Below are 72089 nucleotides of genomic sequence, written 5' to 3' on the forward strand. Positions count from 1 at the left end.
GATGGGCTTGCCCTGAACCACAAGTTGAATAACAGACCACAAGGTAATCAGGCTAGTAATGTAAGCCAGAGAGGGTTTGGGTATCTTCACACAGCACTACAGACCATTGAAAACACATCCGCAACTATGTAGTTTTGCTAATAGTTTAGCTCTCGTTATCTGAGAAACACTCGTGAGTACGGATGTGTTTGTTCACAACCAAGCAACATATCACCTGGATTACAAGGAAAGATTAAATGCAAGACTCCTGAAAATACTGTTTTTTGGGTAACTTCCATAGCCTGAAGGGATTTGGGTTGATTAGGTTAAAGGAATTTTTTTCCTCTTTTGTTAAAGGGTCCCTTTATATCCCATATATAAACTGAGGCAGAAATATCTTCCCCTTCTGCTTTAATAAGTGGGAATGACTCATTATTTCTGAATTTTGCTGTGAATATCCTATCATCATTGTGGTTTGCTTCTTTCAGCTACTCTCAACTTCATCCAGCACCTGCTGCAATGACACAGGAAGTCCTCTGTGGTTCTTTTGCCCTTTCAATATATCTCTCTTATCAACAGAGCGCTCTGACCTTTAAACATCACTTACTTTACTTCCACAGCAGACACTTGCAACCCCCAAAGACAGTGCTTCTTGTATCAGCTTTCCTAGATAGTAGGAGATTATACTGTCTTGACAGAACCAACAAAATATGCTGTATCTTTTCAAGTTTTTACCCTTATCGAAGCATACTCAGATTCTGTGCTGTAGTTTAGCTTTTCACATATAGAGTGAGCTCTTACAGCTTCACTGACACTTCAGTAGGTAAAGAAACCTCTTGAACCAAATTTGTTTGAGACCCAAGTGTTTGCTTCCTTATCTTCTGACCATCTTTTGCAGCCTATTACCCTATGTTCCTTATCCTGAGTAAAAACCAGGGTGTCTTCTATCTGCTTATCCACCCATAGGTTGAGCAAAGGCCATTAGAAGCCAAGCCCTTCAGAATTCTGGAGAACAAAAGAGTAACTCCATTCCTGATAAAGCCAGTTTTCTGTCTCTCTCATTAACTTACGATGGGATTAACACCAGCAGAGGAAAACATGATCAAACTAGTGCTGTGCCTGAGAAGACAGAAGAAATGACAAAATTTGGCAAGAAATGAACCTTGGGCAGATGAGAGAAATAAGAAACATATTTCTACAGTAAAGGGTGTTTTACACTGAGGCTAGGCAAGGGCAAAAGATGCTGGGAGAAAACAAGGCCCCTTTGTTTCAGGAAAGACATCTCCTGGCAGAGGGCTACTGGGCCCTGAAAGATTCAACCTCAACACAGAGAACACTTGAGCACTGGAAACCAGAAAAATAAGAGCAGGAAATAAATAAATGTTTTATTGTTTGCTGAGCACTGTGCATCCTTTGAAGGTCCCTTCCAACCCAATCTATTCTAGGATTCTTTGTTGTGGATAAACGCCACGTGAATTTTGCAAAGTCTTTGTATCTGCTTCCTTCCAACATGAAAGCTCCCTCCAGATGTGAGCTGCTGACGAGGAATGCCTAAGGCCCCCACACTGGTCAAAGGAGAGGCTGGAGCTGTCAGGAGAAGGCTGAGGCTCAGCCCTGGCTGTGAGTAATGTCTAACAGCAGCAAGGTCCAGATTCTGTGTGACAGAAACCAGAGGACATGCACACCTTGACCTGCTGGTATCAGACAGTGAACAGTGTCAGGTGAATGGTACACATCTATGCAGTTAACTGGCCACGACACTCTCCACGGTTGTTTTGTGTGTGAATTCTATGAAATAATGGGTTTTTTAGCTCATATACATAACAGTCCTCTAAAGAGGACTATATAAGAGATTAGCATAGTCAGTATAGCCAAGGTCAGCACGCCTTTCTGGACAGCTGTGTATCTTTAATGAATAACTGAACTTTAAACAGTCAATTTAATTAAATGCATCACTTCACTAGAGAAAATATTCAGCACTTGTGACATTACGCAATGCTGCACTCAGTGCAAAGATACAAGATAAATAAGGAACGTTTGGGGCTTGCATTTCACCCTGCATGACTTAACTTCCTATTACTTTTTACCTCTCCCTTTTTAACTACATATTTATGTTTATATATTTAGAAGCGAGAACAGGCTAACTGAACCTTTCAGAACTGCCAACAGCTGCTCAGGTAGAAACCTCACCATTATGAGATTGCCCAATCTCTAGAAACAAGATTTCCTTCATGAAGTGTTTGGTTGATCTTTCCTGCAGGAACAGTGAAAAGCTGAGTGCTCCTAAACTCTGTAACCCTGAGAAACAAAACGGGTCCTAAATGCTGTCACCCCAATCTGACTGTCATTTTTATCACTCACAAAATCAAGGTGCAACAGAAAAGGCCAATAGGATTTGTCTGTTGTTTCTAAGTGCAAGGGTAGCTCATGATAGAATCTGGGGGGCAGCAGTGTAAAGCTTTATATTTCACGTAACAAACAAGAGGAACATTATTCATCTGCTTCTTTGTGGGAAAGGAGCACACTAAAAAAAAAACCCAAACCATCTAGAACTGCTTGACCAAATAATGAAAGGAGATCTTCATAGGAAGGGGGCACAGAACATCTGGACTATTCTTGTTTTTTCCCTTTTTATAATGCACAGAGCACATGAAAGGGTTTTTTGGTACTTCTTACTCTAAAAGAATTTCTTTTGCACTTGCTTCTCCTTTACATTAAAAATTAAAGTCCTGCCTTGAAGAGAAGGCTCTGGGGCAAACAGCATCAAAGACATGCACAAGTCAGGACCGAGCACACTGGTAAGGACATTTGATTAGTGCCCATTATGCATCAGATTCTTAAGGCTACAGATGAAAGTCAACAAATTTGAAGATTCAAAATCCAAACCGAACAAAATTCAGTTCAGCTGTAATAAATCTTTTCAGAAGTTCAAATAAATTAACTCTTTTACATTGCTAATGGTTTAGTTCAACAAAACCTCCCCAAAATTCACAGCTATCTTTGGGCTGAGGAAACCTGTTCTTCACACTTGAAACGAGTGATACATCAACTGCCTTTTCATTGCCTTTGACATTAACTTGAGGAGTCTGTGGCTGGCTATTTACTGCAATGTGGTCTGTAGACAGTCTCTCTAGATGTGTCTGGAAGTCATCCCATTTAAGGAAAAGGAGTAATCTTTTCTCCTGTGCTGTTGGGACTTTCAGTGGGCAGCAGTGGGACAGTGACTGCGTAATGGCCTGGTCTGCTCTCATGCTCTAAGAAATGCTTTCAGCTAACATGCATCCACATAGGTGTCAAAACAGAAGTTCTGTCCTCAAGCTGTGGTGATGGAGCAGTACTGGGCTGCTGGAAAAGACCACGTGCTGGCCTATGACACCACACAAGCAAACCTGAACCAGAGCTGCTCTTTTTGCTTAGTTCATACCAGAGGAGGGCAGAAAGCAGCAGTTTACACTGAAGCTAGACAAAGAAAAGTACTTCAGTACCTGGATATGCTTAATATACACTGAAGTCCATGTTTGAGACAGAAGTTTGAGGTAACTGGTTACAGTCTGTGAGCTCAGCCCTTAAAACATGAGCCTGCACAGTGCACATGAAAACAGAGATGCACCAACACACTGTGGAAGGACACATAAGCACTACCACAGCCTGAAGCACTTCACCTGCCTTTCTCCATCTTTTTCCCTTCCCAATGTGATGCTGTCTTGCACATTTCCTGTCCAGAAGCCTGCTGTTTTTCCCAGATGAATGCTAGGTCTGGCAATGCTTTCACAAATAGGCTTTAAAAGTTACCTTCTGAAACAAGCTTGAATCCCAAATCCTTTTTCTGCTGAAGGGAACAGTGCTTTCCTCAGTCAGCTGGTCTCTTTTCAGAATAGAAAAGCAACCTTAGGGCTGAGGGAGAAGGACTAGAGGCTATTATTTCTTGTGCATCAATAGAACCGACTTCAACATTGAAGTCTGTTGTGCCTGCAAACATGCCAGATGATTCTTCTCTCCAGCATACTTGTTGCAGGAGGAGGAAACCTTTTCTTTCAGACTAGTTGTTGGTGAAACTATCTACTAAAACAGCAAACAACAAAAGATATCTTATTTGTAAAACAAACACTTTGGATTTAGAAGCCAGTAAGAGGAAGCAGATAGGGTGCATCTGATGACATTTTGCCAGTTTCTTTCTCAGCTTTTCAACTGAGCTTTCAAAACTGAAAACTCCCTTTCCCCTCTTCTGCAAGTGTGGTTTTGGTGGATTGCCTACTGCATGCTGAGCTAGGGATGCTGAGCCTGCTGATGTTCTCTAACTCATGTGGCTATGTTGCCCTAGTTAGGACTAAATGATATATTATACCCCGAGTCACCCTCTGCTGATGACTGCTACATGTTTTCTGGCATTAAGTGTTAGGATTGGAGCTGGCTTGGAATTTTCCATAGGAGAGATCTTCTGAAAGAGAATTCTGTTTCTGAGAAAAACAGAAATTTTCCATTAGGGGAAAAAAGTTGTTTCTGCCAAAAACCAAAAACATTAAAGTTTTGTTTGTAAAGTGGATCAAAACATAGTGTTTCATTTTGAACTGACCTGGACTAAACAAATTGCCCAGTGTCCCAGAGGATCTACATTGATTCTGGATAATTTCAGGTGGACACAGTCCAGCCACAGTATGAAAAGAAACATCAAGTAAACCAGAATTAAAACCTGAAAGTGATGTCACCATGAACAACCAGTGTCTGGCCTGGATCAGCTCTGTGCCCTCTGCTGTTGTGGAGGCAACAAGGGGCAGTAAAAGACCCACTTTGGCATACAAGTTTTCTCTGAGGTGTGGAGAACCTCACATGAGAGCTACCAGTATTCCATCTGGGTAGAGATATCTTCTCACTTCCCTTCTGCTTCCTGAAGTTAAAGACCACACTGTAAGATAAGGATAATCAAATTAAACCATCTCCCAGCTGTCACAGGACTTCTGACCTCTGATCTGTACTTTTTTTCCCCCCAAATAAAGCAAAACCTCCCTGTTCAGTGAATGCAAGCCTCTAGACATGAAAGACCCCTCAAAAGCAGACCACACATCCAGAAGCTCAGCAGCTACAGGCTGAAGGACCTCACTTTACAGCTCTATCCTGTGCCAGAGGATAAGGCTGGAGAGACGTGTGGAAGCACTGGCACAAAAAGCAGTTTAACTTAAGAAACAGACAACAGTGACATGGGTATCATCACCCAGCTCTCCAGGAGAGGCTACAGACTAGCCCTAAGAATACCTGTCAAGGGCCTGACATGAAGCCATTGTTTGGGCAGTGTTCTGACCTCATTTGTCCCTTTGGTGTACCAATTTAAATGCTGTTTGACTTGCAATTACCTTTTCTTACCCTGAGAGTGCTAACGATTAAGACAGCAGTGGAAGGAAGCAAGGTCTGGTTGAGATACTGATGATGTACGCAAACTGCAACGGTCAGTCTGAATCTGAGCACCAGGGGCAGAGATTTGTCCTTAAACCTGTCACTTCTGATAGCAGTACTGCAAATCCAATTGCAGCAGCAGAAACAGTCTTTTTGGGACTAATCCACCAAGAGACTAGGAAATCAAAGACCTGATCTCCTCTGCTGAGCTCATTCCATGCAGACTGCTGTCTAGTCACAGCATGATATAGATACCATTTGACTGCTTGGAGAGCAAGATTCCCCTGCCAACTAGCTTGAGATCAGAAGGAGGCTGCCCCAGCCCACCTACCTACAGCACTGAAATGACAGGAAAGATTGCAAAAGCACACTCAGTGACAGAGTGTCACTGACACCAGAAACCCAAATACAAAGGTTTATACATTTTGGAATCAGAAAGTAAACACTGGCTGTTTTACAAATCTGTTATCAACTCCAGGTATTCAGTGCCCCACACAGCTGTGTACTCTCACTCTGCTATTCACCATTTTCTAAAGATATACAAATAGCAACCTCTAGGAAACCATACATTGCCTGCAGCAATCATAAAATCATAGAATCATTGAGTTTGGAAAGGACTTTAAAGCTCATCCAGTTTCTCATGGGCAAGGACACCTTCCACTACAGCAGGTTGCTCCAAGCCCTGTCCAAGCTGGCCTTGAACACTGCCATGGAATGTTGGCAAAATGGCAAAGCCTGCAGCAATGATACTCGATGACACTCTTCACCACTGCACTTTTTACAAGAGACTCAACAGTTACAGAGCATTTCCCAAAATGTCCAAAAGAGTTCCTTGGAAAAAGGACTGAAAAGACAAATGGCAGAAATTGGAAGGGAAAGACAAGAATGGAAAAAAGTGATTTGCCAAGAGAATTAGGATTTTATATGTGAAGGATCAGACTCTGCAAGAGAGGGATTAACTAACAGAAAGCAGGGCTGCAGAAAATGTCCTTTATGAACTTGGAAGTTCAGAAGCAAGGAGTGGGACTGCCAGGAGAGATAAAAAAGATTTAGAAACTATTATATCCCCAGACCAGAAACAGTTTGTGTGGCTGACTAAACACAGTTATATGAATCAAAGACAGCTAACACAAAACCGCTGTTCCCACTGCAGTGCTGTGTTAGGAGAACACAGCTCAGCTGCAAAACTGGATCCTTTCCGACCCTTTTCATTGCTGCCCTATCTTGCTCCATGTTATTTTCCCACAGGTTTCGATCTAATGTGGAAGGAGTCTGTGGGATGAGGCAACACCCAGGTCAGCCAGGAGGCTGCAGGAAAGCTGGGGCAAGCTGGACAGCAGCAGTGCCACCTCTCCTGGCCAGGACCTGGCAGCAGACCTATACAGCTGGTGGCATTGAGCTGAAACCAGAAGCAGGCAGTAGACCTTGGGTGCTACCTGCCCAGTAGATGGTTTTCAAAACCAGATTTGCAGTTTAGTGCTCGTTCTGAAGAGCCATCAGCCACCATAGATATCTATGCAGCTATTAGCAATTCCTCTTTATTAGTAAAATAAGGACTTCCTTTTTGGAACTTTTTCGCAATGAGAAACATCAGCCATTGGAATAATCTCTCCAGGGAAGTGGTGGATTCTCCAGCACAGGGCAGTGCTAAGATTTGGTGCTGGGATGTGTTGTCTAGGCTACGCTTTGCCAGGAAAGGTTGGACCAGGTGATTCTTGAGGTCCTTTCCAACCTGGAATTTTATGATTGGACAGGGCTTTGGGTCACACGGTCTAGTGTGAGGCATCCCTGCAAGCTAAGTTTTACAGCCAGGTAAACCCTTGCACTTTTTAGTCTCTCCAGACTATTTCTCAACCTGTCTAGGTTGAGGCCTGAAAGCCTGCAATACAGTCTGATTTCTCTTAGCAACACCTCTTTTAGCACTGTACAATCTGTAAGGGGCTGGTAAAGAGCTAAAACTTGGTTTACTCACACCTCAACTGTTTAAACACTGCAATTACATGTACTGCATGCCTTATTTAGATGCCCCAAATTCTAGTTACAAAGGTTTATTTATGTTAGAACACACGACATTCTTAAACTTGCCAAAGCAGCCCTAAAAATCTATATAGCTTCTATTCTTGTGTTCTGCTCAAATGAAGTGCAAACGTAATCCTGCCTGCAAGTCTCTAAACACTAAGCAATGTTAAATTCAGTCCACCATCTCTTTTATTAGTAGAACCTTGTTAGGCAACACTCACATTTTCATTACCCTGAGTTTCTTCTTGGTGGGATGTGAGGCATTCCCAAAGGCTGCCACAAAAGAACAAATAAGACCTGTAACAGGATCCTCCATGACAGCTCACTATAAGGAATTTGCTGGGGAAGAAATGCAAAAATACTGGGTGTTAATTCAGTTGTAGGCAGAACAGACTACTTAATGGGTGCAGACAACCCCAGTTATAATCATTTCTCTTAAATAATACATACATCACTGTTCCAATAGATATAGAAAGCAGCATACATATATATCACTTGTTTTTCCAAACAGATCCACCCCTCTAAAACATGTCTAAACTCTATATTCTAGCACACCGTTTCTCTTCCTTCACTCCAACAATGCCCTCTTGATCCATCCTTTACTGTTACCAGTATTATGATCACATAAGGCAATTCAGGCAGTGTCACCTCCATAAGGAAGATGCTCTCCTTTGTCACATGTAACCCTGCATACCAGAGTGGTGCTCAGCCCCACCACACCATCACTAGAAAACTCTCCTGCCATACATAGATAGTGAAGAAACCTTAAATATGAAGGGTCTGTTCATGAAAACTGACAGAAAGCCAGCTCTGGCCAGGGTGTTTCCAAGCAAGAAATAAAACAAATCCAAATCTTTACCTTTACTGCATAAAAGCTTGCCTTTACATTTTGTTGTGAATACCCCAGACTTACTAGAAACCTAATTATTCATTAGTTGTGTAACTCAGGGTTTTGTGGTGGTGGTTTTTGAAGAGAGATGAGTCACCAGATACCTTTCAAAAGGAAGCAGAACAGGTCTTTTCTCTCACATAATAGCCAACTTCCTTCCAAGATGCAATATATTGGTATGGTCCTCTCCTCCCTCTTTTTAACAACTTTTCAGACTTCGATGTTGTTGTTATTTTGCCCTGCCTCCAGTCACATGGGATTTAAACTGGATCTAACCAGGTACACTTGTAAATACATATTACATACACTGGAAACAAATTTTCACAAGATCAATGTGCTCAGATTAAGCTAAACACTGATTTAAAGACGTAACATGCAAAAGAACAGGGTTCTTTTTTCCTTAGGATGCTACCCATCAACTTGAATTACAGTACACTGAATACCTAAAATAAACAGCACCTTAGACATCCTTACAAAGGCCAAAACCTTTGGAGAATGGAGCACAGATATGAGAAATAACCAAAGTGATGACAAAAAATAAAGGTACTGCACCCAATGAGATGGCACCAGCTCAAGTGAGCAGCCACATAAGAGAAAGCAATAGACAGAAAAATTGCAGCAGAGGAGCCAGCAAAGGTCTAGAATAAAGGTGGGGGGAGGACAGAAACAGCAGCAAAAGGAAAACCAACAAAGTTGTCTTCTAGGAATGACTTGGCAGGCAAGCAGAAAGCAAACTTACTGCAAGCAGCTTTGTCCACAGCCTGCTCCTGAGGGCTCTGAGTGATTCCTGGAGATGGCAGCTCACAAGACAGGTCCTGATCATCACCTCTGCAGGGAGAACAGATGTCAAGAAGTCAGTGCACCACCTCCTTGCATTCCCCATGCCTCCTCCTGCCTGGGCTGTTTCATGCCAGCACCCTGTCAAGTATCACAGAATTGTTTAGGTTAGAAAAGACCTTTAAGATCATCAAGTCCAAACGTTCCTCAGCACTGCCAAGGCCACCACTAACCTATGGCACTAAGGGTTTTGTCTACATGGGGTTTGAACACTTCCAGGGACGGTGAATCCACCACTTTCCTGGGCATCCTGTTCCAATGCCTGACCACCCTTTCAGTGAAGAAATTGTTTCCAATTGACCACTTGTTCTTTTAATTAAAATCTACAATTTGATTAGTGTAAATGACTCCTTCCCCTTGTAACCTGTGATCTGAGGAAGGAAAAGACCAGCATTTTTATACCAAGGCTCCATCACATGCAGCCTCTAGTGGGGGCTATCAAAGACCAAGTATTTTTGCCTTGCAAGGCAAGTGTGTTCCTGCCTGGAAACCAGATTTTGCAGTGATTTTGCTAACAAAATCATCCAAAGAATGTACATAAAAACCTCATGAATGTTTTGTTGTCAGTTTCTTTTTTGGTTTGGCTCTTTTGGGGGGAGTAGGAGAGGAGTTTGGTTGGCTTATTATCTTCTTCAGCGTAACACATGCTCCTGATGTTCGCCACCTTCCAGAGCTGGGGGTGTTACCTGTGAAAAATGGACAGACACCTTGAAGGACAAGAAGACCACAGGATTTACTAAAGAATGAGTTACCAATTGCACACACTTTGGGCTCCTGAAATCTAAAGAGAAAAAAGGACCCCAAATTATGGAGGACTCACTTCTGCAAATCCCATCAGGTCCTGTCCCTAGACGTGATGCAGGAAATAGCGTCTCCTCTCTTTGCCCTTGGTCATGCAAAAAAGGAACAGAATCAGCAAATAATGCTGCAAACAGGCAAGAGAAACCAATAATTACTTTAAATTACTTACATCTCTAATGCAGCACGTTGTCTTTATTTTTTAAAAATGCTTTTGCAAGCCAGAATTTTACATGATTTCAAAAAGCTGAACCCCTCCAAGGCAACACAGGAGAACAGATGCACATCCACAAGAAACTCATCCTGTTCAGTAACAACAGTAAAGACCAGAGGTTTTTCTTCAAAATTTTATTTCAATTTAAATTATGGGGCCAGCCAGATTTTTTGGATAAAAACGCATTTTCCTCAGGAGAAATGAAATGCTACCACGGAAATAGAATTACAATTGTATACATCTCTTACTTAAAAGAAAAAAAGAAGACAAAACAAAAACCCAAAACCCGCTCGCACTTAAAATACCTTTTAGTAATAACCTTAAGCCTTCAAGCAGATAAGCAACCACTTCCAGAACAATAGGTTTTTAATACGAACACGTCAGATGAGCTGTAATTTAAATACAACTTCTTCTCTAAAGCCAACATTCAAATGTTTCCACATATTAAAAAAAGTCACCATAGCCATTGTTTCCAAGGCCTAATATAGAGTAACCTCCATCCCAGTCCAAATGTTTTCACTTCTTAACGTATATAAATCTTTAGCATGTCTACATTTTCTAAAGAGGAAGCCTTATATGTTATGGTGAGTAACTTGGCAAATAATGTTCTCCTCCACTCAGCTATGATAAACCAAAAGGTAATAGACTGTTTGTACTGAACTATAACACCATCTCATGGCCAATTCTGCTTGCCTGTGATCTTCAGAGTAAGCTATTTTCCTTTTTGTAGGCAAAATGAATTGGTTTGCAAAGGACACGTTAAGAACCTTTATAAGACCAATTACGACGTTAAGAGCAATTTTAAACAACTCAATTTACTGGAGCTATCTGACTTCCATTGTGAAGGCTTTCAAACCAGCTTACACATCACTTTGGAGTTTCATCTTGCTGATTGCAGAATATTTTAATTAGGAAGAGGACAGGAAGCAACAAACATTTTCTATAGCATTCGCAATCGGATTCAGCCATGCAGAATTTGCACTCCCAGACTCCAATCCGTAAGTTTGCTTGGTTGTGATCTTAGCATTACTATATGATGGATAAATACAATTTTAATAACATCGAGCAATATTTAGTAGATTCCTTTTGTATGGTCACAGTAACAAAACCATGGTGCAAAATCAGTTGGGTTTTGGTTTTTTTTATATAGATACTGACAGTTTGCAGCATTAAAGAACAGAAGCAACAAAATTAAATCATTTTGTTACCCTAGGACATCTATGAAGTTGTTTCCTGAAGTCAGAGGGGTCAGAAGGAATTAAATCACTCACTCACACAACTACTATACTGAGTTACTTACTATAAGAAAGAAATGATGCACTGCAGGCTCCCCAGCAGTAAGAGTGATCACTATTAATTTTGCATAACCTTTGCTGAGCTGGTGAGCACAATGTTAGTTTAACTGAATAAGGCCAATATTATCCAGTAAAAAATGTAGTACAAAGGGTTCCAGTTCTCTATTTCAGCCTACCCTAAGCGATGACACCCCATTAGATAAGTGAATTTGTTTGGGTTTTGGTGGGTTTTTCTTCCTTTTAATGCTGCAGGATTTAAGATTGTTAAATCAGCATTTCCATGTGATCTTAAGTATTCAATTACATATGAGCATTCATTTTGTAAAACTCAATATTAGGTAATAGTTACAGACTAATACAATAACATTCCTCTGCTGTACAAATTAAATCATATTTTAAAGAAATGAGCAGCCTAGGAGTTATATACAAAAGAAACCAGCAAGCATTGTTGAAATGAAATGCAAAATGTCACTGCTAGGTCTACTGTCTGAAATACCTTTGAAGTAAAATTAACAAAACCCCTCAGAACATATTTCCAAGTTTACAAGTCAATTCTCAGAAAAACCAAATCATGTCAAAAAAAAACAAAACAAAACGTTCTATAAAGCAGTGAAAGGCATATATACATTTTCCTTATGAACCTGGAGATTTCACTCTTTTAAAAGTTGCTAAGTTTCAATATGTTTATTTGCAAGACAACTTTATCCCAATAAGCTCACATCTTAGATACATTTCCCCTTTGATTACAAATAAAGCACTGCACATTTTTGTTTTTTTTTAAATCAAGGCATATAATCTTATACTATGGTGCCAGGTATGCACAGGTCACATTGTGCTCGTATCTCAAACAAGGTAAGTGCAAACATACAGATTTATTCAGATTTGCAAGCATGCAACCTGTTACTTAACTACATTAATACCTTCTCTCCTAAACCAAACTAGTATCTATATGTTTGCTTTCACGAACCTAGAATCTTTCTTTTCAGGACTCCTAAAACAAGCAGTGTCTTTGAATTCTGAAATGACACAAATATCAAGAAAGTCCACATTGTGCAAGAAAGCAGCAGCTATGTTTTTCAACTTGGACTAAAAAAGAAAAGAGAAAAACAAAAACCGTTCACTGAACAGCAGATTAGCAGTAATGTTCCTCATGAATCGGTAAGAGTGCCTGATGCTGAATATCTAACAGCAAATGCTGAATTTGGGTTTAATATTTTAAGGGTTTATTGGAGGTTAAGCTTCTTGCTGTGCTGGTCTCTTCAAATCCCTGATCTGTTTAACTAAATAGGTCTTCTCATCATTAAATTGTTCATCCTCGGTCCTGTCATTCTGAAACTTGCTGAGGAACTCAATAAGTTTGGTCTGATTCTTTAGAAGGATGTCTAATATAGGCTGTGTCTTGTTAGGATTGGCTACAAACACCTGCAAGAAAATAAAAGGCATTTAGCATGGCAATAGGAAACAGAAGGCTAAGTTAAAAACAAACCCAGCCAGCAAAACAGTGATGACAATAACTTAGAATATTTTCATTATTCCACATTCCAGTATCGCTACAGACAAAAAAATAATGGAGTAAATGCAAGGGGGTTTTATTAGAAGTTGAATACCGGTACCAAAGTAAATTAAATTTGTAGGACCTGACCAGCCAAAATACCCTCTGCAAAAACCACTGAAGACACCTCCCAGTTAAATTTAGTGGCAAATGCATGGTTTCATGTTATATACAGCATCGGATGTGTATGTTAAAGTTCCCTAAAATATTTATACCTCAGGTTCCATCTACAAGCTCTTAGGTATTTGCTTGTCTGCTGCCAAGTTGGAAGGTATCTGCTACAACGTGTAAATTACAATTCAGACTTTGAAATTTAGGTGATTCGACAGAAATACTGCTACCCTTCATCAATCATGCAGCATGACAAAACCACTTTTTAACTCCAGGTTGTTTCATGATCTCATGTGAAATCATGCATTCCTCCTTATCTTACTGCTCTTCATGCTTCTGAATTCCAAGATTTTCTGACAGAGTTCACACACTATTTATATGGAAGTCCCTAAGTGTTTTCTCAACGTTTTTTGTTACCTGTAAAGATGGATCATAATAAAGACAAACACTATCTCCCTCTTTATTGAGCCACACAGTAATTAAGATAAGCTCCATTTAGGCTCAGCTAAGTCCTTTACTCAACTAAGCAACTTCTGGTGGGTTTCTTTTGTCATTTGTGGGGGGGAGGGAGGTGTTAAACATACCTTAAACACATGAAAGGCCTCAAATTGAATGTTACGACTCTTGTCTCGTAGAAGGTTCATCATGAGTTTGAGATTTTCAGGTTTACTGATGTACTTTGTCATAATTGTGAAGTTGTGCCTGTCCAGCAACAATTCACCAAGGAGCTAAAAGTGGGAAAACAAGCCCAAACAAAAAAATTACTTGACATTGGACATAAGAGACAACTAATAAGTGTACACATAGCCATTTCTACACAGGGAAAGAAATTAGCTGGGTGTGTGCTGGACACCAACTAATGGAAGGACTGGACACTAAAGCAAAGTAGCTTATCTCAAGCACTAAAACATACAAAAAAATAAACTAAATACTACCCAAGGTAGTTACTGAAGCCATTTCAATTCAAGTCAAAGCACATGAAAATAAAGGAATTCCCTAACTTTGCACTGAAGAAGAAAATGAAAGTGCCTTACCTTAAGTGACTGCCTCTTCGTCACGTAGTTCTCTGAATGAAGCAACTTCTCATATTCACTGAAGAACTGAACACAGAATAAAGAGAAGGGTTAGGACCTTCCCAAGCATCATACACACTCTTCTTCCACATGTTTATAGCAAACTGGAGGAGATGCTAATCCATACCAAAAATGCAAACAAAATCCGAAGTCTGTAGGTTCCTGTAAGTCACTACTGCTTAAACACTGCATATGCCTTATAAAAAAATCAATTACACTTTCAGGCACATTTAATGGTTAGATTGCAATGTGGTGGAAGTAGTTATCTCATTAGAGAATCATAGAACGTTTGTTTGGGAAAGATCTTAAGATCATCCAGTTCTAACCCCCTACCACAGGCAGGGACACCTTCCATTGGACCAGGCTGCTCCAAGCCCCATCCAGCCTGGCCTTGAACATTTCAGGGATGGAGCATTCACAAATTCACTGGTCAGCCTGTGCCATTGCCTCACCACCCCTCCCAGTAAAGAACTTCCTTAAATCTAACCTGAACTTCCCCTGTTTAAGTTTAAGTCCATCATCACTTGCCCTATCATTACAGTCCCCGATGAAGAGTCCCTCTCCAGTATCCTTGCAGGCCCCCTTCAGATACTGGAAGCTGCTCTGAGGTCTCCACGCAACCTTCTCTTCTCCAGGGTGACCCAATTTTCTCAGCTTGTTTTTGTATGGAAGGTGCTCCAGCCCCTAGTCATCTTTATGGACTCTTCTGGGCTTGCTCCATGCCCTTCTTATTTTGGGGACACCAGAACTGAAAGCAGTATTCCAAGTGGGGTCTCACGAATGCAGAGTAGAGGGGCAGAGCTCCTTTAACCTACTGGTCACACTTATTTCTTAAACTACAGTAATTCCTGATACTGGATGCTGTTCATTAGTTTCAGGAGTCCCCAGCAGATGGAGGGGGCTACCTTGCATTCTTCGGTTGTTGTGAGTTAATACAGCCGTAAGACAAAGACAAGGAAAGGGTTCCCTCTAGTGGAAAAATCAGATCAAGTTGTCTGTTCTTATGTCTTTCTACATTCAACAGAACACCTTAATCTTTAATTACCTGCTTGGCAGAAATTACTGTCAATTCAATTCGTTTATATTGTGTGCAAATTTCCAAACACAAAGCTAAAAACAAGGAACGAAAATACTGATTTCTTCAAATAAGATACACAGCACTAGAAAATTCAGAGTATTAAAATCCATCTGCTCACCCTATCGTAATGTTGTTCCAAAAATTCTGCACTTAGCAACTTGTGTCTTGTAAGCAAATCCTGCAAAACAGCACAAAACCACTATTTACACTAAAATATTTAAACAGTACATAGACATTCTCATTAGACAGAGAGTACACATAAAACATCCAAAAGAAAATGTTGCTATTTCATTAAATGAAGAAATTCAGGACATGAATGCAGTTACCTGGACATTGTCAAGGATCCTGGCATCACTTAGGAAAGGTCTGGGATGTATTATGTTAATTGACACAGGTAAACAGTCCATGGAACTATCACTGAAGAATGCTATTTATAGATCAAGGCTACACTTGCACATAACTTCACACAACCAAGATTAAGACCCAGTATTTAACAATGACCATACTATGCGTACAGTCCCAAAAGTGGTTGTTTTAGGGTAACAAAAGATTTCCCCAGACAAAGCATCAGCATCAAATACACACAGGTATGTAACAGAATATATTCACATACATTCAGTTAATGCATGACTTAAATAAAGTTTAAATCTTGCTTTCTGGAATAAAAGTTATTGGGAACACAGCATAGACATTTAAAGCAATGTCCTGCATTCTGAGAAATAAGGAACAGTGTCCTGCTTACCCATCTGCATCACACCTACTTGTTTTACCCCTTTCCATAGGCTTGTTTTGCCTAAGAACATAACACCCATCATCTGGATTCACACAGCAGAGAGCTGCAGAAGTAATAACAATCCAAATGTTCTATGTAAATTACCTTGAATGTGGCAAATGCATCTGAAGCAATGTCAAATGTTGACATTTCCACGTATCTGAAGAAATCGTAGAACTGTTCTGACCACAAGATTATTTTAGCAAGTGGCTCATGCCTGATGCATTCTCTAAGCATTATTCCACAATTTAGAGCAATTTCTGGAGACTCGTACCTATTAAAAGACAGACCAACAAACAAAAGAGCAAAAGAAGATTCTTTACAAATACCTTCACAAGTTTGCAATGCAACACCACCCTGCTCATAACAGGTTTCAGTGCCATCAAGTAAACCAAAGCCAGAAGTTAGGGGTACTTGTTTCCACATTAACCTCCACTTTTACATATTTCTAGGAAATACTACTGAAATCACTGCCAGTTAAATGCCAAATTAACAGCCAATGCAAATGACTTTCACAAACTGAGAAACAAGACTAAATGGAGTATTTTCTTCATACTCAAAATCAGTTGTTTTCATATTGGTGGGACTGCAGACAGCTGGAAAAGCAGTAGTGACTTGTGTCTTAAAAGCTGTTTGTTTAAACGTGACAGTAATTACACCAAACTATGCGTGACATCAGCATGAAGAGTTAACAAGACTAGACATAAATTTGTATCTCCTCTTTTGTTAAACCATTTTTCCAGCGTCACTCCACATATCATGGACTTCAAACCTGGAATGCTGGCAACACTGTCTTCGTATTCTAAGACCAGTATTGAACACCTGCCTCTAAATCTGCACCTTCTTACAAGAGACCTCTGGAACACGTCCATCAGTGATTTGATGGAAGTGATGAAGCCATCTCTGATGGTTTCATTTCAAAATCGTTGCTACGTTTCCTTGCAGGCTTTCTTGCTCAAATACTGTAGGCTCTCTCAGCTGATGTGAGCATACACCAACAGCAGCTGTCAAGATCGCACAACGGTGTGTTTACAACACATCTGATACAAATACACCTTTGTACTTACTACTAGCTCCTTGTTTCCCAGGCAAACTAATAGTAGGACCCTGGATGAAGATGAAACTACCTTTCCAAACCAAGAACTAGTCTCAACATGTTGCAATATAAGCTATTCCAGTATAGAGAAAAGTTGTATCTGTTGTTACCTACCTGGTTCTGGAGCAGTCAAAGCTCCTTTTATATACCTTCCTGCCTCCTACCTGAAGGATCCTTCATCCTATACCACTGGAAGCTAATTCAGATTCACTCGAATAATCCAGGAGCAAAGCATCATTGTGCATACTAAGCATTAACTCTATTACCATACAAAAAACATTTGCTTATGAATTAATTTTTGTGTTAAATCCTGCAATACTTTCCCATTTAAACTGTCAGGGAGATTTGAAATCTATTGAACTTTATGCAACTCACCCCATAGTTTAAGTTTACAACAAATTGACTTAGTTAGATATGAGATGTCACATTTAAGTTGCTTAAGCTAACTAAACGCTCATTTCAAACATCGTGACTTATGAATGTGTTTCAACAATCCATGTCAGAATAATGCTTTCTGAAGGGTGACAACAGACTAAAAAAGAGCACAAGCATGTTACAGCCCTCATTCAGTCAGGGATCAGTGAGAACATGCTGAGAAAGTAGTTTCATCTCTGCACCTCATACATCTTTGCCTTCTTTTGCAAATTATTTTGAAGAATTATTGAATCAGTATTTCCTTTGTAATCCTTTTGTCCCTCCAAGTCTTGCTTCCCCTCTAAATGAGGGCTGTAATGAGGAAGAGGGGAGAGGGGAAATAACAAAGCATTTCTGGTAGGTGAGTGTTGATCTTACACACTTGTAAGAAGAGAAACAAATATCCCATACAAGTTCTTGTGCTAAACCTTTGGGGTCAGCATGAAACTAAAAGATGCAAAACTCCTGCTTTCTCCATACAGAACATTTCTCGCATGATATATTTTCCAGTGGCTTACACAAATGACCAAGATTAGGTAAATTTAGAGATACTACAACAAAATAGCTTAAACAAACAACCTGAAATACCCATAACTTCAACAACTATAAAAGTAGTACGTAGGTTTGATGAACTTTTCTATCCCAAAATAACACACTGCAAGTGCACTTTTCAGAACTTCCTTAATGCATGTAATTAGAAATGTGAGGAATTCTTTTCACATGTAGAAAGTACATTCTCTTCTGCATCCTGTTTTAAAATGAAAATGCTAACACCACCTTTCTGTTTTCATGTGCGAGGGCCACAGCTCTACATATGTAATTACATATTTGGTATGGCATGATTCTCCAATATCCAGCACATCAGATAATACAAGAATATAGGAAGAAACAGCCATTTGGCATGCACCATATGCCCCAAACCATTCCTTGTCCAGTCAAAATTGAGTTGGTGCATTTGTTATCAATTCAGGATTATAAATCACTATCAATAACAAGTCTAAAACCAAACAAAGACCAGGGGATAGGACAGAAATCTGGCAATGACAGGTGTTAAAGGAAAAACACAGCCTTCAGCTCTTGATGAATAAGTTCACAAGGAAATTGTTCGAATAGGATCAAATAGTATACTGAAAGGAAAACATCTGCACTACCCCAGTAAGAAGTCTTTAGGTTCCTAACAGATCTCAACTTTCAGTCATATTTTATGCAGAAGTAATTTTTTGGTGGTTTATTACTCAAATTTTTCTTTACTTTGGGGAATTACAGACATGAGAAAAGAAATTTAACAAAGAAAGAAAAAACATTTCAGAACTCATTGCTTCTCCATGAATGTAAAAACTTCTTACTTCACGTAGAAGTGTATTTATGCTTCATAGCATACGTACCCTTTTAATAGCATGAACAATATATTCTGTTGAGTGCAGATGTATTCAACTGTGGGAGTTCTTGTACCAATTTGCCTTCTGAGGATGTTGTTGAAGATTTGCGCAACATCTTTTTTGCCCTGTCAAAAACATCGGCAGTTAAAAAACACAATATTCAAGTCCACTGGGCAAGTTTACAGTTAACATTATCATCATCTCACACATTCATACTTTGTGAGCTCTGGAGCTCAGTCAGCCTCTGTACTCTGACCTTAAACAGATCAAATATCATGTTTCTTTATACCCCTTTCAAATACACCAAAATACTCAAAACACTATGTCAGGTTACAGCCAGATCACAGGTAATTTATGTTAAGTAAAGACAGCAGATGTCTCATCAATCTCCCGGGCTTGTTTTATACTTGTTTTTGATACTAACATACCAGCATTTAACCATGCTCTTGCCTGTGTGTTTCTTCATTATTCCATTATCCTCTCCCTTTGTCTAGAAACACACCTTAAGAGTGTGCAGAGCATTTCTGATGGCAGTGCTAACATCCAACTTAAAACTGCAACTTATGGAAGTTAAATAAATAAATCAAAACTATCAGGAGAAATCATCCACTCACCTAAAATGCAAGTCTCACATTTTTCAGTGCACAGAAGTATTAATAAGACTAGGATGCTGTAATTCAGCACAGATGATACACAAAGAAAACGTAGAAGGATAGCACCAGACAGTTTAAAAGTGACAGGGAATGTTCTCTAAGTATATATACACATCTCCTATTGATTTCTTCTGTCAGACCATAGCTAAAGATGGCAAATTCATACAGACATCTAACAAAAAGCTGGTTATAAATATAAGCGCTTTTCAGTGTCATTCAACATGCACCATTTAAAAGCCAGATTTCTGCAATTAACTTGCTATTGTGGGCTGCCGTAAAGATAACTTTAAGACTGTATTATCAGATCTAAGCCAGAAAAAAACAAGGTAAATATGTATTAAGCCTGGACTTGCAAATAAAGACCTGTTGAGCAGCTCCACATGAAGCTTCCCTGAATGTTATACATAAAACCTGAATGTAGATAATGCTCCTTGACAATCTCTAGCTGTAAAATAAATGCCCTGGGTAACATCAGCCAGCCTGTGAAGTAAAAATACAGGCTTATTTAATTAAAAAAAAAATTAAAAACCAGCATTTATTCAAAATTATTTCAGTTTCCTAATCAGCATCAAGAAAAAAAAAATCAAATGTTTATAAAAATGTAGGGTGTAGTCTTACAAATGAGATGTTTGTGAATTACCATGGGCAGTTTTGTTCGAGTGTTGTTTTCAGGACATAAGAGTTTGTTTGTAAATGTTTGTTTTCTCAATTACAATTCCATTGAAAGCCAGCCCAAACCAACACCAAAACTCTTTGTTCTGAAATGAGTAGAGCAGTGTTTCCAGAAATTGCTTTACTCAAACTCCACATAATATAGTCATCAACTCTCATTCACTAACACTGCCAATTTTGTGCTGGATCTCACAATTTGCTTTGGCTCCACCAGCAAGAACAGCATTTCCTTATTATGCACAGAATTGAGCTGATAGTGGTACACAGTAATACCAAAGCTAGTTATTGTTAGAAGGATGTATTACTAAGTGATCTCGTGGCCTAGCAAGGGCAAACAGGCACTGAACCCTGTGCCAATAGCCACGACTGCGAGAGGTGAGAGGGAGACTGTGCTAGTATTGTCTTCTCAGCAGAAGGATTCAGTCCCCCTTTGTTTTGGGCTTTTTTTCTTTCATTTAAAAGAAATAATAAATAAAAGTAAAAAAAAGAGAACAAAACCAACAACTGCACAAAGGAAACCACCTCTTCTACAGGCATGCTAGTGCAAATCAGAAAGGAGAAAACTTGTAAGACTGTTAAGTAGATGGTGTCAACTGCTTTGCTTGGAAAACAAGCTTCCAGATGAGGAAATAATTTTACATAGGTCTTTACATACAGCAAGGTCTGAATGGTCAGTTTCTTAATTACATCATTAAAATATTAAGTCAGTTACTTTGGGGGGGGGGTGTTGGTTTAGTTTTGGAGTTTTTTTTAACCATACTATTCAGATTCAAATACATTTCAGACGTTTTAAGAGTCAGAGTGAACAGTCCCTGTCGATTGTTTAGCTGTCTATCCCTGTCCTACAAAGGAAACCTTCAGGAATGAGTTAAGTTCTTGACTTAAAAAAAGGACATATCTACTCTTCATGTGTAAGAATCAACAGAAAATCCAGTTCATATTTCCATCAGTTATGGAGAAATCATTTCAGATACAGTAGTAAGCCCACAACCATAGAGATTTGAGATATCAAAGCCAACACTGATGGACTTTGTAACAACTGGGAAGGCAGCATGTGCTTGGAGCACAGGTGTGTTGACATTAATTCTAGGTAACAACAAAAGCCGGACAACCTGCCAGATCCCATCCTTGAAGAGCAGAAGTGCTCGGGACTAGAAAGCAGACTGAATGACTTGTTCTCAAAGGGGAACTGTCATATCCTCAACCAACAAAGCAGCAGAAAGTCCTCAAGTAGGAAACTACTCGAAATCTTTTCAAGTCCCCTTAGAATAAAATGAATAGTTCTCCTTAATGATAGCATGTAGGAATTGTTATCATTCTCCATTATCAGGAGATGAGGAAGGTTTCCTTCACTAATAACCAGGCTGAGTAAACACCAAGCTGATAAGAATCTAGAGGTCAGCAGAATCCAGATGACGTTTCATGACTTCCTTTCTTCAGCAATTAAAGGCCATCACATTTCAGCACTCCCTCTCAGCTTTCTCAGGTCTCCTTGCTTATTTAACAACCTGAATGTTTTATGTTTGGTATAAACAGTTGTGTGGGTAAGGAAAAAATACCACTGTATTAAACACAAATCAGAGGGAGTTATGGGTGGGGTGGAAGGGAGAGAAGAAAGAAGAGAGAAGAAAGCCATTGTTTTTGGAATGTCATACAACAATAGGACTTTAAACGGCTGTGTTTGCATCGTGCACAACTTGTTTATGAACAATCCCATTTTTAAGCAACCTTAAGTGGGATGGTCTTTATGGTCAAGACTGTGGAGATACATGGGGTTTGGCTCCTTTCCTAGACCACATGCCTCTTGTGGGACCTCAGGGAAAACAGGAAAATCCAATTGTACTGCCATTTCTTATAACTAAATAGGGTGATTTTTCACTGTGCCACTGGGAAGCTAAATTATTCCATGTGATGTGGTGACAAATGCCAGATAAAGGTTTGTGTAGAGTTTGAATATAAATAAGTGTTGCTATTTTGAAGTAATCAATAAAAATTTGCATCTGTTGGGGCTTTTTAATAAGCAGAAAAAAGATGAGGAAAATAGAAAAAAACCTGGATCATTTGTTTCTAAAGAGAGGAAGACATACTGGACTGCTAACAAAATCAGCAGCTTTAACTTAGCTAATTCTCCATAAATGTTACAATAATTCTCTTTACCAAGTACTTGAATTTAACCAGAGAATATAAACATGCCCTCTAGTACTATAGCTCGTGTAAGCTATTATATGATCACTGAGTGATTAACCCTTGTGTGTACACAACAATTAAGAATTATTCTATTATTTTAACAGAACTGTATCATCAGAATTAGACGTTTATCTGCTTCAGTTCTATGCTGTTTATGTGCCTAAATTCATACATTTCATGTTCTATATTGGCTTAATTTTCCAGGTAGTTTGGAAAAGGGAGCTCTCTTTTTAATGGTTATGTTCCAGCCAGAAATAAAAGCTGAAGATCAAAAGATGTCTTAACCAAATGAAGTGGCAGGAAATCAGATGTGTTTATTTTAACATATACAATGTAAGTGCCAAGCTTCTTTTCTTACCTCAAAATCAATTAGTTGCAAGTCGGCTACTAGGGTACTAAGAAGACCACTGTTGTACAGCTCTTGAGCTAGCTGTGCCACAGCTTCTGTCTGTGGTTCTTTTTCATTTGTGCCATACAAGATCTCTTTCATGGCTACAAGGTTTTTTGAGACTTCCTCAGTGGCCTGAAGAAAATGGGAGAAGAATACAGTTAGAGCACAACGTCATTTGTCTTTGTAATCACACACATCTGCAAGCTTCCATTAAGGGAAAAACAAGCAGGAAATGGCAACTGTTAAAACACAATATACAATCTCTCTGTGAATAGGACCGTTACAGGTTATTTAAAAAGGGCAAGACACATACAATTTATTTAGCAAGTTACCAAAAGTAAAAATCTCTTCCTTTTTATTGCCTTCAAAATTCCTATTCAAAACCCCACTAAAGAATAGGAATAGGGTGTAAAACAGAAGAATGCAGGATCAGATTGGAAAACATGACATGGAGACAAATGCCTGTCTAGTGAACTGCTTAGAGAGAGCAAATGTATCCCTCCAACAGATCTTGCACTCATTAAGTTTTGACAAATGCTAGGCTCCCATTCCAGACACTGGGGATGAATTTTTTTCCTTTCCAACTAATAAAACCCCAAAAAATCCTGATTTATACTGAGTTACCTCAGTATACAAGAACAAACTGGCCAGCCCGGATGGGGCTTGGAGGAACCTGCTCTAGTGGATGGCATCCCTGCCCACAGCAGGGGGTTGGAACTGAATGAGCTTCAAAGTCCCTTCCAACACACACCAGTGTGTGGTTCTATAAAACAGACCCAGAAACTGGTGCACTCAAAAGAACACAGTGATACAGGAGACAATCAGAAGTGTAAGATGCTTCCCATCTTACAGCAGACAGACAAGTCTGACCCTTCACTTACAGAATCCAGTATAAGAATTCCTAAGGTGCTGTGATGGGCTGGAGCAGCATTTAACTACTGAAGCAGAGTTATCTCATGAAAAAATTTAATTAAATTTAATTCTAAATTTAGAATCTAATTCTAAATGTAATTAATTAAACAAAAATTTAAACAAAATTAAAAAAAAAACAAACCGAAAAACAAACAAAAAAGGAGAACACTTCTAAACACTCCCTTTAAGTTTTAAAACATGGTTTTCTTGGAGCAAAATAAAAATAACTACTCCTTTCAATATATACGTTCACATATCCTGGGGGAGCAAAATGCTGAAAATTATAATCATAAATAGCTGGTTTAATTATATTGTATTAGTCCTGCACGTACTTAAAAGGTATGAATGATGGTAAGTGCACTAATGTTTTGTATTTAGATGAACCTTCCATCAAGGTATGCGTCCACTTTTATTTATGTAAGGTATTTATGATTGGTGGCACATGGAAAATTAATCAACTAAAAAAACAATCACATTCTGGATACTGCCCATCTTGTAAGGGGCATGTAAAAAGATTTCTCATTTGTGCATTACACCTAAAGAGGCTCAGGATCAGCATGACTCACGCACTACTCAACCCAAAGCCATTCCAGCTTTGCTAGGTATGCAAGTAAGAAATCCGTGACCTTTACAGAGGCTCCGTATCATCTTCAGCTCCTCCACAACTTTCCACTCCCCGTTGCCTCCCTCTTTTTGCTAACTGCAGTTACTAGTCCCAGTTGTCTCCTCCTCATTCAAAATTCCAAAGGATTTTCTGTGTACTGCTAGTAAGACAGCAAGAAGCAGGTGCTCGACAGCTCATGAAGATGTTATATGAGAAAGCCAGCTCATCATATTGTAGTATTATTACACCACGCAACTGCTCTATTTCTTTAAAATACAAATGAAATATCCTTTACTAAGAACAGGAACATCTGTCAAATGTGGAGATAGGAAGAGATGAATTGATGCATGGCTACAAGGAAAAGAAGCAACAGCAATAAAAATTCTGTTGCAGCTTGTCCCTGCACACTAATTTAGAAAGCAAGATGAAACAGGAAGAAAGGCAGAGGTTCAAGTAGCTACCTATTTTAAGGCCTGCAATTAAGAAGAATGCCAATGGAATTTTTCCTTCTGGACTAACATGAAGATACAACTCAGTAACTTCAAGAAGACACACCAGGACTTGAACTTATTTCCCACACTCTTCATAACTGTCAAGACCATCTCAGCATGCTTCACTTGAACTTGGAATAACACATGACTTCAGCAGGAAGTAATGGTTAGAGACACAGAAACACAGCTTAGGTTGGAAGGTAACTCAGGAGGTCATCAGGGTCCAACCACGAGCTCAACCTCAAAGTCCTGTCAGGTTGATCAGGCTCATAGCCAGCCATGCTCTCTGAACAACTCCATGGATGGACACTCTACAACCTCTCTAGGCAACCTGTACCATCTTCACCATGAAGAGACTTGCTTGTATCGGTTTAACTTAGGCCAAAATATTATTAAAGACCAAAGTCTACTACAATTCCATAAAACACAACATTTCTGTATTCCCTTCTCTTCTACTCTAAAACTCAACATAAAAAGGACAAGAAATAAACTTTTACAAATTTGTTCTAGAAGTTCTAGAAGAACTCCTTTATATTCCATGAGCTCTCAAACATATTCCAAATAAATGATGTGTGGAGCTCTTTTTAACATTTCAGATGCAGAATGGAATTTAGATAGCTACACCAAAAAAATTATATCATAGAATCATAGAATAGTTATGGTTGGAAAGGACCTCAAGATCATCTAGTTCCAACCCCTCTGCCATGGGCAGGGACACCTCACAATAAACCGTATCACCCACGGCTTCATCCAACCTGGTCTTGAATACTGCCAGGGATGGAGCATTCACAACCTCCATGGGCAACCCATTCGAGTACCTCACCACCCTAACAGTAAAGAATTTCTTCCTTATATCCAAACTAAACCTCCCCTGTTTAAGTTTCAACCCGCTACCCCTTGTCCTATCACTACAGTCCCTAATGAAGAGTCCCTCCCCAGCATCCCTGTAGGCCCCCTTCAGATACTGGAAGGCTGCTATGAGGTCTCCACGCAGCCTTCTCTTCTCCAGGCTGAACAGACCCAACTTTCTCAGCCTGTCTTCATATCGGAGGTGCTCCAGCCCCTGATCATCCGTGTGGCCTCCTCTGGACTTGTTCCAACAGTTCCTTGTCCTTTTTATGTTGAGGACACCAGAACTGCACACAATACTCCAGGTGAGGTCTCATGAGAGCAGAGTAAAGGGGCAGGATCACCTCCTTTGACCTGCTGGTCACGCTTCTTTTGATGCTGCCCAGGATACAGTTGGCTTTCTGGGCTGTGAGTGCACACTGAAGCCGGCTCATGTTCATTTTCTCATCAACCAACACCCCAAAGTCCTTCTCTGCAGGGCTGCTCTGAATCTCTTCTCTGCCCAACCTGTAGCTGTGCCTGGGATTGCTCCGACCCAGGTGCAGGACCTTGCACTTGGCACGGTTAAACTTCATGAGGTCGGCATCAGCCCACCTCACAAGTGTGTCAAGGTCCCTCTGGATGGCATTCCTTCCCTCTAGCTTATCAACAGAACCACACAGCTTGGTGTTATCAGCAAACTTGCTGAGGGCACACTCAATCCCACTGTCCATGTCAGCAACAAAGATGTTAAACAAGACTGGTCCCAACACCGATTCCTGAGGGACACCACTTGTTACTGATCTCCAGCCGGACATTGAACCATTGACCACAACTCTTTGAGTGTGACCATCCAGCAAGTTCTTTATCCACCGAGTGCTCCACCTATCAAATTGATGTCTCTCCAGTTTAGAGACAAGGATGTCATGTGGGACAGTGTCAAATGCTTTGCACAAGTCCAGGTAGATGACATCAGCTGCTCTACCCCTGTCCATCAGTACCACACTAAGTACCAGCGTTAAGAGCTAAGTGAAAAACTAGTGGAAAAAAACAGGACAGACAAAAGAAGACCAGTTAGCATCACTTGCAAGCTTTCCTAAGATATTGGTATCTGAATTGCCTAATGTGCTGCTTTAATCAAAAGTGGAACTAACAATCAGAGACTGCATATAAAAAAATATATTCTTTCTAATATAAGTAATGTATATTTTTAAAGGTACAGAATATACACAGACTGTAACATATTCTACACATTACACTCTATAAATATATATTTATACATTATGTATTTTCTATCTGTTGATTTTTTTTATCTATACCCTCAACTCTGAGAAGGAGCAACCAGTGAATTCGAGAAACATTCTGTGACAAGTCACATTTGAAATTCAATGGTGCCAGTCAATACAATGTGAGGACAAGTCAAACTAAAAGTAAAATGTAAAGTAAGGAAAATAAAGAAAGCACTTATTTTTCTATTTTTATCAAAGACAGGAAGATATTATTTCAAAATAAAACCAATACAATGAAGTCACATGCATGATTGTCAAAACAGAATAGCTGTATGCTTTAATAACTATAAACCGTGATGGCTTATTCCAGTCTTTTTTCAGTGATATTCTCAAAATTTACTATTTCTTTAAATGCTAAGCAGTGCCAATACTTCATTTTGGCTTGTAGAACTGCAATATTTGAGTTTTATGAAGCAACACGTACTTGTACTTTGAGAAACAGTAGAAAAACATGAAGGACATATAGTCCTGAAGTATTTAAGATGAGCTCAACAGGCTCCAGGTCTATGGGTTCTATCCACACCATAACGCAGTTACTTAACAGACTGTTAAAGAAAATATCCATCAAAAAGTAAACTAACTGTAGATTTGAGCCTGTATGTGGTGACTGTTCTTACTAGTCTACAGCAATATCTATCATAAGTAACAAACACCACTGTAATAACTCTATGTAAATTTGCAACAGAAAGAGGGGTGATGGTTTTAAACTAAATGAGGGGAAATTCAGGCTTGATGTGAGGAAAAAACTGTTTACAGTGAGGGTGGTAAAGCACTGGCACAAGTTGCCCAGAGAGGTGGTGGATGCACCATCCCTGGAAACAGATTCTGAGGCCAGGTTGAATGTGGTTCTGAGCAACCTGATCTAGTTGAAGATGTCCCTGATCATTGGAGAGGATTGGACTAGATGAGCTCTGAAGGTCCCTTACAACCCAAAGTATTTTATCATTGAAGGGACTGAATTGAATGGATTCCAAAATGCTTACAAAAACAATTGAAATTTTGTAAATACACAATTACATCAGTACCACAGGTTTATTTTAAAGGTCAAAACTGATTATTTTTCAGCATTTAGTATGAAGATATCATTATCATTCTAGAGCTAAGCTCAACTAAAAGGGTCTTCTCACTCGTTACTTCCTGGAGAAGTCCCATCTTTACCCTTTGAGTAACAGCCCCATACCATAGACAAGGTAGATTCCTTAACCTTCAGCCTTCTTTCAATCACAAATCAATTGCATACACAAGTTAACAAGTACAGAATTCTACTGCACTGTAACAACAGTGTTAACTCATTGAGTGAAATCTCTTCTATGGCATATAACACGATATTACATGTGGACAACTGAATCAAAATAGCATACTGCATTGTCCCATACATATAAATATACTATTCTATTGTATAGGGCTGGTAGTGTGAAGAGAAACCAACCATGCCTACCATAGTCAACTCACGAGTTAGCAACATGGCGGAAGTAATCATCTGAAAGCCAAAACAGGAGCTGTTATGAGCAGGTAAACCCAAGGTCAGAGGGTGGGGAAGAACAAGTTTGTTACACCAGTAAATATTTACCTTCACAACAGTAAATGTGTGCCACAAAGGGAACTGATCGTATAAAAATAAATGCTGATGTCAGCTAAAGAGGAGGAAGATGCAAGTAAAAGACTAATGGACTACATAAAGGATTGGTCCCATTCATATGAAAGTTTTCCTTCCCCTTCCCTTCAGCCCTTCTCTCTGAAAATACACAAGCAATGGAAAACAGCATCTGTGATGAACACATTTTCAGTAATAAAGCACTTGACATTTCAAGTTTCCTCAGGACTACCTCACATGCCTCAACGGGGGCTTACAAGAGACCTAGGAAGGGATGTTTTACAAGGCCATGTAGAGACAGGACAAAGTGGAATGGCTTTAACCTGAGAGAGAGGAGATTTAGACATTAGGAAGAAACACTTCCCTGTGAGGGTGCTGAGGTGCTGGCACAGGGTGCCCAGAGAAGCTGTGGCTGCCCCATCCCTGGCAGTGTTCAAGGCCAGGTTGGACACAGGGGCTTGGAGCACCCTACTCTAGTGGAAAGTGTCCCTGCCCATGGCAGGGGGTTGGAACTGGATGTGCTTTAAGGTCTCTTCCAATCCAAACCATTCCAAGGTTCTGTGTTACATGGTTTAGTGGAAGTTGTCCTGTCCCATTCTATGATTCAAAATCTGTATTTCCAAGTGTATTAGCAAGCTATCAAAGAGCATCCTCTATATAGTAACAAAATCTGTATTTTCATAACAGCATTGTGCTGCTACTGCATCGTAGGAGCTACATATAAAAACCAAACCCACTGTGGTACTGCAGTAAAAAAAGTACTAGTATGTCTTTGGAACCTCAGCCAGCTATCAGGTATAAAACAACAGGGGCATTTACAATTATTTTGTGGAAGAAACACATACACATTTCAAATCCCCTATGCTCAAGAGTAAAGAAAATCACAACTGTGTGAACTCAGGTTCAAGGAACAATGTAGTGTAGCAGCTGCAGCTTCTCTGGGCAACCTGTACCAGGGCCTTACCACCCTCACAGAGAAGAACTTTTTCCCAAGATCTCATGCAGGAAATACTCACACTTCTTCAAGCAGAATGTGTTGCCTTCTATATGACACAGGAGAAACAACTCTACAGGCTTAGCATATTATTCCTTGTCAAAGAATCAGCCTCGCATAAACTAGGTCTTTAAAGAAAATGGAGATATGGGATTAAAGGCCAGCAAAAAGCAAATGGTACATAATAATCTTTAGCTACACCACCAAGAACATAGCATGTGACACAGTGCACAGCTATGCACAATGGAATGAAACCGGTCTGTTCCCCATTAGAGATCTAAGAAAAAGATGACACAAGAGCATGGATTTTAAGATCAAGCCACATCTCTGGGTATTGATAATGAGACCGAGATGAAGGAGGTAGTACCATGTTCCATCACAAAGCACGTACCCTTCCTCTCCTGACAGATGTCTTTATTAGGGACAGAAGAAAAGCAGCAACAACTGAAAATCCTCTCAGCCTCCATGCTGGCCTGCATAACAGGCCATAACATTTAACTCTCAAGTACAAGAGAAGCAGCATCAGTGAAAAATACTAAGGTATACAGCAAGAGACCTGGAACATACCACATGCTGGCAAAGAGTATCTGGATAAAAACATAAATCCAGTTAAGACCTGGATTCTCCTGCACTTCAAGTATTAGTACCAAATCTAGGTAAAACTGGATGCAGTGAAGCTGGCCACATTCTTCTTAAAAATGCTTGTGAACATAAAGAAGGTTGTGACTAACTCCTACATGGAACTATGTAAGGATGTCAGGAATGCCAGAGAGCAGTTAAATAATGCTGGGAGAGGATCCAACGATGGTATCATAGCCTGCTTCAAAAGACAGTAAACTGGAGAAGGATAAGTATTGTTTGCTTGGTTTTGTTTGGCTTGTTTTTTTTTTAATGTACTGAAATCTATGCCCTTGTGCTGAATTTATCAGAAAAAAACTTCACCTAAACAAGTAAATACCCCTTTATACAAGTCACTAGTTGGGTTGCAGCTGCACATAGGCTGAACTTCAAAGTACTTTCTTTTGAAAAGTAAAGGGCTGTTGACAGGTACAAATCCTGAAGCACCAAATCATCCCATCTAAAGGAAACTGCACTCACACAGAAGCTTTTCACTTTTTCATGTGGGCTGTAGAAGAGTTAAGGAAAGGTGAAAAAATATCCTCTACTGACATCCACTGAGACACAAAGTTCCTTAGCTTCAGTAACAGAGACACTCTGCTCTCAACAACTGCATCAAGAAGCACAGGCAGAACTACTGCACAATAATAAAGCCATTATGGTGGACACAAGCACCAGAATACTGTATTGCTGTAAGCTGCTTATTAAAGAATGCAACATCCTACAGTTCCAAACCAAATTAAGTATTATATCAGCTGCCAGTGGCATAAAAATGCAAAGCCAACTAACATGAAAAGCACATTCAAAGGTACATAGTAACTTACCCTTTATCAGGGTATAAAACTCAAAACTAATGCCTCATTTATTCAATTTCAACAGTTGCGAATTTCTCCTCATCTTTCAACTACAGTTTAGCAATTGAAAAGTCCCAACTGTACCTTTTCTGCCTTTTTGTCAGAGATGTCTTGCTTTTCTAGAACTGCCATACTTTCTTTCAGGTTCTTCACTATGTCTGCAGGAGACTTGTGGGACTTGCCAAAGGGGAATGGCATGATTGCGAGCCACAGGATCTTTCTTCCTTCTACAGCTCCTGCTTCACCTGAAAAGGAGAAAGAAAAGCATCTCAAAAATAGAAGAGGTCAATGTAACACCACACATCAGATCAACAGAGCAGCAAAGGTATTTATTCATACATGGACTAACCACCCTTGGCAGCTGAACTACACAGCTGAATGTCCTACCAAGACAACTTCTGCTTCTAATTCTTTTAAAACACAAGATACAGAATCTAAGAATTCACATTATGATCATCTTATGCTACAGGAAGAAGTAACAGAGTATATTAATTGTATCCAAAACCACATACTGGCAAGACTAAACAGGGATTAATTATTCCAATTGATGCTGTCAAGCAAAATACCTTTGACACGCAAGTCATCATGTGTCAGTGGCTCTGCGGTGACTGACCAGGTACATGCTTTTAGCCATATTCATTTGACAACAAATGTGAAGTAGACCACAGAGCCTGCACCTCAGCAGAGGAGCTAGGAGCACAGTGCAGATGTGGCTACAGGCAACAGCTTATTTCCATGTCAAAACATTTGATAAGTCCTGGCTTTTTCATATCAACATCACTATAACTTCACACTGATATACAGTCTTGCCCCCACTCACTTTGTGGGAACAGAATTTGTCACCAGTATCTGAAAACACTAGAACCAAACACCTGATATTTATCTTTTTCAAGAAGACAAAACTTGTCTTATGGAAGCAGCTTTCCTTTCCTAAAACTATTTGGCTCTTGAACCCAAATACATTAATTCTTCAGTATATTTACATACATTTGCTTTTATACACATAAACACCTCTATATTCACTTCTGTATACAAAACAGAAAAGTACTACTAGCATACACAAGCATACAAAAGCTTTTGTTGCTAAACACACACAGCCCCACTTAATAATAAACAAGTGAATTCCATAAAGCATACTTCTATAAGTCTAATCTAGACAGAAAAAAACCAGGAAATCCTCCATTAAAAATGCTGACAGAGCTACTTCTGCTAGACACAAAAGACAGCTAAAGCTGAAAGGGAGGAGATTACCCTGTCAGTACAACCAAGGGATACTACCCTGAAAGTCAGTGAAGTCAGTAACAAGTCAATTACAACCATTACACAGTAAAGTTTCATATCTAAGACCATGAACTTTGATGCTTGATTAAAATACCAGCTTGTTCACCATGAACTCCGTAACAGTCATCCTGATCTTATTCAATCCTCTTTTGATCAAGGATTAAGAACACCCATTTGGTGCTGTATTTGAGTTACCCTGATTTTTAACACAAACAACTTGTGCTGGCCAAAGGGCAACAATTTTAAGGTGAAGGACAGAAGCACTCAGATATTTAGCCAACAAAATGGGTCTCAAAAGATTTTTTCAGGTAATCCGCTACAGAGATCATGCTGTTACATGCCTGTGACTGACCCAACACAGCTTATAAAAAGCATTAGGTAGGTAGCATGTAAGGTAGGTATGGCTGTAGTTTCAGATAAAAGTATCAGTATAAAAGTTAAAACATAACCTTTCACCAGCTATTTCCACTCTCTAATAGCTTAAAACTTCCTGTTGCTTTTATTTTGTAGTACAGAAATTCTCATTACAGAAATCTTTCGTTCACAATCTGCACAAAGAAGGGGACATAACACTGAAATCAGAAACATAGGACTGGTACCCTAAGACATAAAAAGAGATCAATCCTTAGGCAAGAGATTTTTATGCCCCACCTTTGTCACATGTAATGGAACAGAAACCTACCTTTAAGAAAAGCATGACTACTAATTGTTATTTCATGAAAATGTAGTAGTGTTTAAAGCAACGTTTAATGAAAATCACTTTATTGTCACACAGATATTTTATTCCTAGAAAGAGGCAGGTGTGAAGTAAGCACAACTTCTCCACAACATAGATCACACACCTCGAGCATCACAGCAATGTTTGAAATGTTCCCTTTATCTCTCCTTTCAATTACTACTCTTGCCAAATTAAGACAGGGCCTGAAAACAAAGCCGGATCTTTTCAGGCTTGCATATCATCACAGATAATGATAGTATATACCAACTATTCAGTATGTACACTCTGGAAGATGGCTATGCCAGTGTAATAGACCAGGACTGGCTCAGAAAGTTACTAGGTTTAATTCCTTTGCCATGTGTTAAAACCAGTAGGAATCAAAACAGTTCTTTGAGCAAATAAAAATATTCTATAGAATCCCAAAATCTGGTATTACAGAAACATATAAGAAAATAGATCAAAACCAAGAAAATATCCCTGCACACTCATTTTCTGGATCACAAATATGTTACTTCTAAACTACAAAAGTACATGGATAATATAAATAACATAGGATAATGACAAGCAACTATCCTCATAGTGTGTCCAACGTTTAGGCTTGAAAAACTTGATTTCCCTCCAGAGAATGCTCAATTTCTCATTTAAATTAAAAATGGTCCATAACTGGGACTTGAAACCCTCCAGGTTCTGCAAAAATCAGATACACACTCACGCATACACAACTCATACATGAGTTTTAGTGTAAGTACTAGCATGCCTAATAGAAAATAATCATAGAATCAGAGTCACAGAATGGTTTGGGTTGGAAGGGACCTTAAGGCTCATCCAGTTCCAACCCCTGCCATGGGCAGGGACACTTTCCACTAGAGCAGGTTGCTCCAAGCCCCTGTGTCCAACCTGACCTTGAACACTGCCAGGGATGGGGCAGCCACAGCTTCTCTGGGCACCCTGTGCCAGCGCCTCAGCACCCTCACAGGGAAGAGCTTCTGCCAAAGAGCTCATCTCAATCTCATCTCTGTCAGGTTAAAGCCATTCCCCCTTGGCCTGTCACTACAAGACCCTGTCAAAAGCCCCTCTCCAGATTTCTTGTCAGCCCCTTCAGGCACTGGAAGCTGCTCTAGGGTCTCTCCAAAAACTTTCCATTCTCCACAGGTGAGCACCTCTCCTATGGAGAGGGCTGGATCAGCCCTGCTCTGGAGACACAGCTGGGAGAACTAATCTGGTTCAGCCTGGAGAAGATAAGGCTCCTTAAGTGGAGACCTTATAATCAATTAATAACAGTTCACCAGCATTTATTTATATTAAACATTTTTTCCCAATTCAGGTAAGTTCCTGTATGAATTTCTCAGAAACAATTTAGAAAAATCAGGAAATACTGCCAGCACCAGCAAGAAGGAAATCCACATCCTTTGTTACTAAAGGTGACATTTTGCTCCAAGGTATTTATTACATGAAATGGACTAAATGCATTGTTCCTGCTACTTCAATTTTATTACTGGAAGGACTACAGCAGTGACAGGAACATCCTCTGGGGCCTCAAGACCCCACCAACCCTGACGCAAAACTGTATTACTGCAGAACTCGTGCCACATCCGGCCAAATAAAAAAATAGCAGGAGCAGTCCCTTTGTCTCTCTGAGCTGTACTTGATGCAGCGAGGAGAACACAGACAGGCTGTTCCCTTTTCAGCCCAGCAAAACTACCCCAAGCAGCATTCTGTGCACAATAAACAATGACAACATCTGTGCAAGATCGGAAAGAACCACAATGACCCACATCTGCAAAGTGAGGAAAAAAGGAAACACCAAATGGCATCTTCTGTAAGTAAGGACAGACCTTACATCATGTCAAGTGATAACTGTTACACACTACTGGCACCTGCCTGCCTTATAAATTCATGATAAAGTTTCAACTGTGGCTTAAGAAGGGATCACAGGACTTTTGAAGGGTTAAACTGCAACAAGTACATGGACAGCTCCGTACTCTGCTGGGCTGCTTTGCTTTATCTCACCTCCCCAGAAGCCTCACTGCTTTTATCCATTTGTTAAGACAGACTGTGATCGATATTATCCAAAACTCAGGCTTTCATCAGCATGTGCTTTATTTTAGCAATACTCCAGCATGCCAAATGTAACAAATTTGAAGGTCCTCAGAGCACTGGTGTCACGGCCACATTTAGAAATCTTAAATGCCATTGTAAATCCAAATGGACTGTCAAACATCAGCATGGCATGCAGCCAACACCCAGAGATTGAAGCCGGACTGACACATACTCAGGCATACTGGCACATTTGGGCTTTTGTGATAACAAGAGATAGTAGCCCCACTGTTTCACATAGTATATCATTCCCAGCTCTGTCTACGTAGCATGCACCAGTGCAGTTTGCTTTATGTAGAAGGCTTTATAGTTTTATTCACTGCATTGATCACACAATCAATTAATGTCTGAATTAAAAACAAGGCATTCCATAAGTAGGACTGATTTTTAACTAAGCAGACAACACTTAAAAGCATTTCTCTGTGAGGACAACCTGCTTGCAAATAGACCAAATACAGAAGCACAATAAACAAATCCCTCTATTGTAGTAAATTTTAAGAGATTTAGCAGAGAGCATACCCCAGACTAGTATCTGTTCACTTCTTATTTGAAGGGTCAGAAAATGTGCTACCTATTTAACAGAAACATGTGCTACAGTTGAAAACCTGATTATTTAATAGTAGAAGGTTGGGGTTTTTTTGTTGCAGATGGTATGTTTTGTTTTGGCTTCCAATAAAGCATATTGTAAGATGCCTGCATGGCTATCTTCAGGAAAAATACCAGTACAAGAAACAGAAGAGTAGCACTCGTGACTGCAATGCAAGGAATTACTCCACAGATGAATGACCACCACTGAAACCTGCCCAATGCAGTCTTTGAAAGCTACAATGAAGGTAACAGATTACAAGCTGTGTAAGCAAAGACACAGAAGCAAACTCAGCCTTTCTACTTATGAGATACCACCAGTGACCACAACATTAACAAAACTGTGACTTCTTTATCTGCATAGAAGCATAATCCATACACAAAGAAGCAAATGAATGCAAGTATTCACATTATTGCAGCTCAGGAGAGCAAACGTTCACTTTTCCCAAAAGGCAAAATGTTACTTAAATAGCGCACAAAAACCAGTTTCGAGAAACATCCTGCTAAAATAAACTCAATTTCTTATCCTGCTGTAGGCCCCACAGCAAATCTGTGATTTTATTATAAAAATCCAAGCCCAGTGAAAAAGCACCTATAACATCCAGCTAATGTGCACTAAAGGAAAAAAACCTGCTGAAGATAAATAAAAACAACATAATTTTTAATAAGGCCAAGCAATTAACAATAAGGTTCTCCAAGATGAATGAGCCAACCCAACAGCTGGTTGTGGCCAAAGAGGTCCCATTCCCCCCTCTGCTCCCAGCACCACACTCTCACTTATACACCACAGCCAGCTCACCCATCCATGAGCCAATACATAGAATAGAATCCCAGACTGGTTTGGGTTGGAAGGGACCTTAAAGCTCATCCAGTTCCAATCCCCTGCCACAGGCAGGGACACTTTCCACTAGAGCAGGTTGCTCCAAGCCCCATCCAGCCTGGCCTTGAACACTGCCAGGAATGGGGCAGCCACAGCTTCAGGGGCTCACCACCCTCACAGGGAGGAATTTCTTCCTCATATCTAGTTCAACTCACTAGGCTACCAGACAGCTGACACGTAAAAGAAAAGTAAACAATAGCGTAGGGAATGCAGAAAAACTTCCCTTTGACCAGCAATAGCTGTGAATCAGCTCCTTCATCTCATGATCTCACTGTAAGGGCACCTCACGGTAATGCTGGAGCTGAATCAAGAACAGGAATGAGGAGGGAAGCTCGCTCACCATCAGTGACTTTGAGAGATGTGATACTTGTCTGAACGCCCTGTGTGCTGACTGAACTTACCAATATGACAGAAGACAAACCCAGCAAAAATTAGGAAGGAAAAAACTTCTGAAAGGTCCTTCAGACAAACCAGCACAAGGCACTCTCAGCTGTAAGCCAGAGACAGCCCTAGACAAAGAGGAGAAGAGGGCTGGGGCACACCACCTTCCCCTCCTCCAGGTAGAAGCAGGCTGCCAACCTCTATCCTGAAATCATGTGTCCATTACAATCAACAATGCTAATACCACACAGGAGATTGCCTTAAGGGGATAGAGTTAAGTTACTGAGTCTACAAAGGACAAAATACCTAGATTCACAACAAACAAGTTGGGTCTACTGTGTCTACAGATTTTTAATTGACAATTTATCAATCTATTACTGAAAACATGCTGCATCCTGCTAGAGAGCAGCATGTTTGCATTAAAAATATGATGCCTCCAGCATGTGTTTGCTCCTGATAGAAATTATTTCCCCTCAGAACCTGTTCTTTTGTTGTATGCTTCTTGGATTAACGAGGCTCATTAGACCAGTATTGGAAACAATAACATAAATCAGTTTTCATCAGGTCTTATTGTTACAAGCAGCTGTTAGTTCAGCTAGAATTCATTGCTGTGAAGTCTGCTTGAATGATAAAAACAGAAACAGATCAAGATACTATGCATTTTTTAGAAGTGTTGCCTCACTCTCAGACATGCCCGGCATCCAGAAGGAAGACTGACAAGCCATTCCTTTGATCCAACCATTTTTTATGCAAGCCACTGTGCTCTTTGGGAAAGAATATTCAAGTACTTCAAAGCCAGAGGCAGACACTATATTAGTTATTCAGCCTGCTTGCAGAAGATTATGGAATGCTCTTGGTTATCAGAGTAGTTAGACAGACTTAAGTTATTGGCTTTATTTTCTGTATCATTAGCTGTAAACACCGTTTCTGCAAGTCCCAGGGCAGGTGCCTCAACTGGTGTGACATGACAGCAGGCAAGTGCCACTGCAAAGCATCCCAAATACCACCACCAGCTCATCACTGCCAGTTCCTGGATGAAATGGATCTCCTGAAAGGCCTCAGACTTGTATTTCACAGCATCACAAACTGGTTTTTGTTGGAAGGAACTTAAGGCTCATCCAGTTCCAACCACCTGCCACAGGCAGGGACACCTTCCACTAGAGCAGGTTGCTCCAAGCCTCTCTCTCCAACCTGGCCTTGAACACTGCCAGGGATGGAGCAGCCACAGCTTCTCTGGGCACCCTGTGCCAGCACCTCAGCACCCTCACAGGGAAGAATTTCTCCCCATTGTCTAATCTCAATCTCCCCTCTGTCAGGTTAAAGCCATTCCCCTTGTCCTGTCCCTATCTGCCCTTGACAAAAGCCCCTCTCCAGGTTTCCTGCCCCTTCAGACACTGGGAGCTGCTCTAAGGTCTCCCCTTAAGGAGCTTTCTCTTCTCCAGGTTGAACCAGCCCAGCTCTCTCAGCCTGGCTCCAGAGCAGAGCTGCTCCAGCCCTCACGGCATCTCCATGTCCCTCTTGTGTTGTTGCCCCAGAGCTGGACACAGGACTGCAGGGGGTTCTCAACACAGTGCAGTAGAGGGGGAGAATCCTCTCCCTCAACCTGCTGCTCACACTGCTGGTGATGCAGCCCTGAACTATTTGCAGAAGTATAGTTGACCGAAGGTAGCATCCATCATTTCCTTCAGTGTACTATTTACAGTGAGTACTCACATTCATCATTAAAACATTCCTTGACATTTTTCACATGTTGTTTTCTACTACATCTTTCTGGATATGTGGCTTCACACTAGATTAAACTATTTTCTAGAGCCTCGGCATTGTATCAAAGTTCTCAATTTTATGTTGGATATGCTAAACAAATTGAAACATGATGGCCTGTCATCCAAAATACTTGTCTTAAACAGCATAGTTAGTTACTACAACATCACGTGCAAAAGCTTCCTTCCAAGGAGGAAATGAGACTGATAAAGAGCAGAAGTGGCACATACCTCAGCCTCTTTCAGGGCTGCAAGCATGAACTACTTAGTATAACCCTGGCTTTACCTGCATCAGCATACTATCAACAGAATGGCTATAGCTGTAAATGGTATTTAACTGGCACTACCAGCTCTCAAAATCTAAGAGCAGACTCCAGCTCTAAGGCTTTTTTGCCACCCTCTAAATAGTTCTGCACATCTTTTCAGCACTTTTCAACAACATTTTAAAACACAGATAGGACTGGATCAACTGTCTCACACATAAGATTAAAACTTTTGACATCCTAAATGGCTACAGCAACTATCTGTTCTGATATTTTGTGAGGAACACAATATATAAGTTTCCCATCAAGACAGGTATGTCCATCTTATACCTGGCACATCCCACCGACCACCGAACACTAGCATCTTCCTTAGAATTCACTATTAACTTGCTCTATCAAGTCTGCAGCACACAAGAGCTTTAATCTGATTCAAATGCAGTTTCACAACTCTGCATCACAGAATTATTTGTGGTGTGACCCACTTAAAGATTAAAATGGAAAAAAAAAATCCCCTAAGAATGGCAACTTCGTTCAGAGAAAAATAAGTATCAGGAAGAAAAAATCATCTGCTGTAACACGGATGAACAATTCAGTGAACAAAAAAATCTATTCAGGGGGCAAAAGAAGGGTGAAAATAAATTTCTATGTAAAAATAAAATCCATAATGTGAGATGGCTTCTTGCTTTCTGGAAATTTCAAAGCAATTAAGTCCCCAGCAGTTCACAGCCCTGCTTGTTTCTTTAGCACCAAACGCCAGATGATTCCTTTCATTAAGCAGGCTTCTCTCTTCCTATTCAATTATTTTACTGCTCCTTCTGCCTCTTCAAGAGCCTACTTCTCCAGCAGACACCTGCACCGTGCTGGCAGAACAGAAGGGCAGCTACAACCATTAGGCTCTCTAGCTCACCACAGCCTCCTAAAACTATGTTATACTTTGGCTTGCACATTAGTATACTCATTGCAGCTTAACACAGCTTTTGCAGAAACTTAAGTAGGAACTAGTTTTAAATAAGATTGTGGCTTTTAATGGGCTTCTGACATACAAGAGAAGCACATAAGCTTGTTACTACCAATGCTTAGATTCTGAGATCCCAGCTCTTCTCCGTATTCAAGGAAACCTCATGACTCAGCTGCTTTCCCTGGAGTACCATCCAGTTACCCCACCCATGCGCTTCCCCACAAACCTTGCTGCTCTGTTACAATATGGTCTACAGACCAGCACCTAAATGCCTCACCCACTCCTTGGCAAACACATCTGTTAGAAAATAATCATCGTAAGTTTCATCGCAAAAAGGAACTCCTACCTCTAACAGGCTGGGCACAGAACAGGAACTGAGTGCCCGCTCCAAGAGAAGTTGTCAGTCCATATGCCCACTTCTGGCCAGGCTGAAGCCTGAATGATTTTCTCATAGCCTGGCATCACAGTCAACCCCTGTTGGCTCAGATGCCTTTACTGCATCATCACAAAATCCGGAATATTTGTTACATGACAAAAAATGCTGCAATTACTCACATGCCATTTTACCCACCCTTGGAAGTTCAATGTAAAGCAAGAGTCTCCATATATTATTTCTATTCCTTCCCAGCGATTTTTTTTTTCATCATATTTCAATGTACATTCACAGGTTAATTTTGAGAGTGAAGAAGTGGCAAAAGGGCAGGCAGAAAATAAACTGCAGGTTAATCTCTCAGTTTCACATAGGGCAACAGGGTCTACAGTTAACATGTTCCGATAACTAAAGATGGCTGTGTGAATATCAGAAACCACACAGGTGAAGGACAGGAAACCTCACTAGCACCACAACACCAACATTTAGTCTTAACTAGAAAGACAGTGGAATGGACAGAGGAAAAGACAAATTATCTGAAACATGAATTAGCAAATTTAAAGGAGGATGAGACTCATAAGTACCAACAGTAGTTGGGAATAGAAATGCATGTGGGCTCTTTGGTGCATTTTATTTTGAAGAGAAGCTGAGAACAAGTAAACCATGAGGATGGACCTGGGACTGCTCCAGACGCAATCCCCAAAAATAATACACTCAGTAAAACCATTCTGTAGAAGCACAAGTAACAAAGCTAGGGGGAAAAAAAATCAAAATAGATATTTACCCAAATGCAGTTTTAGTAAAAACCATGTCAAAGTATAACTGTTAAAAACAATGTTTAAGAATATCAACAGTATTTTTCCCATGGTTCCTTTACTTCCTTTGCAGACCAAATTCTGTGGTCTGCAAGAAACTTCAGATGTTCAACCTAAGTTTATCCAAATTCAACACATTATAGCACTTAAAGTAATCTATCTGAAGAACAACAGATCTTTAACAAACATAACCTATAAAGGAGCAAGATCACTTAAGAAACAATGGCATTAAAGCAGAAAGGTAATGGGCTGTAAAACTGTGACTCTGAGGAAACTCAGGAACATTCTAAAAACACTGACTTAAGAACTGGGAAGATATATCAGGGAATATCCATCTTCCCTTATTGATTACTACTGGGCCCTGCCATGGGCAGAATATAACAAACTACGTAAGTCTCTGCCTTGACATACTACTTGTGAAGGCTTCCCTTCCAAAATAATCTACGTGGCAGTTCACAATTCAAGACTTGTTTATGTTAGACTACTGTACAGTTCACCTCAGTCCCAACAGCCCTTTAACAAACCAGCTTAGGTGATATTCAGCCAGGCACAGCTTAGTGTCTCTGGGTTTACTTTTGTGTATTAGCTTGACGTAAGTAGGGCTGAAACCCAAACCCAACAAGGCACAGCAAGCTGCACTGCAAAGAGATGTCGAGTCAACTGGTGAGACTCCCAAGAGATGACTCCAAGGCCAGGGATGACTCCTCAATTCTGCTATTTCTACCTCTACTGAGAGATCTCACTGGCTTGACACAAAGATTGAAACGTAAATTATTCTGAGATCAACTCCCATGAATCCCAGCTGATTCTTGCTACACAAAACCAAGAGAACTTGGCACACTGTTCAATGATTAAGAATCTCCTCTGTGAAAGGGAGTTCCTGACAACCTATGGGAGTTGCATACTGAGTCACAGAGAAAGCAGAAGGCAATCAATAAGTGACCCAGAATCATGATCCCAGCATTACTGTGAACCCTTCTCTTCTAGTTCATTACATCCTCATTCAGAGGCAAAAAACTGTTCAGTTCTTGGTTTTTATCCTTATCTCTTACCTAGTACTAGGAACTGACGCACAAGCAGTATCTCAGCTGATACACAAGACCATCATCCATTTGACGAATCTGCTTCCTGTCAAACTGTTTTTTTTGCCATGGTCCCTGGCACTTAAAACACATGTTTGATGACAATACAAAGGGTTTACTGACACAGCTCTGATGGTAAATACTACAAGTACAGCTACAGCTTATACTGGTAAAAAAAAAAAACACATCACCTCTGACCACAACTGCAACTGTGCTAGGGCTTTACTCATTAAGTACCTTTACAAAGAGTGCTTTTTCCTTCATGCTGCCAACCAGCACCAGCACCACCATAGAGCAACTGATTTTCTCAAGCTAGCTGTGTGGAGGTATGTTTGAGTATGGAAGTTTGATCCAACTTATCCCAAGATGAAAACCCCAGACTCCTCTTGAGTATGCAGTGCCAAGGACAATGGAACGATGGGAAAACAGCACTAACAACAACATCAGAGGCTAAAATACTCTTGTATTTTCCCTAAATACAAGATGGAGAACTAGCTTCATGGGTATTGCTTGAAAGAGCAATCAAAATCAACACCTTATAGGCCAGAACACAGCTGTGATATTCAGATGTACATACAGCTACCAATATAACAGTGTGTTTGTAAGAAATAAACTTATGAGAAATAGCTGGCTGTAATTCATAGGATCATTGGATTGTTTGGGTTGGACCCAAAGGGACCTTAATTCAGCCTGAAAAAAAAACCTGCCATGGGCCTAGGAAAAAGAAAATACATTGATAATATTATCTTCTTTTTTCAAATAAACTAGAAGACAATACTGAATTCATGTCAAACTGTGCCATGGTAATAAATGGACAAACTAGCACACAAAACAAAACCCTAAAGGATAATTCACTCCATCCTCCCAAGAGGAGAACAGGCAGAGTGATACAGGAATTCCACATAACTTCAAGATCAGCTAAAGCAGCTGTAAAAAAGTGTCCTTTACACTGTTCACTCAAAACCTCTGTCTCTCCTGCTGATTCACGTGTTTAGTCTACATCTTCACAGTCAGTAGTGGCTTTGATTTCCGATACATAAACCACATGGCACCTCAACTGCCAAGACAGGTGTGCTCCTCTGGGGCAAGGCAGATCACAGAACGCAGAAAGATAGATTTAAGGGCAGAGATGATGCATACCTGGGTTAGGAGAACTACCCATGGCACAAACCTTCAGGACAGATGAGGTGACAGCCAGAATTTTAATACCATGCCATTGCATTCTCCCTTAGTATGTTTTGAGGCAGAGACAAAGGAGTTCGAACTTAACCCTTAACTCTACTTCATGCTATGAAATGCTCTGCAGGATAGGAATCAAGAAGGGGGAATGATCTAAACTGCCCCCCAAAGTGTGTACAAGCTCTAGCTGTGTCAACCTAAGAGTTCTTCTGATGGCTCCTCACAAGGCATCAGTCCAAATATCTATGATACAGGAGGGTACATCAGCATACACACTCTGAAAAGCCAAATATTTCTAAGTAACTCACACCAAAGTCCTTTTCCCTGCTGACACCACCTGAGAGTTAATGTGCAAGAATTACTCGCACATCAATTGGGAACAGAATACAAACAATACACCAAATGCCTGTGGTGAACCACCAGATACACATACACTCCACATTTCATTAGTCTTTCCCTTTTGAGGACACTTACCTTTCCCAATGGACCATCATGGCAAGCAAACTTCCCTGCTTCCATCTGAGCAACAAATACAAAAAAATAACAACTCCGTAGAAGTTTAACATTTAAGTTGATTCCAGCTAAAAACCACAAGAAATACCTTACAGTTCCTTCTTAGAACTAAGACAGGTTGCTCAGAGGTTGCAAAAAAGCACTTTTGCATATAAAAAAGAGGGGCAGGGGGAATACCCCAACAGAAAGGTACCTTTCCAAAAGGAAGACTTTCCAACTGATTTTGCTTCAAAGCAGATAGCAATATCTGTTGCAGATGTGATTTTCCGAGGCAGACCAGCCCAGAAGCTTTGCAAAATGTAACTAAAACCAGCACTGTTGTTATTTTCTCTATGGGAGTCTGCATCAATCCTGCAACGCACCTCAAAGTCCACAAACCAAAAATGATTGAGAGCTATCTGTCTAGAGACAAGAAGTTAAACAAATGAGGCTTGTAACAAGAAGCAACTAATATTAGGCCAAGTAACACAATGGAAAAACTGAAGCATCTCTGAGGGACAGTTCCCTAATCTGATCTGCTAAGAGCAGCTAGACTGGAAAAAGGAACTATCAAATTGTTTCACAACATTAAAATAAGTGCCTTGCAATTTTCTAATGCAATTGCTGTGTAATGCTACCAAGAGAAACTTGAACACTACCAGAAGTTATCATCTCTACAAGTTTACCAAAGGAATGATCACATATTACTCCTGTGACCACTGAAATAAAAAAACATTCTGAAGCACAGCAAATCTTCCAAAGGGCAGACACCAAGCTCAGGTGGAAATGCTGGCACTTCAGCTGATACTTAGAACCACAGATTAGTTTGGGTTGGAAGGGACCTTAAATCTCATCCAGTTCCAACCCCCCTGCAACGGGCAAGGACACCTTGCAGCAGACCAGGTTGAGCCACAGCTTCTCTGGGCACCCTGTGCCAGCACCTCAGCACCCTCACAGGGAAGAATTTCTTCCCAATATCTAATCTCAGTCTCCCCTCTGTCAGGTTAAAGCCATTCCCCCTTGTCCTGTCCCTATCTGCCCTTGTCAAAAGCCCCTCTCCAGGTTTCCTGTAGCCCCTTCAGGCACTGGAGCTGCTCTCAGGTCTCCCCTTCAGGAGCCTTCTCTTCTCCAGGCTGACCCAGCCCAGCTCTCTCAGCCTGGCTCCAGAGCAGAGCTGCTCCAGCCCTCACAGTATCTCTGTGGCCTCCTCTGGACTCACTCCAACAGCTCCATGTCCCTTTTGTGTTGCTGCTCCAGAGCTGGTCGTAAGACTGCAAGACTGAGTCTTCCCAGAGTGGGAGACACTCTGTATTACCATTTCAGCTACACCACTACCCTATCAACGCCTTATATTCCTCAGGGCTTTGTGGGGGAAAAACAAACCAACCAACCCAAACCAACCTTTATAATTGTTAATTGGTGCACCAGCTTAACTCTAATTTTATTTAAATATGGGATTATAAAAATTACTTTGATAGAAGTTTACAACAATATAATGTCATTGCTTTCCACACCAAGAGACTTCAATCAAGAGCCCTTAAAAAATCAAATACTCTAGAAATAAAATAATTGCAGCTATCAAAATTCACAGTCTTGGTAAACTCTAAGTTATGCAAAATCTTTTCTATGTTCTAACAGACTTGTTCCAATTACAGAGGTAAGCCAAAAGAAATCATAATGCACACACACACACACAGAATTCTATACCCAAGTTCTATTTTCAACAACAAAAGCCATTAACATGTTAAAAAAATGCTACCTTTAAGAAGAAAATAAGGTTATGCTTTCAAAGCTATCACCTAAGGTTTGACTGCAGTCAAACTGCACTCTCAGTTATAAATTCTGCAAGATAATGTGTAATGGTATGTTTTACATTTCTGAAAGTAACAAAATACAGGCAGTGTTGATTTTGGAATCTAATAACCATCCTCTAAATAGAAAAGGAAATCAGGGACTTCACAAAATTAAGGTATTTATCAAATACTTCTTTTTTCCACTACTAAGTCAAAGAAGATTTTAATAGACAATGTGATTTTCAAAATATCCAGATTTTTCTTTTAGCTCTTAAAACACAGATTCTAATTTCTCAATTCACAATCATTTTAATTTAGTTTGGTCACCTAATTTAGGGATTTGATGAAAGTCCAGATTTTCTGAGTTTTGGTACAAATCCCAAAGGCATGAATCCACAACACTGGAAGTTAAAGTACCATAATAAACAGCAGTGGCAAGCTGCAGAAACTTCTGCTGTACTTATTAAGACTTTTCATGCTTGCAAGTAATTCTTAGAGTTAAAAATAACCCACTTAAAGAGGAAAGATTCTGTATTTCTGACCAACAGCCCTTCTCCTTGTTCTCTGAAGAGATCATTAACAGCTACTTCTGAAACAGGGGTTTGACATTTCTTCCTAGATTTGATATGTCCCAAACCTGTGTAAATACATGAGATGCACAAACACAAAAATGCATATACTTTTCTAAAACAAGAACAAAAGTCCACTTAGCAGAGTTCATTTCTGTTTAGCTACAGATTTAAATGTACGTATATACAGGTAGGAAAGAATAACTACAATCACCAGTTAGAAAGCTGGGGGGGCCTGGAGGCTGTTTGGGCTTTTCCACATTAAAGGAAAGAAGAAAACTGGTACACAGTTCTTTCATAGAATTTAAACTTCCAATACATTCATTAGTTTGTCATCACACACAAACACCCTTAAGTTTTTGTGACTTCTTAGGAAAATATTCTGTAAGCCTCAAATAAAGAAGCTCTTTTGGATCTAAGGATGTCAATCCCCACACCCTACCACATGGGTTAAGAGTAACACCAGTCTGACAGCACAGATATGCCAGGACTCTGCCCAAAATGCTCTGTGAATGGATGCAGTTCCTAACAGAAAAACTGTTTACTCCAGCTCCACCCTATTACAAAGTTAGCAGTTTAAATATTGCTCAATGGCAATTATAGATGTAAACCGGAACTGTGTTAGTCAATACTGATGAGTCAATGTACTGCTTTTCTTGGAGATTACCAATCTCAATAATTACAGCCAGAATAGGACTTGTTTAGAAAATTTATGATTATTTTGAAGAAGATTCCTTCATTTTCAGTCATTATCCATGAAAACCACGGAAAAAGTCTATTTGCCCTTGTCACTACAGCCTGAGTTTGCTTTCAGACCGTCTTTGAAGTAGAATTTCTCATATTCAAGCAGCAAGCTCAACACCCAATGCTTCAAGATTTACAGTTTTCTAATTGTCTTGATAATTTTAGCTTTCCTAAATCATACTTTTTTTGTTTAAAGAGAAGTCTTCATTCATCCCACTGACAAACTATACCAAACTAAAGAAAAGACCAGTTTTTCACAGGTACACTTCCTGATTTAATTTTTAAGCTGGAAAGCATTCAACAAGGCAGAGAACAGCAAAATCATCAGTCAAGACTCACTCGTGTACTGCCCCAGAGAGCAGAATTCTACCCCAAATCCTCCTTTCTCATTAGGCAACACACAACTCAAGTGCCTATCGTGGTCACCACATCCTCTTCTTGATTCTAAGACTACCTAATACCACAGCAACAATTCAGGTGCCTGAATGATAAACGCCACTGCAAATGGCAAAGCTGGAGAACAGCACAGCTGGTCTCCAACTGTCCCATCAGAAAATCACAAATGCCCTACTTGTCTTGGGCAGATGCCTTGGAGCATCTAAAATACTATTAGATATCTACGTTTAGGTAATTGAACCTCAAACCACAAATGGATGTCATTGGACAAAAGCTCTGGAAGTGCACCACCGCACAATACACACAACATCACACACACAAATACAGGAAAAAATTCTTTGTGCTTTAGCATCATTAACTGAGAAACAAAAAGAGTAAGAATAACCACACTGCTGAAGAATGCTGTGAAAGTACTTTCATTAATATCTGTGAACCAATAAAAAGCCCACAGGACCTGAATCCTGCTGGCTTCAGTAAACTGAGTTTTATACAATGAAGTAAAAGACCAAATACCACATCACAGGTACACGTAAAAGGATGCCCCTTTGTCAGCACATGAGTGTTCTCTCCTGCACTGACAAACAAAAGGTACTACTGAAAACAACTTGAAACCTACCACTTAAACTTTGTGTACCAAAAAATAAGCAGAATGAAGTTCTGAATATGTTACCTTTTGAGAGATTTACTTTGTTTTCTCAATGTCAACATTTTTCTAACAGTACTGAGCATACACAAAGCCTATACCAAGAACTGTGCCTCAACTCTTTCCCCTACAAGGTAGCTCTTTAAATTCCCCTGCAAAGTGTCTCCATCATACCATTCTCTGGTCAGAAGAAACTTGGGACTTGAATAGCAGGTGTTACAGGTTAGAAGAATGATGCATTCATAAACTGTGTGGGAGAGACTTCTTGGGGATCACCTGTGTTACAGACATGCACTGAGTGTATCACTAAGGTCTCATTTAGATAGAATAAAACCCCTACATTTTCTTTCCTAAACCCTTACTTCCCTGTGAACAAACTTTCGTTTTGCCTTTTATCTACACACCATATTCAGTAAAGTCCAAATGTTATATGCCAGTCAATTTTATAAAGCATTACAATACATCGGGGTGGGAAATATATCTTTTGACATACATTAAAAGGAGTAAAGGGCATACTTCACATGTAACAACCAAATTCACACGTAACAATCATGGTAAAATTACACAAGTTACCTTTTGCCTAATTTCTACAACTGTAGCAAAACCTCTTGAAAATGCCTACCCTAAGGAAGGGATGAGAGACTCTGTTGCACAGGATGCTCTGAATATGTGTTATCAGCACACACATCTACCACATCATACAAGATGCAACTGATAACTCAGTGTCTACCGGTTTATTTTGAAGCAACCTCCTCAGCGGATGACCTGGGAAGCCAGCACGGCTCTGAGAGAATATCTGAAAGAACAAGAGGTATCCCTCCATGCTAAGCCTTCCCAAATGAGCTCTTGCCTGGGGGAGTGAAAAGGAAAACAACAGGGGAAGTGACAGAGTCAACTTCTGCCTGGCAAAATCCGAAATGGCATCAGACAGGAGCTGGTTGGCAGGATGAAGTGGCCTTCCTCAACTCTTTCTGCATCTTCCTAGGCACTAGCATGTTCTACTTAAAAAACCCAGTAAATGAAACAACAAAAGCTTTCCAGGCAGGCATTTCTTTAGAGGTGAGTTGTCTGCCTGGGCACTTCTAGCAGCCAGAGAAAGATGATGCATTCCACATTTCTGGAAACACTTCTCAATATTTTCATTACATGTTTTAACACAGATATCTTCAAAGGAGCTAAGGCATTTCATACACATGAATGACTGAACATAAGTACTTCTCCTGAAATCACGCATATTCAACTCCCTGAAAAGCTGACATATTAATTCAATTTTATTTACAGCCAAGTTCTATCTTCAGTATTTTTAAGCGTCACATTTCAGATCTTGCAGGGTTTGCAGCTGAACTTTTAGTTACATTATTTTAGTGAGAAAAATGAATTTGTTACCAACACATATGGATCCAAAACCCCCTACACAACAGGGTAAGGATCAAAGGTAGCACACAGCAATTTTTCACTGGTGCAGTCATTTTCACTGTGAAACACTTGACAATATAACTGACCACCTAAAAATAACACCAAGTAATAACTCCTAAATAACTTCAACCAAAGATGATTCCGAACTTAGAAACACACGTTACACTAATAGTACAATCCTGTACTAATTATAACTCCTCAGGTTTTAAACTGTCTTCCTATATTTAACTTTTTAGCAATGAATTCTCCAAGTATTTGAAGGGGAGGGCACAACTACAGAACTAACAGATCTTTAGAAAGGAACTAGGTATTGTATGAGAAGTAGCAGATTACCAATAAACAGGAAGATTACCTACAACACTGTTGTGGTTTAACACCAGCTGGCAACTATGTATCATGTAGCCCTTGCTCCCACAGTGGGATGAGGAAAAGAACTGAAAAAAAGATAAAACCATGGGTTGAGATAAGAAGAGTTTAATAATATAATACTAATAATGATAATGAAAATGGAAATAATAAAGAGAGAGAAAACTAATAAAATAAAGGCAACAAGACAACAAACAACAGCGATGCACTGGACAAGCATTCAGTGATTCCCTCCCTCCCCCCCCCCGAATTTTATGGCCTTGTGGATAGGCTTAAAATTACTTCCTTTTAGTATATCTGAAGTTCACAGTCTTGAACTTTTTATAGCGTCTTTTAAGCATACAAAGTATTAGCTGGAATACTCAAATCAAGGGATTTAGAAAGCTAGTTGCAGTTGTTTATTTAAACCTGTGCAATTTACTTTCTAAATTAATGTTGTCTGAAAAAAAAGAAAAAAACAGGGCATGAAGGCTGCTGAGGAACAACCACAGTTATTCCTGTAAGCACACAGTATTCCATCTCCTTCCAGTTTGGATAAATACTGGATTCAATCCTTTATAGACTAAACAGGAACAAATGAATGTGCCATTTTATAATCAGGTGGAATAATGAAAGCACATTGATTTGCTCAGCCTAAGACTGAACTCACATGACATCAGTTTAAGCCTTAGGTACTCCTGAAGCATGCACTTAATAAGTCTAGCTCAGGTCTGTTAAAATAATTCAAGAGAGCCTCATCTTCTAATTTAGCTTTGTGTTTGTACTTGGGGGGGGAGGTGGGCGGAGAAGAAGGAAGTATCTCAGCATAAAGTTTCACCTTCTAACTGAAGACATTCAGCTTCTTTCTAGCGCACACCTCTACATCTTGTGGCGCATGAAGCACAATACTAAGCAAGAACCTGGGGAAGGTCAGAGCCCACAAGGAAGAGAATGACAGCTGAAGTTGCAAACTACTCAGAATAATAAAAACCCTAAACTAGGCAAGAAACTGGGGACATAGCATTTGTCTGTTTAGAACAGCACAATCTTGAACACTAACAAAAGGAATTTTTCATCTTGGCTTATCTACAACTACAAAAATACAGTTACAGTGAACACTATGACTTAGGTTCATTGGACTTAAAAGGGTTTTGTCCAATGTGATGTGTATCTGGATTCAACTTGCAGGTAAGACTTGACAAAAGTGTGCACAGCCCATTCTTTCCTTATCAGAAATTGCTGAATTTACAAGACTTAAACTGTACAGCATCAAAAATACAATATTCGAAAGTCAACCCATATTTCTACTTTGCACATTATTCACATAAATAGCTGCAGGCTGTTGTGGTACTATTAATTTTGAAGGAGCAGATGAGTCAAATCTTATTTTTGATAGAAAGCTGCAAGATGCCTCCAATTAGACAAAGGTAATTATACTTTAATAGTCGCTCTTGTAATTAAACTATGTTTTAGGGTGTCAGAAGTACAGAGAAGCAGGGCCAAAAGGGAATTTGAAAGGTCATCTAGGCTCCTTCTTCAAACCAGCATCAACTACTAGAGCCCCATTCTACATGCGGTACAAAGAAGACATCCTTTTAGCAAGTGTCTAATGCCTCTAAGCACATTACAGCAATTATCAAAGCTTTCAGAAAGATTTCACACAAAAAAATTAAGGCTGCAAACATCGCACTAAAAGAAATCCACAAAAGCTCAATACAGAATTGATTCAAAAAGGAGGGCACTGGTTGGTAATTCCAATATTCAAAAACCCTAGAAAGTACAGCATGCAGAGCACAACACTAAGGTCTCACTCAAATACCATCCATTAATTAATAAGAGATGCATTAGCTTCCACAACAGAATGCAAAATAGACACCATTCCCACCTGAATGTTTCATAAAAACAAACAAGGAATTCCAAGAGGTGGAGTTTTTCTTAATACTATCCCACCCCAATGGGAATACACATTTGTCTGTGCTTGATAATACTCAATAAGCACAATTATCTCTCAGAGACATACTGTCACAAATTATTATTTAACTGGCACTTTTATTTAGTCTCCTTTATTTGGATAAATACATATATCTTAAAAAAATAGTTCTGTTCTATACTTCTCCATCCCCAACCATACATTAAATGTGTACAGAATAAATCAAAGTTTCAGAACCCCATGTCAGTATAAAGAGAAAGCAATTAAAGTGAAATAAACCAAATGCTGCCAGCAGATAGAAATACTCAGCAGCATGACAGCCCATACATACACTTACGTTACAAGACCTTTATTCTGCTTACTCCTAACACCACCCAACATGATCTCCACCTGTACTGGCTGTACTTTTTCAGTCTGACCAAGTAAATTCCCCTATGGCACATGTATCACTCTACCATTGAGATTACAGTTTAAATACAAGAAAATTTAAGCCAAGTATATACTACCCTGCCGACTCAGGGTCTCATGTCACAAGACAACCATAAGGCTAATTGTAAAATACAATATTCTTACATCAAGCCCATGACAGACAGAATCCCACAAAAACACAGGGACAGAGGACACCATGTCACTCTTAAACATCTGACAAGCTGCCAACTGATAAAAAAATCAAGTTATTTTGATCCCAAAACAGGTGCCACATTTATAATTCACAGAATATCTCTTAACCTTTCTTTTCTCTGCAGTTAAAGGCATGTGACACATCAACAGGTATTAGGTAGCAGGTATTAACTAAAGGTACACAGTGTTTTAGATAGTAAAAAATCTATTATTTAAAAGCTTAGATGCCAAGGCACAAGCTCAGGATGTTAAATTCCCTCTGACAGTGTATGATTTCACGAGCTCTCTATGTAACAAAGGGAGACAAATTTCCTGATGGTGAATTAATGCTGTGGAAAGGAAAACACAGGCCCTTGAATTAGTTTCTGACAGGTAAGTCTAACAAAAACACAAACACACACAAAACTTGGCCATATGTTGATGCTAACCGACTTTCATTTCTGATCCACATTTAAACTGCTCCTCCAAACATTGTTACTCACTTCACTGAAACTAAAGAGCCCAGGTCATGTAATTTAATCTTTGACTCATCATGCAAATTAAATCACACCATTCCCATAAGGCTGCATATAGGCTTTAAATAAATCCTATGCACCTACATGATCACATACCAAAAATAATATTTTCTTTGATTAAAAAAAAAAAAACAAAAAACAAAACCCCAAAATAATGAATAAATCCTGGTTTCAGTGTTAGTGCTTTGCACAGATTGGTAGGAAAAAAGACGAAAAAAACTTTATTTCTTTTAAGAACACAGTACAATTTGCAAAAATAGGATCTTCACAGCCCTCATAGCAGCTATTTCTGCACAGAGGCCTATGAGGACGATGAACACAAGTAACAATTGTAGGAAGAGGCCTTAGACCCGGACATTGAGAGGGCTGTGTAACTTAGTGCCTGCTCCACACTCTCCTCGATTCATGTAACACAAGACGTAACAAAGAAGAGGTTGTAACTGGGTGTTCACCTGACCGAAGGGCTTAATCTTCCCCGGCTGGGTAGAGCATTCATCGCTCCGCTGCCCACCCCAGGCCGGGCCGTGCGGCAGCGGCTGCCTCTCGCCCCAGAACCGGCTCCTCTGCTGCGGGCTGAGGTAAACCCGACCCAGCTTTGCATCTTAATTCGCTGCCCGGCTCTGCATTTGAGGAACTCCGGGATACAAGGCGCTGCGCACCACTAAACACAGACGCTGGCCTGTGCCCTTCCCCTTCACACTGCCTCCGGCTGTTACACACCGACACCTCCACCCCAACCGCACCGGGGGCAGTCAGCACCCACTGGGACCAGCCCTCTGCCCAGGCCGACAGCAAGCCCCGGAGAGGCGGCACCGCCTCCGAGGCCAATCTAACCGGCAGGACCCGGCCGCCACCGACCCGGGAGTGCGGTCCGGCAAGCGGCGGGCACCGGCCGGTCGAGGCCGCGCTCCCCCGCGGCCCGCAGGACACGGCCCGGCCCTGCCCCGACCGGTCGCCCCGCACGCACCAGCCGCGAGAGCTCTGATTCCCGACCCGGCCTCACGCCGTGGCGGACAATGCGCGTCGGGCTCGGCGGCCTCCGTCCCCCTCGCCGGGCCCTGGCCCGACCCCCGGCCGCACCGCCTCAGTACCTGTGTACGGAGCGCGGCCTGGCACCTCCTCAGCGGCGTGTCCGGCAGGGCCTGCACCTGGCGGCCCGACCGCCCCGGCTGCGGCGGCTGGCGGAGCGGCTCCGGCGGCTTCAAGCAGAGGCGCGGCGCGGCCCCGGCTCGCCCGGCCCCCTCCCCCCCCCCGCCCCGCGCTCTGCTGCGTCGCAGCGGCCCTTCCCTCGCCCGGCAGCGGAGCGCGGCGGCGGCGGGCGGCGGAGCGCGGAGACGCTTCCGCCCGCTGCCGCACGACACTGCCCCCTGCCGGCTCGGAGGGCCGATCGCGGCGCACACACGGGCGACACTCAACGGGGGGAAGCGGAAGCGCAAAGCTCCCCCCCGCCAGGAAACGGTCCCGGCTCCAGTGGGAGCGGTGGGTTCGGGGTTACGGCACCGCGGGGCTTGCGGGTCTGTGTCACCAGCGTTTGTATCCATCCTTCCATTATTTACTATTATTCCAATGTTATTAGTTATTATTCCAATAATAATTGGAATTATATTCCAATGTTATTAGTCTTTTTTCTGTTATTCTTATTCTTTCTATTTATTATTAACATTTTGTCCTGTAGTGGTATTTAATATTCTTCTAATTAATTAATAATTAAAATTTTATTATTTATTAATTTTTTATTTATTGCTTTATTTTATTACCTATAAGAAATATTGTTAATTTATACTTAATTATTATGGTTAATTCAATAGCAACAAGTACTTATAATAATAAGTAATAATTTCCCTTGTCCTCTTTGCCCTAACCTCCTTGCATCGCCTTTAAAAAGGTCCTTTGCACCCTTTGTGCTATCAGAAAACTCTCCTGGTTTTCCCACGTCACAAGCCCCAGGGCTCGGATGTGGGGCTGTGATACAGCGTCCTGCCATTGACGTGGACTTCAGCCAGCTCGGTGCACCAAGGTGCTGGGGCATTACAGTCCAAAGGTTGTTTCTGCTAATTCCCGTTGTGGAACGGAAGGGCTTTGGGCTGTTGCTGTGGTTGGTAATACCCATATATTGAGCAACCTGCTCTAGTGGAAGGTGTCCCTGCCCATGGCAGGGGTTTGGAACTGGGTGAGCTTTATGGGCCCTTCCAACCCAAACCAGTCTGGGATTCTATGGTTATTCTTGCATGACAAATGCAGAGTAGCCTGGATTGAAAAAAGCCCGCATCTCGCCCAGCACAGATCAAGTTGATGGTGTCCATTAGTGCAATATAATACACAACATGATTTTAAACCAGATAAATATATTTTTACTAAGCAAGCCATGAATTTCTTACAAGCTGGAAGGTGAAACCTGGCCCCTGCAGGTCTGACGCATTACTGCTGTGCAGCACTGTGGGACTTGCTGGCCTGGTTTCATGAAAGGTCCTTAAGCTCCTCATGCACTGACAGCTCCTGTCTTCAGCTTCTTTCTAATTATGTGTGTCCACAATACAGAATCACATGGAATCTTTAGGGTTGGAAGGGACCTCTGGAGATCATCCAGCCCAGCCCCCTGCCAAGGGCCACCTACAGCAGGTCACACAGCCAAGTGGGGTTTGAATATCTCCATAAAGGGAGACCCCACGACCCTCCTGGGCAGCATGTTCCTGTGGAGACAGTGTTCCCATGCTCTGCCACCCTCAGTCTAAAGAAGCTCTTCCTCGCTTTGAGGTGAAACTTGTGTGTTTCAGTTTATGGCCATTGCTCCTCATCCTGTCACTGTGCACCACTGCAAAGAATCTGGCACCATCCTGGCACCTGCCTTTGAGATGTTTATGTGCACTGATGAGATCCCCCCTCAATCTTCTCTAGACTGAAAAGGCAAGCTCCTGCAATCTCTCCTCATCAGACCCTGATCATCCTTGTGACATCTCTTTACTGCCCTTCCCCTTCACATCACTGAGGAGAGTTTGGGTCTGGCTTCTTGCTGCCATCATTTTTCCTGCAGCAGCACACTGCTGCTCTGCACTTCACGTGCTGTGGCTGCCTCATCTGACATATAACAAGCAAGTGCCATTGGTGGGAAAAGCTGCCTCTCAGTGGGATGTTGCATGGGGCACAGCTCAGTGGTGAGGCTCAGAGGGGCTGAAATGCCTCTCACTTCAGCTGTACTCACAGCTCAGCGAGCTCATATTGGACAGTGAGAATCTGCTCTAGCCATGGTGAGGTGATGGGAAGAGGGAAATACAAAGCCGTTTCTTTACTCACATCTGAATTAGACCAATGTGATTTGCATGGGGTGTGAGACCTACAAACTCCCCTGGGGACTGCAGGGTCTCCTCTCTTCCCCCATGCCTGGCAGGCATTCCTCCAAGCTGGAAGCTTACCAAGTTAAAACCAAACAAACTCAAACATAAGCTAGAATAGTCTTCATACCCAGGCAACAAATACCATCCCCAGATGTCTGAGAGAGCCCAGCGCTCCAGCAGTGCTTAGCTGGCATTGTGCTGCCCCGTGTGTTTCATTTTGGCTATATATCCCATGTACTCTGCCCTAGCTGTGTCTTTTAGAAGCCTCGCAGCAACCTCCAGTACTTCACAGTCCAACTTCTCACTCCTGTGAGACGAATTTTCTTTCCTGGACCCTTTGTAGTACATAGGCTTCCCTGCTCCAAGTCACTGTGTTCTCCTCCAGCTCCCACCCTGATGGCCTCCCTTGGCTTGGCTGCAGCATCCTCTGGGAAACAACTCCTTATCAAAAGAAGAAAATTGATTCCTGGTACTATCTCTATGGTGGAAAGACTTCACAGAACATGTGAAATGCTTGGCCAACAGGTCTTCTTGAATCAGCCTGCTTAGTCAGCTGTGTGCTACAGCTCAGATGCAGAGATATGTTTCTGACCACACTTACAGCCATCCCTGCATCCAGCAGCATGGAAGCACAGGAAGAGTTTTCACTGGGCACTATGATGTATATTATGTATATATATTTTATGTATGATATATATATAGATAAAAAGATATAACAACAAGAGTAAAAATATATATATGTTTATATTTATACTTACTTGCTCTTACATAAAGATAGATAAAGCAGCTCTGGACATGGAACAGGTAGGGGAAGATGCTGCCTGCCTGAGGTGACAGGACCTTGAGGAATGGGTTGCTAAGCTCGCCTTGACCCACGTTGCATAGTCAGCAAAACATTGGTAGTTCGTATATCCCACTTGGGAGCTGGTTCCAAAGCTGAGATGGAAAGGGTGTATATGTCTGCATTCAAAATGTTAACCTGTAATTATGCTAAAAGACATTCAGGTTTAAACAGATAATATTCCAGGCACTGACTACAGAGAATATAGGAATTAAAGGCAAGTGCTGGCACAGGGATTTGACATCAGCTCCTGGAAAATAGACACTATTGCTTTACAAATGACAATTGAAAAAAAGATCACGCAAGGAATAGGTTCAGTGCAATTACCACCCCTGTGTGGTGTCCTGCAGGGAAATCCCTGAGCAGAGAGAGCGTGATTTTCCTAAGCTCTTAGAAGCAGGAATTAAATTGAACACGTGAGAGAGCTCTTAGTACACTAGTAATTCACTTATTCACAGCCAGGACTGAGACATCCATTGTGAACTAATTAATCCTTGCAAATTAGGAAGTGAGTAAACATTTAAAAATCCAGGTTACTTCACTGGAGGAAACAAACAAAGGTAGTTAGAAAGGCAAGGACTTGGATGCTTTGCTCAGGAGGGACAGGCAGCTGAATGGGATCCTAGGGGGTTTTGCTGCTAGTTTAAGGCCCAAGGTTCAGCTCCATTAATCACCATCCTGCACTGACAGATGGTCAAAGTAGGGAAAAATAATATATCCTCCTGTGAAATGAATCCTTCTTCAAGCAGCTGTGTTTTACTTGCCTCTTTTCTTCCTTTGGGTGTATCGTACGCAGAGCCGCAATGTCCCATGTGGGATGCTGGGTCCTGCATGGCAGCAGCTCGCTTTGCAGAACCAGCCTCCCTTGTGCTAGGTCCTGCACGGCAGTAGCTCACCCTGCAGAGCCTCCCTCAACTCTCCTTAAAGCCAAGAGGAGGTTGGCCAAGAGCAGGGAGGCTCCTGAGAGCACCACAAGCTCCTGTGGCTCAGCCAAACCCAGGCCAGGACAATGCAATCCTGCAGGATTATCCTGCTGGCGGGATGCCATTCACACAGGGATGCTTTCCTGAAGAGAGCACCCACACAACTGCCTCTCAGATATGATTTTAAAGTACATCTGCAGCAGCCCCAAGTGTCTCTGTCTCACCCCATGCCCAGTTCAAGATCAAGGCTTATTTCTTAATCTCTCTGCTGCACCCTCCTCTTCCTTAGGCTCAGCACTACCAAATGACTGGAGGGCTCTGGTTATTTTTAAGATGCTTTCCCTGTTGGTTTAAGTTTTGAAGAAATCAGGAGCCAAGTTTACAACTTTGGTTCAGATTTAAGTACCACCCCCACCCCCCTTTAAGGTTTGTAGCCCACACCCTCTGGATAACACTGCTACATGCTTACTTGGTGCTTTACCCCTTCAAAGGACTTTGCAGAAGCTAATTAATTACCTCTTACAGCAGAGAACCACTGCAGCGAATGGCCTGGGCTTAGTGCTGCTGTTCAGCTGGATTCGGTCTCAGTTGCTGTGGAGTTCAGTTAACACAGGAGCCATTGCTGTGTCACACTTAAACCTGCGTTGAGCCACTCCAGCACATATATGCAGGTACATTCTCTGAGGCTCTTGCAAGCTTTTCCATGCTTCCCTTCCTCCTCATGGGAGCCCTGGCTCCTGAGAAGGGCGCTTTGGAGCTCTGCCTGTCCCCACTTTCAAAGTCAGGCACCGGTTTGGGGAAGGGCTCAGTGGGATTCTCCTGGAAGGCATGCTGGGGCACATGAAAAACAACAAGGTGCTTGGTGACAGCCAGCATGGCTTCACTAGAGGGAAATCCTGCCTGACCAATTTGGTGGCCTTCTGTGATGGGGCTACGGAACTGATAGACAGGGGTGGAGCAGTTGATGTCATCTACCTGGACTTGTGCAAAGAGTTCAACACTGTCCCACATGACATCCTTGTCTCTAAATTGGAGAGACATCAATTTGATAGGTGGACCACTCGGTGGATAAAGAACTGGCTGGATGGGTGCACACAAAGAGTTGTGGTCAACAGCTCAATGTCCGGCTGGGGATCAGTAACGAGTGGTGTCCCTCAGGGATCGGTGTTGGGACCGGTCTTGTTTAATATCTTTGTCATTGACATGGACAATGGGATTGAGTGTGCCCTCAGCAAGTTTGCCGATGACACCAAGCTGTGTGGTTCTGTTGATATGCTGGAGGGAAGGAATGCCATCCAGAGGGACCCTGACACACTTGTGAGGTGGGCTGATGCCAACCTCATGAAGTTTAACCATGCCAAGTGCAAGGTCCTACACCTGGGTCGGAGCAATCCCAGGCACAGCTACAGGTTGGGCAGAGAAGAGATTCAGAGCAGCTCTGCAGAGAAGGACTTTGGGGTGTTGGTCGATGAGAAAATGAACATGAGCCGGCTTCAGTGTGCGCTTACAGCCCAGAAAGCCAACTGTATCCTGGGCTGCATCAAAAGGAGTGTGACCAGCAGGTCAAAGGAGGTGATCCTGCCCCTATACTGATTCTGAGAAAACTCCAGGAACAAACTCGCCAACAGAGTTTCATGCTGACAAGCAGGTATTCTTTATTACGGCGTCGGGAGACACAGGGGATAGCTCCTCCTAACATGTGTCCCCATATTGCTCTACAGGCCATCCTTATATGGTCACCGGGCATATTACATCATTTTCCAGAATGTTTCCCGCATTCATACAAAAATGTGATGGTCGTCTTTAAGGGTCATTTACTTTTCCCAGCCTAATTAACATTACAGACATAGCAATCATCCTGTCCTTCTACTTATCAGTTAAAGTGTTCCCACCCTGGCCACAGCTAGTCCCAGATATTCCCCATCCCCAGGTCCTGTTTTTCCATTCTGCTTTGCTCACACCTTTTGTACTAAGGTTCTGAGGACCTGAAACTATGTCAGTTACCTTCAGGCATCACAGTTATTTTCCATTACAAAGCCATCAAACTTATTACTTAGAACTGATTACATTTTGTGCTTTTGTGCCTCCTTGTATCACTACTCTGCTCTTGTGAGACCTCACCTGGAATATTGTGTGCAGTTCTGGTGTCCTCAACATAAAAAGGACATGGAACTGTTGGAACAAGTCCAGAGGAGGCCACAAGGATGATCAGGAGCTGGAGCACCTCCCATATGAAGACAGGCTGAGAAAGTTGGGTCTGTTCAGCCTGGAGAAGAGAAGGCTGCATGGAGACCTCATAGCAGCCTTCCAGTATCTGAAGGGGGCCTATAGGGATGCTGGGGAGGGACTATTCATTAGGGACTGTAGTGACAGGACAAGGGGTAATGGGTTGAAACTTAAACAGGGGAGGTTTAGACTGGATACAAGGAATAAGTTCTTTACTGTTAGGGTGGTGAGGTACTGGAATGGGTTGCCCATGGAGGCTGTGAATGCTCCATCCCTGGCAGTGTTCAAGACCAGGTTGGACAAAGCCTTAGGTGATATGGTTTATTGTGAGGTGTCCCTGCCCATGGCAGGGGGGTTGGAACCAGATGATCTTGAGGTCCTTTCCAACCCTAACTATTCTATGATTCTATGATTCCTTGATGGATTTGAAGGGGGGGGGGGGGGAAAGAAGAATTAAAGAGGAGAGATATTGTTGAAACCAGACAGCATTTATAAAACAAAAAGCAGCATAAACCACTTGGCTTTAATTGGTTAAAAGAAATAAATCTAAAACTATGGATACAAGAGATTAGCTTAGAAGGCAGGATGTGATTTTATGTACCGTCCAGGACAAACCTAGCTCATGAATACCCTCCCATCCTAAACCCTTGCATCTTCTACTGTCCCAGCAGCAGCTGAGCTTCACTGAGCCTGACCCAGCAAGTGCAAAGCAAGTGCAAAGCAAACCCTAATGGTTTCCCCACTTCCTGGGGTGCTGCAATCCCAGCCCTGCAGCACCAGAAACGAGCAGCAATATGAAATGCTGTTGATAAGGTCAAGGGCTGCGAGTCACTCTCCCCACAGAGCATCACCAGTGAGCAGCCTTGTTGGTGCTGAAGTGGTGGTTTGTGCCAGGGGGTCAGGATGAGGGATCAGCACACGTATACACACCTACTACACAAAGAAAGCTGTCACTGGCACATGGTCACGCTGAGATGAAAGACATGTTTATAATGGTTTAGTGTAGAAAAACTAGGTTGGACAAGACCTTTAAGATCGAGTCCGACCATTATCCCAGGACTGCCAAGCCCATCACTAACCCATGGCACAGGGGGCCAACTGATCTCCCCTCACGGCTGCACCTCATGATCCCCACTCGCAGCCACCCCTTATCTGCCCCCCATAGTGACCCACACTATATAGCTGCTACTCCTACCCCTTATGGCCACCACTCATCTCCCCTTAATATCTACCCTCATGGCCACCCCTCATGCCCCATGGCCACCCCTGCTCTTCCCTTACCATTTCCCTTCACAGAAGATATGTGTCTCACAAAGGTGAAACTTCACCCAAGTCCTGCAGCTTCAGGAACTGAGAAGATAAGAAGACATAGACTGTACAGCATGTGCAAGGGCTAGAATATAGGATGTGCAGGGGCTTGGGTACAGGGTCCTGAGCCCTGGGTTCTGACATCTGGGGAGTCCAGCACTCGTGCTGTGAAAGAGAAGCTTACCAAGCACTTGCTGCATTACAGGTGAGTCTTGTTATCACACACAAAGCATGAGAAAGCCTGGAGCTGCCCTTCTGAATACAACAACTCCTGGGATGCCCTGTGAGGAAAGATCAGGAGCCCTCTTTGCGTTCTCCCTCAAAGGTCCCTAAACCCTCTCCACCAAGCTTGGCTCTTCCCTCTCATACCACCCCTTGGGCACAGGCAAGGAGCTAACCCTCACAGTCCTGTCACCACCCACATGGCTTATAAGGTTTTCTTCTTCCTATAGGGCCTAGAAGCTGTGTTGCAAGCAGCAGCACAGCTGTGAAGCAGCAGCTAACACTTCCTCCAGGGCAGGGAGCATGGCTAACTCACCAGGCAGGAGACGGCTTGAGCAACAGTAGGAGCATCAGCTGATCCTTAACAGGAAAGCTGGACGGGGGTGTGTGAAAGAGAAGCTGAGAGTTACTCAGCTGGTACCAGCCTTGTAATTATTTCCTATCCCAGGAGCCCACTCCCAAAGTACCTTTGTTTCCTACCCTAGGTACCACTCCCTGGTACTGAGGAAGCTGAGCTGGGGCTACTGAGGTTTGCTTCATCAAAAGACATTCCAGAATATGTCCAGTGCAGCTTCCAGAGCTGTACTTCCCCTATGATGAAAATACTGCATGTCCAAAGCCACAGATGTGTTCTCTCTCTCTACCTGTAAACATCTCTACAGCAGATAAACCTCCAACTGCACACCTACCCCTGTCTACACCACTGTGAATGCATAGGACGTTGCCCTGACGGGCCACCACTCAACCATAGACATCAAGACTCATCTCCCAGATCCCCTCTGCCTCTTTCCCGCATGCCACACAGCACTTGCCCAGCCACAAACCCCACTGCCAACAACAGTGACCTGGTACAGATAGCATCACCCCAGCCCCAAGGATTTAACCTTCCCCCACAAAGGGCATCCGGAGCAGCCTTCCCCAGCACAGTCGCAGCTCCCCTCGCTTTTGGTCCTGTGTCCCATCATGGATAGTGACTGCAAATGCTCTTCTCCACACCCCATGCACAGATAAATCACCCTTTGCTTCTCTGATCCAGCTTATTTCCAGCACTACCCTGTCCTGGCTGGGCTGCAGGACATGTGGTCCCCTTGCGGACCCTGCTCACCAGCCTGAGGTGGGATACATAGGGTACCACATCCAGAAATGGGGAATGGCTGCAGTTCAAGTGTCTTTCAATGGGACTTTTCTTGGCTCTGCTCCCTTTTTTCCAGGCATCCCATTTTCCTATGAAGTGCCCACACTGAAACATTACCATCTTTTCTTATTTTAAACCATTTCATTTTACCACCTAGAGAGAAGGGGTGAGGGTGAACAAAAGGTTCATGAAAAACACTTCTTTCTCTCAATATGTTCTTTTTCCATTAAAAAAATTCCTCTTTCCTCAAAACCAACTTTATGAGGATCTTTCAAATGGTCCTAATTGATAGGGTTGGGGATTCTTTTACTATGGGCAGAACCTCTTAGTTAACAGCTTCATTGAAGCCCCTGCTCCAGCAGGTGCCTGCCTTCCCCCTCCTCTGCTGCCGCCGTGGGGCAGCGCGCTCCCATGCACCGTGTCTGCAGACCAGCAGAGCCCTCCAGAAGGACAGACCTTGGCCAAACCACCCTGTTCAACACCCCACAGGGAGCGAGTCACGGGGGCAAGGAGGGGACACCGCTGCTTGCAGCCTTGGGGACACATTCCCTCGTCCGGTGGCCACCGGCTGCCCCGACCCCCTTGCCGGCAGGCCCGGGGGGCACTGCCCATTCCTGTGCTGGTTATTAGATTGTTCACGGCTCTCAGGTTTGTTTGAATAAGGCCTTTTGTTCGGAGGTGCTTTCCCACGTCCCTCCGCTCGCTCGGCAGTCGCGTGTCCCGAGTCAAAGAGGAGCCCAGGCCCGCCAAGCCCCAAAGGAGGTTTTCTTCGGAGCAAGACATCTGCGTCGGAGGGAACCTGCCAACATCTGCCACACTTTTCCCCCTTTTCATGAGCCTTTCTTTTCCTGCTTCAAAAGTTGCAGGAACAGATGTTAAAAGTTGTTTTCTTTCTCCAGGGTGTGAAATGTGGACAAATAGGAAAAAAGAAAAAAGAGGGAAACCTTCTTTTTGTGAGGTTTTTTTTTGGAAAGCATAGGAAAAAAAAAGAGAAAAGAGGCTTTGTTGATGAAGGAGAATCCCTTTTCAGTGGAACCTGGCAGTGGGCAATGCAAAAGGAAAGCGGGAATTTGCAGAAAGCTCCTTTTAATGCTCATTTGCATTGGCCTGGTGGGTCCCTACAATCCCCAGCACAGATGTCAGCCTCCCCCCAAAGCCAGGGCAGCTCCTGCCTGCACCCCCTCTGCCTCCAAAATAAAGGCCTTTGGCATGACTGAGAGGTGTAAAATAACTGTTTACAGCAAAAGCTGCTCCTCTTTTTCACTGCAGGGCTGTTTTACAAATGAGCCTTGAAATGAGCTCACCCGGAGCAGATGCCAGCGGGCAAGCCAAGGGGCTTGTCCCACCAAGGATGGGGACTCAGCTGCCCTGCATGGGCTGGGCACAGAGCATGGCTGGGCAAAGGGGGCCACCACAATCTTCTCGGACCTGTGTTACACCTGGCTGTCCCCAGCACCCACCACCTCAACACCAGCACCCCTCTGCCTGCTGGATTCATGGTAGCCACTTTGCTATTAGAGCATCTCTCTCACAGAGCATCCCTCTCATTGAGCATCCCCTTTACAGAGCATCCCCTTTGCAGGGCAAGGAAAGCAGGAGGGAGGGTAAGGCAGGAGCAGCAAGTCCAGGCCAAGGAAGAATGTGGGGGCAAGGGAGGAGATGCTACCACCACCACTGAGACCAGAGAGACTTTTCCTCTCAAATTCATGCTTTCCTTTTGCTTTGCCCACTGCCAGGTTTCACTGAAAATAGATGCTCCTTCATAAGCAAACCCTCTCTTTTTACCTGAGCTTTCCAATTAGGAAAAGGAAAGAGAAAGGGGTGACCACCGTTTGAAGGGTTCTTTGTTTGCTGTTTGTGTGCATTTCACACCCTGAAGAAAGGAAACAACTTTTAACATCTACACAAGGTGCTGGTGGAGGGGTGTTTGTGGGGGGGACTTCTCTTCCTCACCCACTATATGAGCCAAACCCAGGTAGAAGCTGTGTGATGGGCAGCACTCCCAGCCTCCAGCACCCTAGCAAAGTGCCCAGAGCCAGGGATGCACCCACTCCTTGTGCTCCTACCACAGTGCAGCTGCTGCCTCTTCCATGTCAAGCCATGGGAACCATGTGGCAATATGAATACACTTTGTATAAACACTGGCAACACTCGCCTTCCCACGTGAGCTGGAAAACTCTTGTACAACACAAGAAGTTTTCGCTGGTGAGCAAGCCGGAATGGCTGCATGAGGGGTGGTGGGATCTCCTTTCACTGCATGGGACACACCTGAGATAAGGAGCCCATCCCTGCTCCCTTTACCTGGCACTAAGGACAAGTTATCAACCTTCCCCTCCCAAACCCTCCTCCTCCAGTGCAACAACCACACCAGCCCATCTCAGGCTGTTGCCAAATAGGATATTCATAAAACCAGGCAACTGCAAGATACCATGTCTGGGGCCACGTTTCCATGCTGAGCGTGGCAGCAGAGCGTGCAGGTATGTTTGCATTCACACACACACCCACAGCATTTCAGCAAGGGACATGATGTCCTCACTGGTATCACTAGGGCACATCCCTACACCGGGCTGGAGGCGGGAGAGGAAGCTGGGAAATCCCACCCGCTTGCGGTGCTTCTGAACCGCTGTGTCTACTTTGTCTCCATATCAGTAAGGTGACACATTCAACACCAACCCAAAGGGATTCACCTGCGGGACTCAACGGGACACTGCCAAATCCTGCTCATTAGCAAAGCGACAATCAGAAAGCAAAGGCATGGTCATGGAAAACACCTTCATACCTCCCCCCTGAACTAAACAGAAGGGAGGAAGCATCAAAGCGCATTCTCACCCTGTGCCAAATGTCCTCCAGAGTCCCCTCTGCTTCTGCACTAGTGTTTCAGAGGAGCAAACAGAAAAACACCTTTCCTCCCAACGCCACCCAAGCCTCCTTGCTGCATAGGGGAAAAATACAACAGAAGTAGAAACCCCATAGAACTAACTCACCTCTAGGTTTGTTTCTGTCTGTAAGGGCCTGTCTGTTTAGTGTTAAATTCTACACACCGGCCAAAAACTAGAAGAGTTACTGATTTCCTACATCCATCCATGCACAACAGAGATTCAGGTTCCCAAAGGGAAAATAAAGTCTGTGTGTTTTCCTTTGAGGATGTCTGTGATCAAAACCACATTCCTCCAGGTATCTGCTGTCAACAGGTTTTAATCAATCAACATTACCTTGTAATAATAATCCCTGGGAGCAGGAACTCCTGGCTCCAGTACTTGATGATTAAATTAAGAGTGTTCTTCAAAGATGTGCAATGGTTAGCAGGTACAAATAGGCAACGCTTCAAGAGGCAGAGGGGGAAGAGCTGGGCAGAAGGCATTTTCCCAGGTGTAACTCAACCGCTTCCCAGCTATTGTTTCCCTCCCTGGGAATGTGTGCAAATTGAGCAAGGGGCTGTGCAAGCTGCTCAGAGCGCGCCCATTTTCCTTCCCTTCTTCCCTAACAAAAGCCGCCTCCAAAGCCTGGCGTCAGAGGCTGGACATCTGTCGCCGTTTGGGGGGGGCGGCTCGGTCATTGTAAGGAAGCAGTGACCTGTCAGCTTTGATTGATGGCCACAAACCTCCGGGCTCGACCCCTCGTGTGGGAAAAGAAGTCCCGCCAAGGCAAGTCCCCTTTCACATGCTAATTCTGGGTTATAAATACAGCACAGGAGCAGCGGAGCAGCAAAGAGCCCAGCGCGGGAACTGGAGAGACCCACTGCTGACTGCCTCCTGCCCGCCCCATCCCATCCTTCCCAGTGCCTGCGTTACAATGACCGCCACAGCCACCTCCGGCAGCACCCACAAGCTGGCCAGCACCAAGGAGGAGAGGAAGGTAGGTCCCCTTCACACTGCTGCAACAGGGCATGCGAGTGATGAGTGTGGGGCTATGGGCATTCTCTTAGGAAAGAGAAAGGGGACTTGCTTTGTCATCTTAAGATGCTTTCTGTGAACTTAACCGATGTGCGTGTTTGTTTTGCTTCCTTTCTCCACCTTAGAAAGGCTCCTCTGTGTTTCATTTGGATAAACTCTGTTTAAGATGAGTGGAAGTGGGAGAGTTTAGAGTACATAAGGGATAGGCCATGAGCTTCAGAGGTAGAGATGCACACTCTCTATCCATCTCTTGCCCCTGCCAAGCACTGTTCCACCCTGCACTGGCTTCATGCAGGGGATGGGGCTTTCTGCCCTCACTGAACTACAGCAGAGATGGGAAGAGCAAACATCAACTGCATTCTTTCCCCTCTCCTTTTCCTTGCCAGTTACGGAAACCCCTCATTGAGCGGAAGCGAAGGGAAAGGATTAATAACTGCTTAGACCAGCTGAAGGAGACGGTTGTGGGTGCATTTCACTTGGATGTAAGTGCTCATATTTATGCTGGTTTTATCTTTTTGCTGGAGGGGGTTCGTTTTTTTTTTTTTGGAGGGTCAGGGGTGTCTCTTCTGGATGTGGTACAAACCGTTCTAACTGCTGCACTCTTTCCCTATCAGCAGTCTAAACTGGAAAAAGCAGACATCCTCGAAATGACGGTGAAGCACCTCCAGAACATCCAGAGCAGCAAGATGATGGGTGAGTGCCTGGTCCCCCACCCTGCGAGCACAGCAAAAGCATCTTTCAAATCCGATGAGGCCAGCCCAGCTGCTCGGATTGGGTTTCTCCACTAGATGGGGAGATGGAGCTGGGCACTGGTTAACCCACGGAAGGTGGGTTTTCTCCTTCCAGAGCCAATTTCTGCTTTTTGGCCTGGTTTTGCCCCGCATCACCTACCCCTTTGTGGCTGGTTGACCCTGGTTGGATGCCTGGTGCCCACCAAAGCCCTGCAAACGATTCAACTTAGGGTAAGGCCCCAATCATCTTCAGCAAGGAGCCCATCTGTGTGTATGCAAAACCTAGAACCATATAATTGGAATAGTTTGGGTTGGAAGGGACCTTCAAAGCTCATCCAGTCCAATGTCCTGCAATGAGCAGGGACATCTGCAACTAGATCAGGTTGCCACATCCAGCCTGGCCTTGGATGTCTTCAGGGATGGTGTATCCCCTCTGGGCAACCTGTGCCAGTGCTTTACCACCCTCATTGCAACAAATTCCCTTCTCACATCCATCCTGAATCTCCCCTTTTTTAGTTAAAAACCATCACCCCTCATCCTACCACAACAAGCCCTGCTAAAAAGGACACGGTGAATGCCTGTAAGCAGGAGCACACAGGGCAGCTTTTACCTGCTCACCAACTCCCCTTTTTCCCCACTCCAATGCAGCTGACTCCAAAGTGGGTCTGGAAGCCCAGCAGCGGTACAGCACCGGGTACATCCAGTGCATGCACGAGGTGCACAACCTCCTCCTCACCTGCGAGTGGATGGACAAGACCCTCGGGGCGCGCCTCTTGAACCATCTGCTCAAATCCTTGCCCAGGTCAGGTGAAGATGCCTGCAAAGCAGCATTAAGGTCCTTGAGCCCATCCCAGCACCCTCTCTTGACATCAAAAGGCCCCCTGAGCCCTAAGGGGAGCGCTCGGGGCACAAACCTATCACAGGAGCGTTTCTATGCTGTGGAGAACAAGCAGGCTTCCAAAAACTCCTTTCAGCTGCCACCACTGTCTGCTTTCAGCCAGGCTGATGCTGCACCTCCCAGACAGGTCCTGCAGCCCAATTTTTCCCATAACAACCCTAGAATGGGGTCATTAGATATGTGGAGACCGTGGTAAAGCGAGTTTTAAAATGTTCATCCTAACCTTAGACACTGTTACGTATGTATCTTATAGATATGTTTCTTTAAAACACTTGTGGAGCAAGTCTGTTCCTGTAGGTGTACTAAAGACCAGGGTACTTCAAGCCGAAGTAAACCTATGTGTAGCCTGCATTGTAGAAGGCTGCTATTATTGTTTTATTTATTTAATACATCTAAATTATTGTATAGAATCCTCTTGTGCTCTTTAGTGTATATCAATTATACAGCTTGCTTACATCTGTAAAATAATTAACTTCCTATTAATAATGATACAATAATAAAAGGCAACAAGCAATAAGCCTCTCTGGCATCAAGCTTACCTCTCGGGCCTCACATAAGCCACTGAGATCACTGTGTTGGATGAAGGGGGACATTGCCGATGCCTTCTCCTTTTTAATTTTACTGTTACCCCAGTGCAGCTGTAGGAGATGCTGGTTCTGATTCCTGTAAGAACACTGCTGTGATTAGAAATAGAGAAAGGAAGACACTTTGGACTGTTTAGGCTGTTTGGAAATGCTCTCTGGATTGCTTAGTCTGGCCATGCTCTTCCCAAACCTGGACATCCTGACGTGATGGTTAAACTGGTGAGCTGCATGTATATATGTATGTAACACATAGTTAGATTTAGGGATTTTTTCTTTTGTCTACGTAACTGAAAGTTCTAAGTCAACTTTTGGAAGGTAACAACTGATATTTCTCCTAGCCTTGTCCTGTCTGCTCTGAATAAACAGTTCTTGAGGATCTGCTTTTGTTTTCTTCTCTCACAAATGGTTTATTTCTGAATCCCAGAATGGTTTGGGTTGGAAGGGACCTTAAAGCTCATCCAGTTCCAACCCCTGCTGCAGGCAGGGACACCTTCCACTACAGCAGGTTTCTCTAAAAGAGAAATCAGGAGCTGGGTTTATCAGCCTGGGTCGATGCTTTAGCTTGTACTTACAAGGGAATGGCAGAGATAAGCTAAAGGGCAGAGGGTAAAAGTCCCTGCAAATTCAACCAAGGAGACTGACAAATCGGCTGGACAACATTTGTTCCCAGTTCTCCATCTCAAAGCCAGTTAAAAGCTCCTCACAGTTCAAATAAAAGAGCAAGGAGAACTTAAACAAACACCACACATACAAATTAATGGACCTGCAGTTCAGGGGGGCTCATTATGCAGTGGGATCTATTTGATGATGTGCCGAAGGAGTGAAATCCATCACCTCTGGGTTTAGCACCTTTTTCTGTGAAGCTCTCCCTTTTATCCAGCCCTCCTGAAAAGCCGTTAGGAGCAGTGGCATAAGGGTGGTAGGAGAAACAAGTGGCTGTGTGGAGGCAAAGCAGGTTTCTTCAGCCTCTTGGTCAGAAGGCTGGTAAAGACACAGAACTGTACAGATCTTACCACAACCTCGGTTTCCACCCTTGGCCTGAAAACATTCTCCTTTATTGAAGGCAACCTTTGGAGTGACCACTGATGCAGCAAATACACCCCTATCATAGAGTTATACCACCACAGACTGCCTGGGGATAGAAGGGACTTTAATGCTCATCCAGCTCCAACCCCTGCCACGGGCAGGGACACCTTCCACTAGAGCAGGTTGCTCCAAGCCCCTGTGTCCAACTTGGCCTTGAACACTGCCAGGGATGGGGCAGCCACAGCTTCTCTGGGCACCCTGTGCCAGTGCCTCAGCACCCTCACAGGGAAGAACTTTGTCCTTATATCCAACCTAAACCTCCCCTGTTGAAGTTTGAACCCATCACCCCTTGTCCTGTCACTACAGTCCTGATGAAGAGGATCACCCCCACACAAAGATCCAGATGAGGGTGGGAGCTGGGGCCAGCTTGCACAAATCCCTGCAGCCAAGCACACAGAATACTCATGGGCAGAGAAAACAAACAGGCAAAGCAAACCACAAATCCTGGAAGAAACATTTAAGATCTTCCCAGTTCATTATCACCCATAACTGCTGAGTTTAGATAAAGCCCCCACAGCTGCCCTCACCAGAGGAACATCCATCGCCCAGAGCTGCCCTCTGCACACCAGTGGGGCAGGCAAGAAGAGCAGCTCCTTACCCAAGATCAGGCCTGAAGTTTTCTTTTACTTCTAGATGGTGCTGGTAACGTATCTCGTGGCACTTGAGGCCACCTTATTGTTCTGCTGGGAGAGGCTGCAGTGAAAATATTCACTGTGGTTTGACAGCACCGACTTAAAAACGTACGTTCCCCCTAAAAGCTGCAAATCCCCAGTGACAGCAGTGACCGGCTGTGATTACTGTGCTGGAAAGAGGTCAGTGGGAGACGTGTTTCCACTATCCCTACTTGCTTACTTTGTGGTTGGTGAGTTCTATTGTTTCCTGTTTCTAATCAGTTCAGAGTTTCTCTTGTGCAGGGTGCAGAGAGAAGGGTCACGTCGCTGCTGGTCAGAGGGCTTTTATAAATAGAACAGTGTGAGTGCAATCCATGGCCAGTGACATCCAGGAACAGTTTTAGTTCAGGACACTCACTTTTCATTGCCTTCCTTTGCAGCTGATGGTGACATTCTCTGTTATCTCTCTGCTGCTTATCCAGCAAATGCTGCTGGAATCTGTTGCAAGTCCCTAGTTTCCAGGGAAGGAAACACTTCTTCAGAAAAGCAGATTACTCATAGCACTTCATATGCACCAATTGCAGCTATTAATGGTGTTTGAGAAAGGAGTTCTGTATTTACTTCAAACCCACGCGGTTTTACCAAAACCAGGGCTGTACAAGGGCAACCATATTTTGCTCTTCAACATAGGCACCTCTCCATTGACCACTCAAACCCACATTGCCAGCTACTAGCAACTTCTCCCCAAGAAAAAGGGGGCACAGAGGAGCTCCCCCAGCCAGCTGGCTAATAAAAAGTAGATAGCACTGTCCTTGTGTCCTGGGTTCAGTGTCTGAAGCTGCACCATCACACATGCTCTGGACACAGCAGCAGGGCCCCTACAGTTGCTGTTTTCACATCTAAAGCAAGCACCAGCAGCTTTATACAAACCTGTGATGACATGATCATCTTCATCAGAGACTGTAGTGATAGGACAATGGGTAATGGGTCCAAACCTTTACATAAACTCTGCTCCCAAACCAGCTCTAGTGGAATCCAAGGGGAAAACTCCTACTTATTTCTCAGAAAACAGGACCACATCCTTTCCCATAAGGAAGCTAAGGAGGCTTACAAGTACATAAGAGAACTTATGGCACTGCTGTACTGCCTTCTCCCAAACACACATAACTCTCTGGGCTTCTGAGCATCCCTGCCTTTTCCCTTACTCCTCTTCCCACCCTCAGTGCACCAGAGCAACCTCTTTCTGATTCACACAGACCCCACAGCAACCAGGCCAAAATGATCCAGGTATTCAGGCATGCTGCTTAAAAATGAGCCAAACTTCCAGTTGACCTCTTTATTGAGGGCTCAATGTGGCAAAGAGGATCTGTGGAGAGGCTCCTGATCCTCTAATCCTCCACACTCACAAACAAGCATCCCATGCGAAAGCAATGCCAGGGCAAAACATTTGCAAACTGCTCTGAACCACACTGCAAGTGCTTGTAG

The 72089-nt window shown here is 42.5% G+C and overlaps 2 protein-coding genes across 3 annotated transcripts; one reads left to right on the forward strand and one right to left on the reverse strand.

Annotated features, from left to right (window-relative positions):
* Nucleotides 1-10243: 10243 nt before the first annotated feature.
* Nucleotides 10244-54035, reverse strand: CAB39 (calcium binding protein 39). The gene is made up of 9 exons (XM_034064087.1): nt 53906-54035; nt 31066-31226; nt 22765-22929; nt 18901-19019; nt 16111-16279; nt 15352-15411; nt 14117-14182; nt 13667-13810; nt 10244-12841 (listed from the first exon to the last, which is right to left on the reverse strand). The coding sequence occupies exons 2-9, from the start codon at nt 31177-31179 to the stop codon at nt 12653-12655; spliced, it is 1026 nt and encodes a 341-aa protein (XP_033919978.1). The 5' UTR covers nt 31180-31226; nt 53906-54035; the 3' UTR covers nt 10244-12652.
* A 12093-nt stretch (nt 54036-66128) lies between these two features.
* Nucleotides 66129-69283, forward strand: LOC101875505 (transcription cofactor HES-6-like). 2 transcript variants are annotated; one of them, XM_013130283.3, is made up of 4 exons: nt 66129-66656; nt 67081-67176; nt 67309-67387; nt 68074-69283. In XM_013130283.3, exons 1-4 carry the CDS (start codon nt 66462-66464, stop codon nt 68517-68519), a joined length of 816 nt encoding a protein of 271 aa, XP_012985737.3. In that variant the 5' UTR covers nt 66129-66461; the 3' UTR covers nt 68520-69283. The 2 variants fall into 2 exon arrangements, with proteins under 2 accessions (XP_012985737.3, XP_030909122.2); XM_031053262.2 differs by having other exon boundaries at nt 67312-67387.
* The last annotated feature ends 2806 nt before the right edge of the window (nt 69284-72089 follow it).

Source organism: Melopsittacus undulatus, chromosome 6 (assembly GCF_012275295.1).
Source record: "Melopsittacus undulatus isolate bMelUnd1 chromosome 6, bMelUnd1.mat.Z, whole genome shotgun sequence".
In the NCBI taxonomy this organism is placed as follows: domain Eukaryota; kingdom Metazoa; phylum Chordata; class Aves; order Psittaciformes; family Psittaculidae; genus Melopsittacus; species Melopsittacus undulatus.

Excerpts from the sequence above, each read along its gene's own strand:
- CAB39 (XM_034064087.1), bottom strand. The coding sequence starts at position 31,179 with ATGCCATTCCCCTTTGGCAAGTCCCACAAGTCTCCTGCAGACATAGTG. Across the intron at positions 22,930-31,065 it reads CTGACAAAAAGGCAGAAAAG|GCCACTGAGGAAGTCTCAAA; the intron begins GTACAGTTGGGA and ends CATTTTCTTCAG. Across the intron at positions 13,811-14,116 it reads CGAAGAGGCAGTCACTTAAG|CTCCTTGGTGAATTGTTGCT; the intron begins GTAAGGCACTTT and ends TCCCACTTTTAG.
- LOC101875505 (XM_013130283.3), top strand. The coding sequence starts at position 66,462 with ATGCTAATTCTGGGTTATAAATACAGCACAGGAGCAGCGGAGCAGCAA. Across the intron at positions 66,657-67,080 it reads GCACCAAGGAGGAGAGGAAG|TTACGGAAACCCCTCATTGA; the intron begins GTAGGTCCCCTT and ends TTTCCTTGCCAG. Across the intron at positions 67,388-68,073 it reads CCAGAGCAGCAAGATGATGG|CTGACTCCAAAGTGGGTCTG; the intron begins GTGAGTGCCTGG and ends ACTCCAATGCAG.